The sequence below is a fragment of the Papaver somniferum genome, chromosome 1, assembly GCF_003573695.1.
Source record: "Papaver somniferum cultivar HN1 chromosome 1, ASM357369v1, whole genome shotgun sequence".
NCBI lineage: Eukaryota > Viridiplantae > Streptophyta > Magnoliopsida > Ranunculales > Papaveraceae > Papaver > Papaver somniferum.
The window spans coordinates 138098812-138170900 of record NC_039358.1 but is presented as its reverse complement, the minus strand read 5'-3'; the positions used below and the strand labels follow the sequence as shown (position 1 = coordinate 138170900).

Below are 72089 nucleotides of genomic sequence, written 5' to 3'. Positions count from 1 at the left end.
TTCTTCCCTGATTTCTCTCTGAAACCCTAGGTAAGAAATCAATAGAATAGGTCGAGTTAGAAACGCAATTGGAAGGCATGGAGAGGAGCAGGAGAGTCAGAGAAGAAATGGATCGACCTTCTTGAGTGATTTTTCACGTCAAATTAGGTAAAGTCGAACCCTAATTTCAACTGTGTAATTTGGGGATTTGGGGATTTTCTCTGTAAACCCTAATTGATTAATTTGGGTATAAATATGGGTTGTGGGTGTTGTGTTGAAGATATGCCTGGGCTAGCCAGTGCTTCACCCAAGAGGACTGGAATAGCCAGTGCCTCAAGGGTTAGTTCTTAGTTTAAATTATTTTGTAAATTTCAATTGTATTTGTCCCATCCATGCTCTGATCTTGTTGTGCTTGAAATGTCTAGGATTGAATATCCTTTTAGGTTGTTAAAACACTAAGCAAGCTTCTCTGCGGGTAGTTGCAGTGTGAGAGCCCCAAATACTACTAGGATTAGATTCATCTTAGTGTTCTTAGTAATCTTTCTAGACCAACCCTTAGATGAACAACCGGCTTTGAACCGCAACTGTCATCTAGTTAATCAGTGAGCCTAGAAGCTCACTGATAACTAACAAGGGATAAGAACATAGTTGGAGGACTTAGCTTAGGTGAAGAGGGGAATTCAAGCCCTAGTTTCCAAAACTCACTTTCATCCAAAAATCCATCACTGTTTAGTTTGTTCAATATTTGCTGTTTCATGTCCTGTTAGTGTCTTGTTTAATTCTGTTAGTTTTCATATCCTTGTTTAGTTAGTTCACTGCTTAGAGAATTATCTTAGGAAACTTCAACTCACACCCTAGTCCCGTATTTGCACAAGCTACAATCGACACCGTGCACTTGCGGTTAACAAGTAGGCTTCCTCTTTGCTCTTATTTTCTTACATCCTTTAAAGCCTACCAAGTTTTTGGCGCCGCTGCCGGGGACTGGTGCTGTGTAGTTGAAAAAAAAAAAAAAATTGTGCTCTTGGTTTTCTGTTTTCAAACTTAGTTGTAACTTAGCTTGTTTAGTGTAACTTAGTATAACTGTTTTAGCTGCTTTAGCTGTAACTTAGCATGTAACTGTAGTTCTGCATCTCCTGCATCATCATCTGCATTTAGCTGTAATCATTACATCTTCATCTTCATATTTGCATCATCTTGCATTTTTGCATCTTGCACTGCATATTCATTATTGCATTCTTCCCTTGCTTCTGCCTCACTTTTCTTCAAAGAGACTGATCATCTCTGTTGAGTGCAGGTACCATTGGGCTTGCCACCTTGCTGCTGGCCTGTTGCTGCCTGACTTGCTGTTGTTGCTGGCTGCCTGGTGCTGCTACTGCTGAGCCTGCTGCTGTGCTGCTGCTGGCTGCCTGCTGAGCTGCTGCAGCTGCTGTTGTTTCTGCTGTTGCTCTGTGCCTTATGGTGATGCTGCTGCTACTGCTGAGCCTGCTGCTGTGCTGCTGCTGAAGCCTGAACCTGCTGTAGCTGTTGTTGCTGAGCCTGGTGCAAAGAACCAAGCCCAACTGGGCTGTGCAACTAAAAAGAAAAACAGAACAACTGGGCTGAGGCAAAAACCAGCTAAGCATACAACCCAGTTTACTGGGTTTGGGGTATTGTATTCTCCCATTAAAACTCTGGGCTCTTAGCAAAAATTTGAAACTGAAATTGTATGATTGCAAGCAACTGAATGTTTCTGAACTGTGGGTTTCAACCCTGAAATTTGAATTTCTGAACTGTGGGCTTGACCCAAAACAAAAATTTGTAAAACGTTTTCAAAGCCCAGTTGGGCTTAGTCTTTTGGTTAAACAGCTAGCCCAAAACCCAACTGAAACTTAACTTCTGGGCTTGGTTTACTGAACAGTTGGGCCTCGTACTCAAACTATAAGTTGTCAGCTGGGCCTTTTTCCCTAAAAACCAAAAATTTTCTTTTTCCCATCAAAACCAAATGTCTTCCGACAAAACCAAATTTTTCCCAAAAAGTCCAATCCCATTAAAAACCAAATTTTCTTGTATAGAATCTAGTAGATAGTTTCTTAGTTAAATCTTTTGTTTCTTTTGTACATATTTTGCTAATCCAATGTGACTCTTAACTGAAATATGTTGGATTTTTGCCTTGAATAACGGAGTTCTAATTTTGCTTTCGCCGTCAAATCAGGTATTCTCTTAATCCTCTTCGTATGTTATAATTCTTTTCATATTTTGGAACATTGAGGACAATGTTTAGTTTAGGTTTGGGGGTATGGTATAGATACCACGATCACATGCTATAATTGAAAACTGAACTCTTTCTTTTTGTTAAAAAAAAAAAATCAAAAAATCAAAAAATCAAAATTAAAAATTAAAAAATAGAAAATGATAAAAACATAAAAATGGAGCTCATTTACCTTGAAATGTTGACTCTTGTGCATGTATGTAAACATAAGGATTCTTAGTCTAGATATTTAGGCACCCTGATTCTAGCACAATTCACATGTGATAAGAAACTTGCACACGCACAATCTACCAATACATGTATAGCCTCGATCTTCAAGGTGTTTGATAGGAAGTTAGATTTCCAATCACTTTAGAATACTGAACGAAACTTCACTAGCTTGTTCTTTGGTTGGTTGGGATAGAAGGTGGAGGTTACATTAAGAAAGACAACCATCGAATTTAACTGGGTGCATCAAAAAGGGCTACCTCTTGCTAAGAATCATGTAATTTTTTGTTTCCTTTTGTATATGTACCAAAAGTGTTACCATGTTAAAAAAAATAAATAAAAAAAAATCAAGTATTTATCAATTCCATCCTCTCTTGTTCCAAAAATAAAAGAGAGTAGTCAATGTAAATAAGAGTCATCTTTTGTGTTTTTGGGTTATAAGCAAGGAAGGGTGTATGCCATTGATGTACAACGCGAGTAATTGTGAAATACCTCCAACTCATTCACAATTCTCGTAAAGTCCGGACAGCTAGCTAGATTTCGACCTCGGTTCTTAGCCTGAGAAACTATCTCTTGGTGATTAGTAGTCATAACATCCGATCTTTCTTTACACATGTGTAGATACACTTTACACTCTTATCACATGTCTTTATTTGTTATCAATGATAGGATTGTGCCTTTGATAGCTAGATTGACATCTCCATTTTGCTGTGAGCTTCTACTGTCTTGCACATGTCACATTTCATGGAATCTGAGCTTATATTTTGTCCTAGAACTTTGTAGGTACGTTCTAAGCAAACCTTCATGAGACTTCAACTCGTCCACTAGGGACACTTAGTGGTTTAAAAGGCTTAGTGCATACGCTAAATGCATTTGAGAGACCAGCGACAGTGGTATAGGTAGGATTTCCTTAGTTTTGTTTTACTTGAGGACAAGTAAAATTCAGGTTTGGGGGTATTTGATGAGTGCTAAAAAATGCATATTTCTATATATTTTTCTTGGCATTTAACTCATCTTTTGTGCATTAATTCTACATTTTATCCCATATTCTGTATTTTCATTGTTTTCAAGAATAAATATTTTTATTAATTAATTTTGCATTTTTAGGTTGTAAATAAAGTTTGGATGAATTACGGAGCAAAAAGAGCAGAAAAGTGGTGGAAGCCGATAGGAATCACGCAAGGAAGCCGCGAGGAATGTTGTGCACAAGACCAAAAGGCTAGAAATGGGCTTAACAAGGAAGAATTGTTCTTAAATAAGATATGGGCTTGGCATACCCAAGGCCCAAAACCCTTACCCAAACCCATTTCCAATATCCATACCCGTCTCCTTCGTCAGCCGTCAGATTGGATCACATCTGAATCCAATGGTCGCAGCATCGCCAGTACATCAAAGTCTGAAGCTCTTGTCTAACACTACAACACCTAACTCCATCTTGAGCCGTCATTTTCGTTGTATCAGGCATCCGACGGTCGATACCAGCCTCTTCACTTGTAGCCGTTAGATCAATCTATCATTTCCGCATCCCACGGCTCAGCTTCGCGAATCATCGAGACTTGATGCAACCGCTCAACACCCAAACACCTAACTCCTATACCCGCAGAACCAAACACACCCCTATCCCTAATTCCATCGACTCCACCTCCATCTTCTCCACTACGTCTGCAACAGCCTCACCTTCACCACCAACTCCGCCAACTCCACTGCCTCAACCACCACAATCAACCACCAAAATCCATCATGGCTATCCCTCACCGAAACCCATCATTCCCCTAAACTTCTAGCCATCTATTCTCTCGATTTCTTCCCTGATTTCTCTCTGAAACCCTAGGTAAGAAATCAATAGAATAGGTCGAGTTAGAAACGCAATTGGAAGGCATGAAGAGGAGCAGGAGAGTCAGAGAAGAAATGGGTCGACCTTCTTGAGTGATTTGTCACGTCAAATTAGGTAAAGTCGAACCCTAATTTCAACTGTGTAATTTGGGGATTTGGGGATTTTCTCTGTAAACCCTAATTGATTAATTTGGGTATAAATATGGGTTGTGGGTGTTGTGTTGAAGATATGCCTGGGCTAGCCAGTGCTTCACCCAAGAGGACTGGAATATCCAGTGCCTCAAGGGTTAGTTCTTAGTTTAAATTATTTTGTAAATTTCAATTGTATTTGTCCCATCCATGCTCTGATCTTGTTGTGCTTGAACTGTCTAGGATTGAATATCCTTTTAGGTTGTTAAAACACTAAGCAAGCTTCTCTGCTGGTAGTTGCAGTGTGAGAGCCCCAACTACTACTAGGATTAGATTCATCTTAGTGTTCTTAGTAATCTTTCTAGACCAACCCTTAGATGAACAGTCGGCTTTGAACCGTAACTGTCATCTAGTTAATCAGTGAGCCTAGAATCTCACTGATAACTAACAAGGGATAAGAACATAGTTGGAGGACTTAGCTTAGGTGAAGAGGGGAATTCAAGCCCTAGTTTCCAAAACTCACTTTCATCCAAAAATCCATCACTGTTTAGTTTGTTCAATATTTGTTGTTTCATGTCCTGTTAGTGTCTTGTTTAATTCTGTTAGTTTTCATATCCTTGTTTAGTTAGTTCACTGCTTAGAGAATTAGCTTAGGAAACTTCAACTCACACCCTAGTCCCCGTGGATTCGACCCGTATTTGCACAAGCTACAATCGACACCGTGCACTTGCGGTTAACAAGTAGGCTTCCTCTTTGCTCTTATTTTCTTACATCCTTTAAAGCCTACGAATAATGATACTTGGACATGTGAACTTTAACAGTTTACAAACTTTAACAAAGAAGGAGATGGTGTCAGGATAACCTTTCATTCAAATTCCAGAATCAAGTTGTGAGAATTGTATCTTTGGCAATCAGCATAGAGATCCATTTCCAGTTAACAAATCTAGAAGAGCTGAACAACAGTTGGAGATCATTCATAGTGACTTGTGTGGTCCTATAGAAGTTACATCACATGGAGGTAATAACTATTTCATAACTTTCATTGATGATTTTAGTAGGAAAGCATGGGTATATTTACTTAAGCAAAAGAGTGATGCTTTTCATGCTTTTAGAAGTTTCAAAGCATATGTTGAGAAACAGATTGGTAAAAACATCAAGATTTTAAGAACTGATAGAGGAACAGAATATATTGTTGTTGATAGTTTCATGGAAGAACACGGTTTTCTACATCAGCTAACAACAAGATATACACCTCAACAGAATGGTGTAGCTGAAAGAAAGAACAGAACCATAATGGAATGGCAAGAACTATAAGAAGAACAAAAAATTTACCAAAGAATTTCCGGGGATATGCAGTGGATACATCAGTGTATCTACTTAACAGATATCCTACAAATAGTTTGAATAACAAGACACCAGAAGAAGCATGGAGAGGAATAAGACCAAGTGTAAGACATCTGAGAATTTTTGGGTGCATTGCATATGCACATGTTCCAAAAGAACTAAGAAAGAAACTGGATGATAAGAGTGAAAAATGTATTCTTGTTGGTTACAGTTCAGTGACTAAAGGATACAAGCTATATAACCCAGAAACTAGAAAGATAGTTATAAGTAGAGATGTGATATTTGATGAAAATTCACAATGGAATTGGAATAATGGATCAACAACCAATGTTGATCCTCATAACAATGGATCAACAAGGGATGTTGGTCCACATAATATTGGTTCAACAAGGAATGTTGATCCATCTACTGCTGTCAGAACAATTCTAATTGTGGTTGAAGAAGAAGTACAAGCTCAAGACAATATTGAAGAACAACATGAAGAAGCAAGAACTGAAGCAATAACACAACAAGAAAATACAAGACCAAGAAGAAAATATATCATACCTTCTAGGTTGAATGATTATGTAGTATCAAGAGATGATGAAGATACTGATGATGAAGTGGTGAATTTTGCACTATTTGGAGATTGTGATCCTGTAGCTTATGAAGAAGCTTCTAAAGAACAAGGTTGGATTCAAGCCATGAATGAAGAATTGGAGTCAATTGAGAAGAATAACACTTGGGAACTAACAACACTTCCACCAGGAAAGAAGCCTATTGGTGTTAAGTGGGTTTACAAAACAAAATACAAGTCAAATGGTAAAATAGAAAGACTGAAAGCAAGGTTAGTTGCAAAGAGTTATAGACAGAGACAAGGAGTTGATTTTTCAGAAGTATTTGCACCAGTTGCAAGACTTGATACAGTGAGGATGATCATTGCTTTAGCTGCATAAAAGCATTGAAAGATATTTCAGATGGATGTGAAGTCAGCATTCTTAAATGGAGTATTGGAAGAAGAAGTTTATGTAGAGAAACCAGCTGGTTACATTATGGAGGGGAAGGATAATGAAGTATATAAGCTAAACAAAGCCTTGTATGGTTTGAAACAAGCACCAAGAGCTTGGTATACAAGAATAAATTCTTATTTCATTAAGAAAGGATTTACAAGATGTCCACATGAGCATACTCTATATTTGAAAGCTGGTACTCTTGGAAATCATATTATAATATATTTGTATGTGGATGATCTCATATTACTGGAAATAGTTCTGAGATGATCAATGAATTCAGGGGGGATATAGCGAAGGAGTTTGAGATGACAGATCTTGGTTTGATGTCATATTTTCTTGGTATTGAAGTACAAAAAACTGAAAGAGGAATTTTTATTAATCAACAAAGGTATGTTGAAGGAATTTTGAAGTGTTTCAAGATGGATAATTGTAATCCAATTTTAACACCAGTAGAAGAGAGACTGAAGTTGACAAAAGATGGATCAGGAGAGCTTGTGAATTCAACAGACTTCAAAGGTCTTGTTGGATGTTTAAGATATTTGACTGCTACAAGACCTGGTATCATGTATGCAGTTGGGTTGGTTAGTAGGTTTATGGAATCTCCTAGACAATCACATTTACAAGCTGAAAAACATATTCTGAAGTATGTAAAAGGAACAACAAGCATGGGAATCTTTTATATTGTCTCAGAAGATCCAAAGTTGGTTGGTTTCACTGATAGTGATTGGGCTGAAGATACAGAAGGTAGAAAAAGTACATCAGATTATGGTTTTCAGTTGGGAACTGGTTTTTTCTCTTGGTCATCTAAGAAGCAACAAGTTGTTGCATTATCTACAACAGAAGATGAGTATATAGCTGCTAGCAACTGTGCTACACATGTTTTATGGTTAAGAATGATGCTGAAGTCATTGTTTCAAGAACAAACAACACCAACAACAATAGTTTATGATAATAAGTCAACAATTTCACTAACTAATAATCATGTACTTCATGGGAGAAGTAAACGCATTGATATTAAGTATCATTACATTAGAGAGCTTGTAAGTAACAAGGAGATAGTTGTGGAGTTTGTTGAAAGTGAAGAGCAAGTGGCTAATATTTTCACTAAGTCTTTGAAATCTAACACCTTCATTTACTTGCGTGGAAAATAGGGAATGATTATCAAAGAGTATCTTGGTTTAAGGAGGAATTTGAAGAATAAACCAAGATACTATAAAGAAGACAGAAGGGATCAACAAGAGTTGTTGATACAGTAGTGTGGATCAACTATGAGAGTTGACAAAGTATGGTTGGATCAACTGGTATAGTTGATATGAAGTGAATGGATCAACAAGTGTTCTTGACGCGTGGTACGGTATTTAGAAGTTTACTTGGGTTGCAAGTATTACTGGTTTTGAGAGTTTGTTTACGTTAGAATTGTCTAGAAGTTTCTTTTTTAGAGTTTGATTATGTTAAGAAAGTCTTTTTGCTTGAGAGTCAAGTTTGTTAGTCATATAAATAGGTTGCTAAGCCATGAGTCGAAACACATTAATTAAGAGAAGTTTGTTTGAGTTTAGTTCTGTGCTCTTTTCATTAAGTCTTTGATATCATATTTTCTACAAAACTCAACCAAAAATATAAAAAACAATCGAAAGAACAAAGCGAAAACAAAATATGAAAATTGTAATCAACGATTGAATACCTCTTGCGCCCGAGAATGGTTCTTATAATTCATTTTCTTTTTTAATGATTCTTATAATCTATATTCGTCAACAAAAGAAACCATCAGTTTGACATACATACCAGTTTTTTAAACCATTGAATCGATATCTAAAATTAATGGTGATTTTTTTATATAGAAATGAATATGTGGGTCCCTCTCAATGCCAGCTAATGGTGGGTGCATTGGGTGCACGAAATCTGGTTGTCATATATCAGTTCGATCTTTCTGTACCGTTAACCATAACCTAACTAGAAGATAAACATCAAACCCTAATTGTTATTGAACCAGATAATCACAAACTTATAACTGTAATTGATCATAATCTGTGATCTACCAAGTTAATCAGGGAAAAACATCAGTTTGTAGGTATGTATATGATTCCCCTCCTTCCTGGACACAAAATATGCATCTTCAATGGACTAACTTTCGAGTCAACAAAATAACATCTATAGCTATTTATTTTTAACTATTAAAGGTCCTCGCCATGAGCGTTTAGATAATTTTTCTCACTATAAATTAAAGTGTATTAAATCTAACTCTTGAAAAACTTTAAAAAAGAAGATAGGGAAGGTAGTGGAGCATTGTTCAGTTAAAAAAATATACCCACATCTGGTTAGAAAATGTACAATCTCAAAATAGATACCTTCTGGATTCGACCATCTGATACAAAGAGGACATAGATTAGATATGGGATTGCCAACAATGGAAACTAAAAAATATATTTTTTTCGTGAAGATTATCAATAGATGAAGCCTTTCCAACACCAGTTGCCATTAAAAGAAGCCTGGTTTTTGGAGCCAAGATCGAGAGCAGTTCTCCGTTTGCTGAAAGGCCAAACTAATAGTCGAGACAACTTCATTGAGGTAGGAAGCCTTGACTAAAAAAAATGTATGATACGTCACCCACGAAACAATTAAATCCTTTTCCGTGGGGAAGAAAACAATGGAGTTAAGAAGCGATATCACTTGGGGGAACAACCATAAGCACGGGGAGCAAAGAAATTGAAGTAATGAGAATGCTTAAGATTGAAGATTTCATATAACGTTTGGAATGGGTGGTTAAAGGTTCTTGAATGCAAAACTAATCCCCTACATGCAAATTTAATCACCTTTACCCACCTTGGATTGATTTATCTAGAAGACGTCATCGATAACCTTAAATATATTTATCCATAAGCTAACACCATGAAAATGTAGGTATTATCCTACCCAAATGACAAAACTCATACTTATACAAAATGATCCGAACCTACGAAAAGTCTATCTCCCTTCCTAGAAGTTACCATAATTATTTGCAAAAGAGATTTATTAGTAACAATAAGCTTATCTATATGCACCCACCCCCACCCTCATGATCAATAGGTTTACAAACCTTAGACCAACCATCCAGTGGGAACTATTATAAACCACAAAGTTAGGGAATCATAAATTATCTTTTCAATTTAATTTGTCACAGATTTAGACTCCAAGAATAATGAGCAATAAAGGATAGGTAGTAAGAAGGACATCATTCATTAGAGTTAGTTTACTGCCTTAAAAAGCCAACTTTTCATCCAAGAAGCTAGTCCATATATGTAGATTTCAGCAACACTATCCCCACTTCGACTTAGATAGAACTTGTTTCCAATGGGAAATACTAAGATAAATATAAGTGGAAAAATCACAAGAACAACCCAAGATAGAAATCATAAATAGGGGAAAAACTCATAAATAGTCATCCAAACAACAAGACATAGACAAATCAGATGACCGTCATTCAACTCCAGAAAATAGAAATGGATGAAAATATTCGCTTATTAACCTACACCTAAACATCCTCAAAACTACTCTTAAGGTGAGTATTAAAGAGTCACAAGAACAAATATTAGAGAAAGAATCACTAGAACAACCCAAGATAGACATGATAAATACAAGGGAAATAATCATAAATGGTCGTCCAAGCAACAAGGGTATAAAGGAATCAAATGATCCTTCGTTCACCTCTTGGACACAGAAATAAATTAAAAATATTATTTGAAATCCCCAATACCACACTTAAGGTAAGCATTAAAAAGACTATCCAATTAAAGAATTACACTAGTTTCTTTCAGTACACCACCAATATGTTTAACCTATATAAACTCACCTTGTATAATCTTTTCGACCCGATAAATATTAAATACTATCAGTAAGGTGATCAATATACAAGTGAAATACATTAATTATAATAAAGATAACTACAATGCGGAAATAAAGTAAAGCATACACCAGAATTTTGTTAACGAGAAAAATTACAAACTTGTAGGATAATCTGGGCCTAGTCCAGATTTAGATATTCAATGAATTAAGCTGCTACATTATTTTCTACAAAAAACCTCGTGTAGTTGAGAAATAATAGATTGATCCCTAGTTACTCAGCTTCAGCGGTATTCCTGAATTTGCGAAACATCTAGCAAAATTTCCATTCTTTATAAATGTATGAATACTAGATGTCCTAGCAGAACATTTGTTCTTTTATAAGAGTAGGTCTAGTATACATCCTTAATGATTATCAAGACTTATGCTACAATCTTCTAACTATTAAGACAAGATTCTTTTGGAACGTATTTCAAACAGTAATGGACCAAACTGTTTGGTCACCAATCTCAACTTTCAAGCAAATTCGAAAGTATATGATAAGTTAAGTTCAAGATCTTCCACTTGAGATTTGATTATCTCCAATCATCATGATAAATATCGGAACCAAAAATTCCTTAGTTAAAAGACTCACATGACAATAATTATCAAAATAATCAATCTTAATTACAAGGTTTACGTTTGTAACCAAACTAATTGTAGATCTCACAAGATTTATGTTTACCAAAATAAGCAGCTTGTTAATCTCATAGAATCAAGTCACAAAATCAAAACAAAAATCAAAGTCTTCAAAGTCTTCAATATTCAATCAAAGTAACAACCTGCAAATAACTTGATTCCTCTATTTATCTATCACAAAGAATAAAGTCGGTTAACAATGACGAATCAATAAATCAATCACATATATTCAGAATCACTTAAATCTGTGATAGTCAAATCTTTCAAATCCTCGACTAGCCTTATTTCAGAAGAGAGTGACCATGGAATAAACGAGAATTAGTATTGAAGATAATTAAATTTTGAGCTCTATAAACAAGTATAAACAAAGAAAACTAAATACGCAATTTTTAGTTTCCCTCCGGCGATACTATTAGAGCTTTTTGATCTCGAAAAATTCTTTAAATTAGTTAATAGTGATTCGCTCCAGAACCGAATCAGACTTACTTGTCACTATTGAATAACTACCACACAACTACAAACATGAGTTTGTAATTATACAAGCTCTATCGTTTTGCAGTGCTATGGCCAAGGATTTCTTGGAAACAATAATAACTAATCTCGAAAATCAAAAAGACATCCAATAAATATATTGTTGGTAGCGTAACAACAAGCTGGGCTCTAACTCCTTTTAGAATAACAATGCCGAATCTATAAAAAATAAAACTACCAAAACCACTACCAGCGTCGTTGCCAACTAAATAATTCTTCAAACGCTTGAAAAAACACAAAGTATATTCACCAAGTTCCCCTAAAGTAGAGAAATCTAGGACATCCAGACCGTAACCATGTGAAACACACTTGTCCAAGTATTTAGTACGTTTACGTGAAACCGCACTAGAAATAGCTTTTTCTGGGATGAAAGAGCGAATACCTTCACCAGTGAAGGGCGAGACACCTGTGACATCCATACATACATCTTTTCCATTTTCCCAGTTGAGAACAAGAATATCAGCATGCCTCAAGTCTTTGTCATCATCAGACAGAAAACCAAGAGAAACTTCCTTACGCGCAGGCACACCAGCTTTGTGACAAATATCAGTGATAACATCACGAACAAGATCATGTCGGAACTTAAGTCCAACATCTTTAGCACAATGAATCGCGTGGTCCCCAAAGATGTTCATATATCTGTTACAACTTGTGCAAAGACCACCTTCAACAAACAGTGGGATGCCCAGGCGATAGCAAAGCACAACTCTGAACTGTCTAGGCCCAAGACACTGATTAAGACCACTAATTGGTATAGCTAATAAATAATCTTGTGCATGCTTGACACGGTTACACTGCCACAAAATGGAATCTCTCGCAGACATAGAAAATTGGTCTGGGATTTGCTTCTTAACTGCATCAAAATAAGTGACTGCCAGGGAGTGCATGGAAGGGGGGGAAGTATCATCGACACAATAAGTAGAAGGTAACCCACATACCTGGATAAAGTTCTGAAGAGCCAATTGATAAGCAGAAACTGTGCTCGTTGAGAATAAATTACCAAGGATCGCCTTTTGCACCGAAGTTGTCTGACTTTGAGAAGCGAGATAACAGTAGGTGCTGGTGTCATCCATGGTATAAATGCCAAGTCCACAATCTTTGATAGGCAAGGTAGCTAATCTCTGCTGTAAAAGACCAAAACCCGCACCATCGCCAGTGAACAATAATATACTGGAGTTAAACCCATGTTCAATATTTCCTGATACAAAACTTTCCTATTCCAATATTCTCTCAAAATCTTAAATATATATTGTGGAATTTAAGATAGATATTTCAAAATTGCTGAGTCTAGAATCGATCTTGGTTGGGATCAATCCTGAATCATATTATACTTAGAAACTGAATTCGAATTTAAATAAACTTTAAACCATGTTAAAGAAAAAGCTTTTATGACATGAATTCAAAGTCAAGTTTCACCATTATATAGATATATCTAGTTTTCATAAAGTTCCATGATTAGAATCATATTAGTGTTATGTCGAAATCACGAAAGTATAGTAAACTATATTACGTAACTGAATACAATAAGTTGTAGAAATGCACACATTTTTGGTTGGAGTGTAGAGCTTTATAAGAGAAACATGACACCAAAAAATCAACTTTGGTTTCATCGTCGTTTCGATTTTGTGAAAAGAATGCCATCATGATGATGTCATTCCAATCATGTCATTCCAATCATGTAATTATATTTCAACCTTTACTCATAAGAAAAAACAAAAACAAAAAGACAAACAAAAGGCCGCCTCTCAATTGTATGTCAAAGATTCAAAATTCATTCCAGATATCAACATTCTTGTTATTTGGCAAACATCTTTCATCTCCTCATATATAACGTAAAAACTATAGAACCCATTTGCATTCAACATTTTATTTGGTCTCAGAAAAAGAAACAGTAAAACATTTTACACCGTGAAAGGCAACATGACATCGGAAACGTTGAATGCCTGCGCTCCGATAGTCAAAAGTAAGTTTTGATCGGTGGTTAAACCCACCTTCGGATTTCTAGCTCTGGGTGAGTGGCAGAAAACTACATCTAGGAAATAAGATTCAGTCGTTCAATGGAGATTTAATCGTCAATTATGGAAACTACAACGTACGTAAGGCTATTCTTTGTCGGTGATGAAGGTCTAACAATCATTCCAAGTAATCAATGTATTCAAGGTACCGGTCACTTGTACGGGCCTATATAAGGAATAATCATCATCTTAATTATCTCAAAGTTTCTAGAAACCAATACTAGAAGATGTTACTCAATACGTGCTAAATGACCCTTGAATAAACGAAGAGGCAGTATGGGTGCCTGTTGTACAAGTTTATTCATGGAGAGGAAACATCATATATATAATGTTAATGAGGAGAAACATTACATGATCATTTGGTCCAGCAGCTCTAAATTACTAGTATCATTTGCGAGTTTAGACATCTTAGCTAAAAAAGGTACATCGACAGTTTAGCTAAAAAAGAGAATTTAGAGTTTAGGCTTTAGAGTCTTGGCTTCAGAATACCTCTCAATGCAAATATATACTACTACTAGTGGCTAGTTTTCAATTTCATGCACCTTAACTCTACGTGATATCGATAGATTGATCACTGATTGGATAAAGCCACACAATATCCGAGAGAAACGTTCACGCTGTGACATAGAACTACGATTTTGCGCTCTTGTACTGCTCTGGTTTAGAATTTGTTTATAGTGATACGGTACTCTGGTTTTTTTTTTTTTTGGATTGAAATGGACAAACGGTATGACTAAGTACTCCAATTAGCCAAACATTCCTATTAGGTGATCTACTAATCAATATGACAATGTGTAACTAACATCCCACCACATTGTTCGGTAGCTAGGCTATCATCCTTTAATTATTCAAGGAAATAATGATTCATGTATAGATCTCTTAACAAATGATATATCGGGTATCTCATGAATCGTGACCAATCACCAACACCATAAACCTCTATTATTGTTTTCATTTTTATCTGTTTGACTCTTTAACACTCTTACTGCAAATGTTTGTGAAATCTATTGTTCCCGAAAATTTTAATTATTGTTCTCGAAAATCGTGATAATAAATGTTAATTTTATTCTTTTCAAAGTTTGCTTTTCTGTCCGGAAATCTTGATTCAAACACTTGTTTTTCCACCAGGAATTTGGGCTTTGAGAAAAACAGAAAATCTACTTGGTTATCCATACTTAAATCACAATCAGGCATTTTGCATCCAAAGATCCATTGGCACACCCAAAATATATTTTCAAAAAAAGGTATTCTTGGAGCTGCATGATTCTTGAAGAGACTGCATGATAAAACGAAATATGAATATTTCATTAGGACTGTAACTGAAAGGGTATACCCATACAATGTATACCCCTCAAAAAGTATTATCCATAGGACTGTAACTGAACTTCCAAAATGCAAGAAAATAAAAGCTTTAAAGCTTCTGATGTGTAATGATTATCTTTTAACTATTTGAAGTATTTATCCAAAAATATTATGTCTGCAAACTTAATCTATATCTACAACTCGGCCTGACAATGTCAGGAAATCAGGTGGAGTGGTTGAACATTCACTACATATGTAAACATTATAAAACTTGAACTAGCAAAGTCAGGAAATCTGGTGAAGTATTAACACTCACCTTAAACGCTCTAAGATCTTTATTCTCAAGATATTGGTTGTAAATGTGTATCTGGTCATAGTCGTATGGTTAAAGGCATCTAAAGACCTACTATGTTAAAAACAGAGTAAAAGACCTATCATGGTGAGAGAGCATGCCGACATTAATATCAACTACTCAAGCTCCATACAAGTATCGACCAGCTCAAAATGGCACCCTGGCCAGGTAGCCTCGGAAATAAGACCCAGTTATCACTGCTATAGTGGTGAATCCCATATCACTAGCGGTTAGGTAATGAAAACATAAGACCCAATAGATCAGCGGAGAGATAGAAATAAAAGATAAGCGATCTTAAAATAAACGACTTCGAATCACGAGCTGAAAAGAATATCTGAACTAATAATAAGCCGCGAAGCAGCCATAGCTGGCAACGCTAGCCAAGCTATTTAGGTAATTAAAAATAGTTGAACTCTAGAACGACCTGAAAATATCCAAGATATAAAAAGTCGGAGAATAAAAGTAAAGCCCGACCTAGAAAATAATACAGGTGTAGTAAGGCAGAAACTGATTGTGGATAAAAGAGTAAAAGTGGGGTAGGTTGATGAGAAACGAGTCTAAACCCTAAACAAATATATTGTACATGAGTACTTTAGATTCGGGAGATCAATCTGTAAAATTATGGACTAACCAAGAAATGGTCACTCCAGTCTTGCTTCATTCACAAAGGAAGGAAAAGGGTTGATCTAAGCGAGGAAAACAGAGAATATGTTGAGATCAGAGTGATAGACTCTGTAAGGTGTGGTTGTTTATGATTGTGTATCAGAAGATAAAACTTGCTTGTAAAATGGTAAGATGTATGTTCTCTGTGTTTTCTGGATACTTATGTTGATTGTCTATTCAATAGATTGAAAATCTATTTTATAATAAGTCATAGTTGAACACCCTGATCTCGTGGGAAACGGAGGTTGTGGAGTAGTGAAAAAATGGAGATCGCGTGAAAATGACAGAAATCGCGTCTCTATTGTTAAGGTAGGGCAGAACGGTTATGCACCCACTACTCCACTACTCATCAACTGTCCGCTCTTCCTGTCACTTTCTCATAATGGGTGTGTTGCACACCACATGTTGTAGGCAGGCTGACCAATACCCTGATGAACATCACCCATTTGTGACATTATTGATGTCTCGAGTAAAAATTGTAAAAGAATTCGACTTGCTTAACTATCCTGACCTGCATGACCAGGTTGACCTGGCTAGGTCGGAAAATTGTGTAGTGGAACGTGATTATTCCAACACCTCTCTTTACTGAAAAGTAGTTATGAGAGGTGGAGAAGAATATGTGGTCATTTAAACAAGTAAGTATGTGATGTTGATCGTGCATGTAAGACATGCAGGTTTTGATCAATCACATGCGAGTTACGCTGCAGGTAGGTAGCGATAGGTCAAGTCTCATATGGCTTGCAAGGAGAAGCACTTAAAGACTAGTACGTGATGTTCTTAAATAACTTATGTTATTACGTCAATTTTACAACCGATACATATAATGTATTGTTCATAATGTACGGTATGGATTTATCGCAAATCCTTTTATAATTAATGTCTTAAAATATTTGGCACATGCGACTCACAATGACAGTCACATGTGTCATTTATATATCTTTTAAAGGAGCCCGATCGACCCACTTTGATCGACCATCTATAGTTGTATATATATATGAGCTATGGACAATGTGATTGGCCCGTCGAAGAGATGGATGACAGCTAGAAGTCACGACACCTCATTAGTCAACCAGAATTGAATCTAAACCGGTCAAATCTGTCATCTAAGTCGAGCGGTTGAGATCAATCCGCGACTAACACATACGGTTTATTTAACCTATTAAGGTGTTTAAGGCAGCTCGACTAGCCTACTTTGGCTAGTTATTGGGAGTGTAGCAGGTAGGTTGTGAGCGAACTTATTAGCTGAAAAAATAGAAAGACGACAGGTAGTCATCATGGGGCTTGATCGGTCGATCATAGCAAGAGCCAAGCTAGTTAAATCGACCAGCTAAGTTGGATGGTCGTGATTGTTTTGCGACTGACTTGGGCGGTCAAGATTTAATTTTAAATACTAAATAAAACTAAGCAACTAGACTAGCCTACTTCGGCCGGCTATTGAGAGCGGAGCATGTAGGATACAAGTGATCTGATTGGCCAGGACATCAGATGAGCGATAAGAGTCACTATGGCACCTGATTGGCCGGATGTAGGAGGCTCAGATCCTGTCAGACTGACCGGAAAAAGGGGACAGTCATCCTCCTTCCGGTTGACCTAGTCTGTCACGGTTTTCTTTAATTCAATTTTTCGACCTTGGTTAGGGTTTTGTACCCACCGACCACAAGATCCATTAATTCTTAGCTTGCCTAGGCCTAGTCTCAACCAACAAGAATCGAGATATCGTACTTGCTCCAATTTTAGGGTAAAATAATCAAATTTTGTGACTTAACACAAAATTAAGTTAAATAGTCGAATTTTGTGTATTGACACAAAATTGAGTAAATTAAGTGAACTTTGCGCATTAACACAAAATTTCTAAATTTGTTAATCTTGCAAGTAGCATGGTGACTTCCTGATCTTATTAGCACAGATTCGATGCTCTTGATCAGGTACCTTTATGCATATCTTAATTAGGGGAAATCCATGTTACTCAGTTGGGGATGAACATGGATGTCAGCTCAGTATTAAGAGTTCATTTGGGAACACAGTTTGTAAGTATTAAGGGAAATACTAGGGAAATGATGATATAACGTTCTAGGCACTGAAAAACTTGAGCCAGTGACATGTATTTCCACCCCTTCCAGCTTTTTTAGTACCCATGAGCTTACAATATCCATCTAGTATGACTTCTGCAACTAGGTAAGGCGCCTCTTTACCTTCTGGGAGATTTGGTGGATCAAGCTGAGTACCAGTAGTGATCCTTACGACCATATCTCCAACTTGAAAAAATATTTGGGATCTGTACCACTACTTGGTTTCTGGATTTCTTATTTTCAACCGAGACGACTTCTAAACATTTTTTGAAAGGGACCAGCCTTACATTCACATCGCCTAGTCACGGTTGGATTGATAGTTGGATCAAGTCCCCAGGTATGGATATGATAAGGAATATCTGGTTGTAAAGGGAGTTGTTCTACAAGACTTACTTGTGTACCGAACCTTAGGATGTATGATCTTGTATCTTCTCCAGGTAGTTTCTTCGCATTTGCTAGCTAATGAGATTCTGGAAATAGGTAGTCTTCAGGGTTTGACGAATCATTGGAAATCCTCGGAGGTGTAGACATTGGTTATGGAAGATATACCTAGTCTTTCCTTGTTGTTATGCATCCAAAAACGCCCTAGAACCATGTTATAATTTGGATCTTCTTTGAAAATATGGAGCTTGTCATGCGTTCGGGTGTCTCCTATCTTTATTTCAAGAGGGATGTAAACTTAAGCGCTTCTGTACTTCCTTTTGGAATACCTAACTGTAATTGGACAATGGATAGCTTCTCGTTTGAAAATCCCTGCAGCCTTCAGAGTTTGGATAGTGATAATGTTTATGACCATACCTACATCAATTAACGCCTTTCCAAACTCAACATCTCTGAGGTTAACAATGGTTAAGAGTCCCCAATCATATATGCCAGTAATGTCTTCCAGACGAGGCTTAGGCTTAGGAGAAGCTTTATCAACCGAAAGCAGCCGCTTTCCTGATACAACACAATTGAGGAAAGCAAGTAAATCTTGACGTTGTGCCTTGGATAGATAAAGAAGCTCGCACATATGCTTCATCATTGATTGTACAGTTTTATAGACGGAGTCTCCAGAAAGCATGCAACTCCTGACATGAAGGGGGTCTCTGTATACTCCTTCATTGCCCAAGTGAAGTTCCCGTGAGTCGACATTTTGTAGTAACTTGTTGGATGATTGACGAACCTATAAAAATGACAGTACTTGGGATCTTCTATTTTTTTTTTAGTTGGTGGACGTATGATATGAGGTAGCTTGATAGCACCATCTTGTATCCATACTTCTAAGAGTTCAATTACCTCTTCGATTGGGAATAGAAACTCCGGGGCAGCTACGACTTCTCATGTTTCCTGTTGTTGAGCTGGGGGCTTGGTCATAGTCACTTGACTAGACTTTTAAGGTTGTCAAGATGTTTTTGATGCTGGCGCTATACGTTTGGGATGTTGCTCCGTAGTTGGAGCTTTCCTCTTGCCTCCTTCACTCACAATACTCACTGAGGGTTGAAAATTGTATTGCTTGTTGATGATGTGCTTCCTTACTCGAGTCTCACGTGCTTCCTTGTTCTTGGTAGGTCTAGTCCTCTCCACAAGGTAGGTGTTTTTGTAGCCGAGCGATTAGTGGCCTCATGAAGTTTAGATAATGTCTGGAAACATAGGTTTTCAGCAAAGCACGATAGACAAGCACCATGCCATCGATGCACAATTCCACCAACTGTTGTTTAGTTATGTTTGGGTCATGACAATCTAGTGCTTGAATTCTGAATCTCTTGACGTAATCATTGGAATGTTCATTGCTTCGCTGGAACACCCTTTCCAGGTCTGATAAGGTAATTTTCTCGGATACAAAGAAATATTTCTTGTGGAAGGCGTTAACCATCTCACACCAATTGGCTATGATGTTTGGTACAATGTTGTTGTACCGGGTGTAAGCTCTTCCAGTAATTGATTTCGAGAATTCTTTCTGGCGGAGGATATGGTTGTATTCATGTTTACCTAATGATTCTAGAAAACGCGAGATGTGTTCACGAGCATTGCCGGTTCCATCATAAAGTAAGAACTGAGGAGATGAATATCCTTTGGGAAGAGAAATTCTCTTTGCACTTCATGAGGGTAAGGAGGATGATGTTGATGATTGGTAGATGATCCCTCATTTCTTCGATTCTGGAGAAGTCGTTCTCGGTCTTCTCTTATGATGAAGTTGGATTGCTAGTTTCTTTTCAACGGCGTTCAGAGACAACACGAGCCTCTTCATCTACAAAGATGTGACTTCTTGAAGTACTTGCACCAGCAATCATGAAAGAAATACTTGCCTGCTCCATTTGATGTTGATGTTGCTCTGGTGATAGTCGCTCTGTTAATATTTTGAGAAAGGTGAGTACCTCTTTATGGATTGTATCCATGTCTGCCTGAAACCTAGCAAGGATTTCCCGGATCTCCATTAAATAACCCATGGTAGGAGGAGGTTGGTTGCCTCGGGCTCCTCCAGCATCCCGACCAGAAGGATGGGTGGTAGTGGATCTGGTGACAAGAGGTGTCGTACCTGAAGAAGTTTTAGAGGCCCAGACTGTGTTTGCGGCAGGAATCGTGGCATTATGAAGAGTTCTAGTGGCGCAAATATTCATGGCAGGTGATGTATTGGTAGCATTAGTGTTAATGGAAGAAGGAGTGACACCAGGGCACTATTGGCACTAGCAGCATTAGGGTTAGGATTAGTTACTGACCCAGACCTAAGATCAACCATTTTGAACTTAAAAAAATTAAAAATGAAAGATTGAGAAACTAAGGAATATATTTTGCAACCGAGAGATTAATCTCCCACTACGGTCGCCAATTTGTAGTAGGGAAAGAAATGATTCTAGAGAAAAAAGTAAAAGTGGGGTAGGTTGATGAGAAACGAGTCTAAACCCCAAAAAAATGTACTGCACACGAGTAGTTTACATTCGAGAGGTCAATTTGTACAATTCTGGCCTAAACCAAGAAATGCTCGTTCTAGTCTTGCTTCGGTCATAAAGGAAGGAGAAGGGTTGACCTTAGGGAGGAAAGTAAAAAAGGTGCTGATATCATTGTGATATGATATGTAAGGTGTGTTTGTTATGATTGTGTATCAGAAGATAAAACTGCTTGTAAAATGATAAGCTGTATATTCTCTGTGTTTTCTGGATACTTGTGTTGATTGTCTATTCAATAGATTGAAAATCTATTTTATAATAAGCCATAGTCGAACACCCTGATCTCATAGGAAATGAAGGTTGTAGGGTAGTGAAGAAGTGGAGATCGTGTGAAAGTGATAAAAACTATGTCCTTGTTGTTAAGGCAGGACATGACGGTTATGCACCCACTACTCCCCTACTCATCAATTGTCCGCTCGTCCTTTCACTTTATCATAATAGGTGTGTTTCACACCACATTTTGTAAGCGTCCAGACCAATACCCTGATGAACATCTCCCATTTGTGACATTGTTGATTTATCGAGTAAAAATTATAAAATAAGTCGAATTGCTCAACTATCCTGGACTGGATAGGTCGGCAAGTTATGTAGTGGAACGTGATTATTCCAACACCTCTCTTTGACTAAAGAGTAGTTATGAGAAGCAGATAAGAAGATGTGGTCATTTAATCAAGTAAGTATGTGATCTTGATCATGCATGTAAGACATGCAGATTTTGACCAATCAAATGCGAGTCATGCTGCAGGTAGGTAGTGGTAGGTCAAGCCTCATATGATTTCCATGAGAAGCACTTGAAGACTAGTACGTGGTGCTCTTAAATAACTTATGTTATTAAATTAATAATACAACCGATACATATAATATATAGTTCATAATGGACGGTCCGGATTTGTCGCAGATCCTTTTATAACAAATGTTTTAAAACATTTGTCACATGTGACTCATATGGACAGTCGCATGTGTCGTTTATATAATTTTTAAAGGAACCTTATCGTCCCTCTTTCATCGACCATTAGTAGTTGTATATGTGATCTATGGACGATGTGATTGGTCCGTCGAGGAGAGGGATGACATGCAACAGTCATGGCACCTTATTGGTCGACCAAAATTGAATCTAGACCGGTAAAATCAGCCAGCTAAGTCGAGCGATCGAGATCAATCTACGTCTAACACAGACGGTTTTATTTAACCTAATAAGGTTTTTAAGCCAGCTCGACTAGCCTACTTTGTCTAGTCATTGGTAGCGGAGCAAGTAGGCTATGAGCGACCTGATTGGATTAGAAAAATAGAAGGGCAACGGGTAGTCACCGTGGAGCTTGATCGGTCAAGCATAGCAAGAGCCAGGCTAGTTAAATCGACCGACCAAGTTGGATGGTCGTGATTGTTTTGCGCTGACTTGGGTGGTCAATATTTAATTTTAAATAAAACTAATAAGCTCGACTAGCCTACTTTGGCCGTCTATTGGGGGCAGAGCATGTAGTCTACAAGCGATATAATTGTCCAGGACAATAGATGAGCGACAGGGAGTCACTATGGCACCTGATTGGCTTGATGGAGCCTGTCAGACTGGTCGGAAAAAAGGCACGGTCATCCTCCTTCCGTGATAAACCTAGTCATTCACGGTTTCCTTTAATTTAATTCTTCGACCTTTGTTAGGGTTTTGTACGCACCAGCCACAAGATCCATCAATTCCTAGCTTGCCTAGGCCTAGTATCGACCAATAGGAATAGAGATATCGTACTTGCTCCAATTTTTTAGGGAAAAATAATCAAATTTTGTCAGTTGATAAAAAATTAGGTTAAAAAGTCGAATTTTGTGTAATGACACAAAATTGAGTAAATTAAATGAACTTTGTGTATTAGCACGAAATCACTAAATTTGCTACTCTTGCAAGTAGCATGGTGACTACCTGATATTATTAGCACTGTTGCGATGCTCTTGATCATCTACCTTTATGCATATCTTAATTAGACACTTCTGGAAAATCATGTTACTCAGTTGAGAATGAACAAGGATGTCAGGTCAGTATTAAGAGTTCATTTGGGAACATGGCATTAAATAAATACTCACCAGACTTTACACTAGTGAATAATTCATCTAGGAGCTTGAGTTTCAATGCAATAAAATTATAGAATACCTGGGAATATTGCAACATGCATTATTATTATGAAAATTTAATATATGCAGATACTGAGTTGCTCAGTAAATACAAATTGTATCATATTTTATGAGTTCAGCTGGGCGAAGCTCATAAATGTAGTTACATAAATACAATGAGAGAAGCACAGGCGCTCATTAGGTTTTTAATACATCAATTCTTTGTAGAATGAAGATGCATTAGAGTTCAGTATTTTGTTCAGAAATATATAATCTTTATGGTTACCGCCCTAAAATAAAAATCACCATCAACAACAGGTCGAGGATGAAACTAAAAAGCACATAGTAAAATAACAAAAGTAAAACAGTAAAGACTGAAATCCATCTTATATCAGGTCGATAGACCAAATTTCGAGGTCGAATGACTGAGAAGTCAAACAACATTGAACAAAATAGGACCAAATCACAGCTCGATATCTAGAATAAAATTCAGATAGATAAAATGGTCAAACTAAAAAATAAGACTAAGAACCAAACAGATTAAATTCAAAGAGATGTCTAAAGTCAAGAATAGGGTCCAACATAGGTCATGAGAGTGAGAACTCTCCAGGTAGAAAATTTACACAAAGGTCAGGGATTTCATGTTCAAGACCCGAGGATTGAGAGATATTGAAGATCACAGGTCGAGAGATTAACTTACTAAAAAAGTTGAGTCTGAGTGGATCATGACGTCATCGCCAGCTAGACAGAAGTGTCCCCTCTATAGAAACGTATTTAGCGTGAGTCACACGGTAAACCAACTGTATATAACCCAACGAAGGCTCACCTTGTAAAATAAGGTGTATGATTCCCTCTAACTTGATCAATGAGAATTAATTTTTCTTTGTTCTCTCTCTTACTCAATTGTGATCGCCGACCTAGAGATAACTCGATAATCATCGACTGGCCTAGAATTAAGTAATCTACAGACGAAGATTGATAATTAGATGAAGTCCGGAGATAAAATTAAACCAGTAAACCAATCGATATCTAGTGTAGGTACGTATTTTGTAAACATTCGTAGAATCCGAAAATACGCATCTTTTTGTATAGTCTGTGAAATTATCTTTCAATTGGCTTATGCAGATACCTAATTCAATAAGATGGAAAGAATTTATGAGTCTCTAGGGGTATACCAACAAACTGATCAGCTGGATAGCTGCAGTGGCTAGAGGTATTTGACTTCTGGTAAACTTTACAGTTGCCAAATCGTTAAATCTATAACTAAATACTGACATAATGAATTTGATAATCGGATAGTTGTCTATTAATGGATGATATTGGTAGCTAAACCTATTGCTATAAGTATTCAACCTCTAGGTCACTATTTGGTGCCAAATACTAGTGGTAGGACACTGCTAGAAACGCCAACAATATACTGGTCGGTGCATGTTTCTAACAAGATAATATTTTAGTGGCTCACACTAGTGACTACAAGTGTAAATCTTCTGGTGTACTTTTTCGTTGGCGAGACATGGTGGCTGAACGCTAATAGTTGCACATATGACTTTTGCTTTGCTGAAGTATTGTATCCTAAGGATTGAATCCACTGTTGTTGCTGAATTTTCTAGCTATCGTGGTTATTTCCAGTTACAAGAAACAATTAGTAAAGTATTTCGCCAACTGTAGTTGGTTAGAAAATAGTCGCTAAAGCGAGTTTTCTTGTAGTGGCACATTTGTTCTCTGTGATTAAAGACAAAGTTTTCACATGCTTACATAATCAATCTATATAGAGAAGTTAAGCTTGCTTTGTGACAAAGTAAATTGTAAACATGGAAACAAGTTCATGAACCTAGCTTTGATCGTAAGCTACCAAGTCATGTTTATCAATATATGTATAGAACTTTTTGCATAATCGAAATTCAATCCTATCACTTTCTTGTCCTAGTTACGGCTAAAGTCGTCCTTTAAAAACCTATATAATCTCTGGTGATACTGTATTAGGTTACAACTTTGGGTCTTCAAATAAGAAATCTGTGAAGCCTTCTCAGATTATATTTACCTGATAGATCTTTTTTATCCGGATCTTGTTCTTATTGATTGTTGTAGTTCTCGAATAATAGAACAAGAACAAAATATGTAGAAATCACAAAGTAGTATTCGTCTTAGACTTCGTGATTTCATAAGATAGATATCTAAACACTTCTAGTTTGATTTGTTTATATTATTCTTGTGATGTAGAATCCATCAGGCATCTCTATAACTTTTGAAGAGAGTAAGCTATCTTAATTGTTGAGTTTTGCCTGATATCTTCTTTACCTTGAAGATCCCTTATAAGCGTATAGATTTCCATCACCTTGATTGAATATCTTTCTGAAAAAAATCTAATAGGTTGTTTGTTACATGTAAAATAATTAAAAGTCTTCACTTAGGTTGAATTAACTCATATCACGGTAAAGAATTAATGTCATCTAGGGGAATCGTATTTCATAGGGTCTTGCGAGATACAAGAGACGTAAAAAAAACACAATTGAAATTGAATTGTCCGAAGGGTCGATTCGGTTCTTACTATGTTCTAGTCCAAAGTCTGGTAGTAGGCTAGTGTTTCTAGTGGCTTAATACAGTGTGGTGTTCAAGTCATGGACAAGGTCCCAAAGTTTTTCTTCACATTGTAGTTTTCCTCGTTAATAATTTCTGATGTCTTGTGTTATTTGTTTTCCGCATCATATTGTTTATCTTTATTCTATAAATGTCACAAATAATATGTTAAACAACCTGGACAATATTTAAGCCTAAGATATTGTGCATAACTTACAAAATTTATTCTTGAGAATTAATATCTTGAAATATAGATTACAAGACTTGTTCTTGAGGGAATTCGTTTTGGATACATTTCGGTGACATACTAGGTTGATTCTAAGATATTGATTTTTGAGATCGTTCAAGAAAACTTGTTTACATATTAGGTACATGATCTCATGTTTTGATCTATATTAATGATTGTGACAAGTTTGTCCATGCAGGTTTCTAAATGAAAAAGTTGGTGGTGTACTTGGTACCTTTTCCTTTTCAGGAAGGTTATTCACCAAGTACACCACTAACTTTTTCGTTCGACAACCTGTATGGACAAAACCTAATACAATCAAAAGTAGGTCAAAAGTAAAGACCCTTGAGTCAGACTGTATATAGAGTTTTCTTTCTTTATCTTGCACAATCAGTATATATATACCAAAGTTTCATGTACCTGATTGTGTAGAATAGTTCTTGGATGATCTAAAAGATCAATATCCAAGATCAATCTAGTTTGTATCCGAATTGTACAAGATCCAAATTCTAACAAGTATGAAACATGTAATCTATCTTTTCAAAGTATGAATTTAACAAAAACAAGTCTTGGTTTGATCTCAATCAATAAGGACTTAAACTATATGGACGGATCACATACCACTCGTGTTATCCATATTATAAAAACACAATATAATGCGGAAAAGGAAAAAAACAAGACACCAGAATTTTGTTAATGAGGAAAAACTGCATTGTCTTAAAAACCTCTGGACCTCATCCAGCTTTGAAAATACACTGTATGAAACCGCTATACACACTCGTTGACTATCAAATTTCGGACTGGAATGTAGTTGAGACTGAATTAACCCTCCAAGAAATTCAACTTCAGTCGTACTCCTTACATCTCTTGGATCTCGCAAGATCCTACACACTTGATTCCCTTAGTTGACGTCCTTTATATCCTAAGAGTTGCTTCAACCTCGGTGAAGACTTTTGATACATATTTTCCTATAACAGACAATCCTATTTGATTTCCTTTTTGATATCTTTGAATCTAGGTTTATTTGTTTACAGTAGATAAATCTATCAAACCTTATATATCCGGAACAGTTACACTTTTATCAAAGAGAAGCCTAGATCACTAACTACCTCTCAAGAACAATCCAAATAAATTAGAAAAGAGTTTAGGTATCTATCTTGAGGAATCACAAAGTCTGATACAAAGAAAACTTTGTGATTTTTATTTATCTTGTTCCTGATCTAAAGTTCGTGAATTTCAATAACCAGTAGAACAAGATCTGAATACAAGAAGTATCAGGTAAAATACTAGTCTGACCAGGCTTCACGAATCCCTAAGTGAGCTCTTCAAATTCGTAACCTAATTAGTTTTGTGAAGAACCCTAGGTTATAAATGATGACTTTTGCTATGTATACAAGAATGCCAGGGATTAAAAAATCCATCTACAAGAGTCTCTCTATTTATTGATTTTCAAGGCTACAGATAACTCTGATTTCAAGTTAAGGTTTCTTGAGATTCAAGCAAACACTTTCTCAGTTTAGATGAAATTCTTACTTAAGTATTCACGTAAGCATGTGAAAAGTCCGTATAAATTACGCAGAAGAATATGCACGATGTTCTATAGTTATTGAACCGTGCACAATGATATTTCGTAGCGGCTAAGTATCCTTTTGAACTTACATGCACTAACGGTGTTTAATAACATTCAACACTAAACAATGGTTCACAAGCTCAAGGTGATTTTTGAATAAAGTTGCCTTAAAGTGTCTATGAGAGTTGTAGCAAAAGCGAACATAGTCATATTAACAGTTCATGAACTTTTTTCATCCGGTTTGCAAATCTCCTGGCAGTTCACGAAGTTAGGATGTAGGGGTATGCAAACTGGGTTTGAACCTCCTCTCATTCCCGGACTTAGATGCAAAGGGTATTCCAACCGAGTTTGAAAATCTCTACCGATTGCAATATTCAGATTTACATAGATATGTACAGAGTCTGTATTGCTCCAAGCAGTTCATTCAGTTCTCTCATTCATAAATTTGTAACGTTGTCAATACCCATAGACACTATGCACTATTTGATTGGGCGATTTCCAAATGATAAACTTGAAACAAAAATATTTGGTGAACAATAAATTGTTCTAACTAAGATTATTAAGGATCTAAGAACGTACATTGATAAGATCATATTTTAAGAGTTTAACCAAGACAAGCTTGAAATCGAATTTCTTCTTTGAAATCTTAAATTTATGCTAAAATTATAGGACATAGTCTCGAAAGATAGAGTGATATATGCCATATGCAAATAGTATAGGTCAGTCTTCACATACCTCTTTTTTGATGAAGTTCTCGCAAATGTTTTTGTTTGTTCTTTAATTTTCAATCTTATAGGGTTATTCAATGATATCTGATACTCAACTACCATACTCTAATCCTAGTTCGAGACTTGACATTCGAAGACTAGAAATCAAGATATAGTTTTGTACATCTAACATTGACATCAATCTTGAGATAGCAAAACTTGCGAGTTCGACCGAGCGATGCTCTAACTTAGTCTCAGTTTCATGTTGCATATTATGTCCCAATCCTTGTTTCCCGAAGACCACATTCCATTTATTATTCTGCAACCCTTTATTTTTTGAAGCATGCAGCCTTACACCACATCCCATTTGTTTTGTCGCTATGAAAATTGATCAACAAAACTGTTAATGTCCAAATGGTTACAAATTCAATCACATAAATCTTCAATAGCGTTAGAAACTCCAACTTATCTTACCCATGTAAGGAATATTTTTTGGAGTGCTGTCGTGAATTGTTTTTAGGTCATATGGTGGTCACATAATATAGTGAAGTTTGATCACAATTCAGTAAATGTTGGACAAACATTTTCTCCTTGAAAAAGTTAACTACAGAGTTAGGGAAGCTAACCAAGGGAAGTCTGCATGATAATTTAAAAGAGTTAGTCATTTGATTTCTTGACATCGGGGGGATTGCTCGGAAAACGCCCAAGTTTATAGGGAGTGAATGGGTTTTCTCTGTTGAATGGATGGCTGAAGCTGAATGCAGATGGATGCTCCTACAAGAATCTAGGAAAAGAAAATAATATGATACTTCGGTAGTTAGTAGTTTTGCAGCTTCGATCGTTATAGATACTTCTCTAACTGCTAATTAAATTCTGGGGAATTATTCATGCCTTTAGAATTGTCAAGGCTAGGAATATGAGAAAATTTTGGTTTGAATGCGACTCAATAAAAAATCATTCTAATCCCAAAAATTGATTCTCCATCGACTCCTAAAGATTTTAGACCTATCTCTCTGCTCAATACAATATACAAAATCATCTCGAAACTTCTGGCAGGAAGAATCAAACCTTTTTTAGACAAACTCATCTCTCCCTTCCAGACAACTTTTGTCCCAGGAAGAGAAATAGCCGACAACATTGTTGTTGGACCATGAAATTGTTCACACAATGAGATCTGTGGGGAAAAAGAAGAAGAAGAAAGGATACATGGGGTTAAAAATTGACATTTCAAAAGCCTTATTTCTTTAGTAAAATAACGGAAAGAATGGGTGTTTGCAAAAATTGGACCGATCTGATTCACCAATGCATATGAACCTCTTCTAGTGATATCCTTATAAATGGTTCTCTATCTGGGTTCTTTAAACCGAATATAGGTCTTAGACAAGGTGACCCCATCTCCCCTTACATGTTTATAATCTGTATGGAGTATTGCTGGATGCAGGAAATAAAAATCTAATCAGTGGAGTCAAATTCAACTCATCCTCTCTCTCTATATCCCACCTTCTGTTTGCGGATTATTATCTTATATTCACCAAAGCCGCGAAAAAGGAGTGTCGAAACCTTGTCAAGCTCCTAGATTTATTTATTCTTGGGTCTAGTCAACAAATAAATTATGATAAATCGAGAGCTTTCTTTAGTAATTCGGTCTCCAATAGATAAATTAGAGAAATCCTAGACATCCTAAAAGTTAGCCGCATTAGACTAGAAGACAAGTACCTGGGAATACCATTTTTCACGCATAGATCAAAAGTAAAAATGCTTTAAACCAATAATCGATAAATTAAAAGCCTGGCTAAAAGGTTGGAATAGTTAATTGTTATCACCGGTAGGAAGAAGGGTGATGATTAGACATGTGACAGACACTCTGGCTACTTATCAAATGTCGTGCTTTGTTATACCAAAAGAAATAACCAAGAAAATGGATTCTTTAAATCGTGTTGGTGGGGTCACTCTCAGAATAATACTAGAGGTTGGTGCCCTAAGGCATGTGACGTAATCTGTAAACCTCTCACCTATGGAGGATTAGGATTCAAACATTTTGCAAAATTTAACATTGCAATGTTGACCAAAACGGCCTGGAGTATGATACAAAATCTTAATTCCCTTGCGTCTAGAGTCCTGAAAACCAAATACTTCAAAGATACCTCCTCGTTATGTTTAAACAAACCAAAAGGAAATTTTTCTTGGTTCTGGAAAGGTTTGTGGAATGGCCTAAAAATCATACTAGATGAGGATGTACGGAGGATAGGAAATGGAGAAGATATACAAATCTGGACCCACAATTGGATCCCCTTGAATACCCCTAACACCATTCATCGTAATGAAATAAATCCTTTCAACACCTTGAACAAAGTCAGTGATGTTATGCAAAATGATAAAACAAAATAATGTAGATTTCCTACACCAGGTTCTCCCAACACAAATTGTCCAAAACATCTTAGTATTGATCTCCCTCAAAACACCAGAAACCGGGATACCATAGTATGGCCACTAACCAAAAAAGGTAATCTAACAGTTAAATCGGTGTATGAATACCTAATCAAAGAATATCCACTATGAAATGCTCAACCACCTCTGCCGAGTCCAATATGGAAGAAAATATGGTCTCTAGATGTTCTGCCCCGTGTACGGGTCTTTGTATAGAAATGTTATAACAGTATACTTCCTATGAATAATGTTTTGGGGAGGTCGGTACCAACTATAAGCACCCCCTGCAACATGTGTGATAATCCCGTAGAAACTGATATTCATACACTTCTAAGATGCTCTTTTAGCAGAGCGGTATGGTTCGATATGAATTGCACAATAGACAACTCCATAATTAGTGGTACAACTTAGATAGAAACTTGGATCAACAACACCCAAACTAGTTCGATAGATGATATGAACTAGAACCAAGTGTACTCCATCACGGCGTGGTTTATTTGGAAAGCTAGATGTAATAGGTGTTTCCAAAACAGCTAACGGACCCTGCAACTACTGTCTCTCTTATCAAAAGCCATCTTAGAACTTGCAACAACTACCCATCAAACATACATCCTAACAGAAACCCAAACACTGACCAACTAAGTTTTAAAACTAATCTATATTACTCATATTCGACATTTACTTGTTTTCGTTTATATCTTTTTAGAATCCGCAAATCCATCTGCACCCAATCCGCTCATCCCCTCACCTGCAGGTGTCAATTCTAATGGCTAATAGTTTGGACGTGGATGAAAATCTCAAATCTGCCATTTAGACGGATTGGACGCGGATGATACCAAATCTGCATCCACCCATTCGTTGGTCACCCCCAGTAGCTAGTCTCTTTTGTATAAACTTTGTTTCAAGAAAAAAAAAGAGAAAATTAGGCGCAGATCCAAAAAAAATAATATTCTCATTGTCAGGCCCACAATTAATTTTAGGTACGGTGACACCCAAAATTATCTGAAATTATTAAGAATCGCTGCATAACTCGTTATGCATACTATTTTTTTAGGAGTATAATTGTAAAGCAAACTTGGATATAACATATCTAAAAAACCGCGCCTTGGAATTTTACAAATTTTATATCGTTGGAAATCTTTTAAAGAGAGCTACGCAAAGAGTACATACAAGAATATCAAATTTTTGTTTTTCACGAAAAAATCGGAGGCGATCATCATTTTAGGCAAAATTTTCAAAAACTTGATACATAACCATTATACAACCACCAAAAAAGATGCATAACACATTCTGCAAACGCATAACGTATTATGCAACCATTTTCTCCACTACATAACAAAGTTATGCATCTATAACAAGTTATGTAGCCATTGTATTAGTGTGTATATAAAAAATAGATGCATAATGCATCTATTTTCTCGATGCATAAAAGATTGTGCAGCCGTATTTTCGGATGCATAACAGGTTATGCATCTATTTTCGCGACTGCATAACATGTTATGTGGATATTATTGTAGGTACATGACAAGTTATGCAGTTTTTATTTTTGTTGGTTTTAATAGCGACAAAAAAGTTGTTGCATAACGTGTTATGCAACCGTTTTCTGCACTGCATAACAAGTTATGCAACAAATTTTGTAGACGCATAATAGGTTATGCATCCATTTTTATAAATGCATAACATATTATATAGCTATTTTTATAAATGCATAACATATTATGTGCTTTTCTTTCCCTGTATTGCACAACAGTAATCCGTGCTTCTCTTTCCCTATTTTTATAAGAACGACCACCATCCAAACTCAACTTCTGGTACTCAATTCGACAACCCATTTTCTCAACAGCATCACACTCATCTTCCCTGGTTCACATCAGCACAAACCCATCTATAATTTCTTACCCAGTTTAACATTCATCCTCAATTCGAACGACAACAGCTTCATCTGCCTATTCTGTCAAATCCACCAATTCGAAATCCATCTCTCAAATCTACCAGCAACAGATACCATTTCAACCACCAACACATTAACAACATCATATTCAATATCTCGTTCATCTCTTCTGAATTGCAGCACCACCAACATCTGCTTCACAATCTCACAATCAGCCGAAACCCCTTCAATTTATTGTCGTCTTTGCCATTGCAGATTCAACCAGAAACCCATTTAATCCATGGGAACAATAGTTCCTCCTTTCTCTTCTTCTTCTTCCATTCATCTTTGAAACCAGTCCGCTGCAAAACTTACTCGTTCACAGCCATGAATCAATCAAACCCATTTCAATTTAATCGACTTTCTTCACTACAAAAATTTCGTCTCCAATCCTCGATCTAACCTTCAATCCAACCCTAATTCTAACGTACATCAACACCAACTTCTTTATCTCAGATTTATCTTCTATAGTACCAGTAACCATCAGAAACCCATCTCATATCTCAGATTTATCTTCGAGTCAAAATATCTCTCAGTTCAGATCCCCTTCTCAGATTCCTTCTTGAACTCCAATTCCTCAATTTGATTACGATAGCAAAACCCTAGCCAAAACCCATTTCTTCTCTGATTGATTTCGAATCCAAAAAAAAATAATATTAGGAAAGAAGAATAAAAGAAGTAATGAATGAAAAACGAGGAAGAATAAGCGACGAAACAATTTTAGAAATTCTGGGTGTGGGAGAAAGTTTCACCGAGGAAATGGATGCACGCCTGAAATTTTTATCGGTGGGTTTGACAGTGGGAGAAATCTGAAAAATGGGTGTGACTGTAGTTTTCACGAAAAAAATCGTTCTATTTTATTCTGTAATGGGCTTAAGTGACCATATATAGGCCCATCTCCAACTCTTGTAAAACGACTCCGCGATTACTGATTTACACCACTTCGTCTTCCCTTCTTTTGAAATTCCGGGGTTCTGCAGCTTCTGCTGTTTAGGGTTTTACTGCTAATACAGCGTTTCCGCACTTGAGGTTTGTCCTGTCTTTTGGTTCCCTTTTCAATCGTATTGAATTAGTTGACGTAATTTCTTCGATCTGTTAAGAATGTTTACATCAAGTTTTTCAGTGTTATGTTTATAATTTTTTCTCATACTTGATTACTGGTTAGTTGTCCAATGTTGCTCAAGGATAAAGCATCGCATCTTAACTATTAATCTTATTTGTGTCTTACTGAATAACTTTCAGATCAAAAGAGAAAATCTCAAATAGGACGTTTTGATGTGATTTCAGCGTAGTAATTGTATTAGGGTGAAAATATTGATAATATGAGGACGAATAGTGTAAGAAATCTTCAAATTAGCTAAACTAGTTATCAGGTATATGGGAAATGGACCTAAACTAATTTTGCCCATATGAGAATGGGGTTGGATTTTGGCTACTTGTTTTATGAGCTTATGGCACCCAATTTACAATTTGTGACTTCTTTGTTTTGATTAATTATGATAGTAGCTTGTATCAATAATGAACCGGTCATCTAGGAAATGTATTTTTCTATTCATAGTGCTTTTTGTACCTTGTTTGCATCTGAGCTGATATGAAATATTTGGTGTGTGTCTGTAGAGGTGTTTAGGATATCATCCCCTCATTTGCATGGTTCTGGACTTCTGGTTGACAGTATGGTGCAAGTTGCATATGAATAGCATGGCTAATGTTCTAACAGTGCTTCAATTACTTTTCGGTTGTTTAGTTCTCTCTGCAACAACCTAATTAGATATGGACTTTACTGATTTGCAGTTTGGTGTCAAACATGTTAAACATCAACAACACTATTCTGAGGCATGTGAGAGTGGAGAACTCAACACAGTTCTTGTCTATGGTAGAAAATGGAGGTATTCTTAACAAATTGGGAAGGAATATGTGTGTATCATCTGCACATAACAGCTCGGATAAACTCATGGATCGAGTGATTGGAATGGTTAAGAAATTTGGGGGAATTGATTCAGCCATGGTAACTGTTATTCTTTTTGAACTTGTTTCTTTAATTGTTAGTTGAACCTTTTTTTTTCCGATGATGCTCTCTACTTTCTGTTGAAATGCTGAGATTGGAAAATTTTGTATCAGTAAACTACCTCACGAAAGTTATTTACAGGTTACAGAGACAGCTAGTTTCCAAAAAGACTTGAGCCTTGACAGTTTAGATAGGACAGAACTTGTTATGGCTTTTGAGCAAGAATTTTCAATTGAAATTCCCGATGAGGTGTAGCGGATAAACTCAATTGTTGTGCAGATGTAGCCAAGTACATAGAATCTACAGCTGAGAAGAAGATCAAAGAGAATTGAGCTGATCAGAATTGTACTTCTTGTGTTTCGTTCCTAAACAACTTGAGATTGTTAAGTTCTTTGCTATTTTGTGCATGGTAGGTGTTGTGAATGTTGGGGAAATAGAAAACATCTTGATAAGTTAAAGTGATACTGATACTGATATTTGTACTACCCATTTTTCATATTATATGTGGAGGGAACAAGGATAAGAAGATTTACAAATAGGGTTGTTGATCAATCTGCAACAAACTCACCATCACTGTATAACAATGCATATTGGTGTATTTAATAGTAGTATATCTACACATCTGGCACAGTTCACCTTTTTTTTCTTCTTACAATATGTGAACTGGGATGCTTTCGGATTGAAACAGATGTCATCCATCGGATTTTAATTTCTTTCCTCTATCTGAAACCTCTCCATGAAGATTTTGCATTTGTTTTTCCACGTCTCTTTAAGCACACTCGCCATGGTTTTGATGGTTGCTTGAACGTCATGGTTCCAGCAGTATACATGCGGATGCTGTTGCCGACTGATGCTAATCTTATTGCTTTTGGCTTTCTTAGAAGAAAATGGTGATGACTGCAGGGTGTGTTCTTGGGCAGACTCGTAACCCGAACAGTGCAAACTTTGTCTAAGTTTGGATGAGCGTGCAGTTCTGAAGGAAGATCGATGATGAACTCTCCATACTCATCTGAGACCCCTTTTGCCTCGCAGTGTTTCTTCCTCTTGCCACCAGTTTTGCATGTAACAGCTACCGCTGCATCTGGAAAATCACAAACACACACAGATTTGTCAAACCATGACAACTGAAACATCTTTTTTTCTGGGTGTACTGGGGTGTTGACTTCGTAGGCATTAATATCCGGCTGACATACCAACCTTCTCTGCGATTAAAATTAACACATTTTTGGAAGTAATTGCTACGGATGAACTTAGTTTTGTAGATGGTTTGGCAACTGCTTAAGCTAAAGTCTAAAACAAACGATTTAGAACTTGAAGGGTAAATTATTATTTTTTTCAGTTAGAAGGGTAGTTAGTCAATATACTGAAGTAGCTTTCAGTCTCAACGTATGATTAACGTATAAACTAGCTCTCTCTACAATGGTAAAACTGTGAAATCATAGTTTTCTTTGAGGAAACACAAAACTTCTGATAGAAACAGTTCACCTCTCTGTACACCAAACTCGCTCGATATCTTTGTTTCTAAGCTTACTCCTATATGAATGGGATTTCTTTGTTGTTATATCAATTAATTCTACCTTCAATAATTACTAAATAAAACACTAATTACTTCATTAATTAGTCCAACATGCTGTTCAATCTCTTTCAGTTCTCTCACCATGATGCATACTAATAATTTTGAAGAACTACTTTATAAATGATCAAAAGATTCAAAACTAATGAACGAGAATGTTATATCCATGCAATAGTATTTACAAACCTGCGATAGGCCATGAACGATCTTCATCCGCTTCACCTGGCAAACAAGCTCTACAAAGAACCGTACCACTTACTAAAACAGACGAGAGTTTGTCGTGCCCGTATCCTGCTAATTGCACCATTTCTAAGTGGTTAGACGTTACAAACAATGGGTTCTCTTGTCCGGAAACAGCTGAGTATTGAACAGACAATAAGAACAAGGAAAGCATGACTAGGAAGGAGTTCATTTTCTTGGTGTTTTTGTTAAAAATATGTTGGAGTATTTTGAATACAATGGCAAGCTCGGAGTTGTGGTTTTATAAGGCAATTTAAGTAGGTAAATTGTCATCCACATCCCACTAATAAGATCCTTGATTTTGGATTAGGAAGTCAATTTTGCCCCACTCTAACATCCTTGTGTTTGGATTAGGAAGTCAATTTCGTGCAAAGTCAATGTAGAGTGAACTACTATTATGTTCTCCAATTTGGATGTATTATGTCTTGCTTATGTATTTGTTTAACCCACTTCTACAGTAGGTAAACGACTTCACAACATCTTTTCATTTTGAGATTGCTTACACTCTTCATATGACTTCTTGGAAAGAAAACTATCCATTACAATTTACAGTAAATTTTGGAAAATTACTATTATTACTCAAATTCATAAAAAGAAAATGTTTAGTAACTAAAACACTTAAAAGAAAGTGATCCTGATTAGTGTTGATTAATCAGTTCCTAAACATTGAAGAGCGTATGATTTGAAGATAAAAGTACGTAGGGGACCATTAGTATTCAAATTCAAATTGCTGGATAAGAGCCAAAATATTTTTGCGACCTTTGATGATGATACAAAGTTAATATAATGCGCGCATGTACTATAGTAATATTCAATACGATTTTCTAAAGAATACGAGCACATTTCGTCAAGTGAACATGTGTCACCTATGCGGGATTCGAAACTTAATCTTGAACATGTGTCACCACGAGAGACTCGAAACTTAATCTTGATCTTACCTCGACCATGTCCCATATGCACACCAACTTAGTCCAACAATTGATCGACTTGCATTGAAAATATAATCAGAGTTGGACAAACAAAGAAAAATGAAGAGGTTTTCTTCTTCTTTCTTTTTTTTGCATTGTTTGATGAATGTAAGCGAAGCACACTCTATTCTAAAACTAAAAGTAATGCTTACCATTTGCTTCATGATTAATTATAATGCAACTGATATATTAATCTTCTAATCAAATGTGAAATGGAAAAACAGTCCCAAGACAAAGATATGGTCCCCTCCCCTAGCTATTTCCAATGACTTCAACCAAAATACTAATCCAGGTTACATTTTCCTGCATTATCCGTCAGGCTTCAAATTTCAAAATCAATTCATCTCCAATGTAGTATATCAAGACAAGTAATTAAAAGGCTACACCTTAGTTTTATTTCTACCTTAGTTTACTTGTTGTGTTAGAAGAGAAAATAGTATCTCTAAGCTAATTCTTTCTCTTTCTAGTCCAACGAATAACACCCTTACATCACTTTCTTTCTCTGCTCCATTTTCAAACCTTCCCCCAACAAACTACTCCATATCATCTTTTGCTGACAGTTAAACTTTAACTTATTTCTCAAGTCTAATCTCCATGCAATTTGATTGAAAGTGGACAACTCGATAGGAAATTACAATTAAGTGTAACCTAGTACATCTCCCAAATTTCCACAAAATATCCACTTACATAGAAGCGAAGTCAAGAACTCTCCACCTCTGGCTCTAAGCTCAGTCCACAACGCTCTCCAAAATCCACGTACCTCTGGTCATAAATTTGTGGAGAAAGTTGCAGATGATATCCGGGAAATATTTTGCAGGTCAGAAGAGCAAAAAACATTTATCGCATACAAGAATATACTAGTACTAACCATAGGTTTCTTATTACAATACGACACCAAATGATTTTATCACCGGTAACAGTAAGCAAATAACTTGTGTACGTATAACCAGTGGTAGGATTTATTCCTTTTCTCTTTTTTTTTAACCCGGCGATTAGTATGCTGGTTTGTAAAAGGTCGACGGAGCTGCAATAGGTGCATAATACTTGTGTGACCAGGTGCACCGCAGTTGGCAAAATCCATGAACACCAAGCCAAAACTATCCTTAGGATCAGTACGGTACTATGGTCAGGGATGGAGCCAAGATTTCTAGGTTGGGCTGTAAAACCTTGTTTTGGGGTACAAAATATTTTTTAGGGGTGCAAAGAAGTAAAATGTGGGTTTGTAACTAGTCTTAAATCTGTAACTAACTCCGAATTAGGCTTTGGAGCTAGCCGGACAGGGGATGCAAGTGGAAACCCTTATACTGGGCTGGCTATGCTCCTGGGTGAATCTATTTAGCCAGGTTTCTTGTTGACCTAGTTTCATTTTGTTTCTTAGTTTGGTGGGATCTTTTCTTTTCTTGTGCAAGTTTTCTATAATCTTTTCTTTTTTATGCAAGTTGTAGGCTTTATATATAATCTCAACGGTTGAATTCATTCAGAAGTTCGAATACACTAAATAATAAAAAGTTACCAACTAATGTTATATTAATTCACGAAGTCCATAGATAAACTATATTTGCGTAACTCCATATACCAAAACTTTATGAAACAATTAGTATGTCTTTCTTTGATTATTTGGTTGTAGTGTAATGCCCAAGTCATTGATACTAAAGACAAGTAAAAAAACTATATTTGGTATGTTATGTTTTCAATTAATACCGACTTGAAAGAACAAAGATATAAATAGAACAAGTCAAGTCTGATGCTACTAACCTCGAACAGGAGAATGTTGTGTTCGTTGATGCTGATACGTCTTGAGGTTCTTCGTGATCCACAAGAGTGAGCCTCAACATTTATATGTTGTTATTCTAACCTAATGAAGTTGACTCTAGTTATCAAATCAAGTAGCTTCGAGTTTTGGAACTAAAATATGATAACCAAACTTGACATACCAATGCTTGCGGAGTTCGATCGAGCAATTCTGTAACACAATTGACTCTTAATGAAATAAGATTAATTAGCACTTGGCTTATAAGGGAATTAAAAACATCACATGAAATATGACAATTGAATGGGTGTGGAAGAGAAAACGTCAAAATTTAACTAAAAAAGGCTTAAGTCACGTTTTTGAGGTTTAGTTCGCGAAACGTGATTTTTTTAGTTTGGAAATGTGGAGAAAGGAAAATCTCAAGAACCTTTCTTTCTCCTAAATCCTGGAATCAACTTTTAGTCACACTTTTTCAGCTTCATTATTTTATTGATAACCTCTTCGTTATACAACGGAATTGAATGATTCTTGGCTTGTCTGATTCGTATTTTCATTCATTCACTATAATATATAGGGAACTTTACAATTTCGATGGTTACTGAAGTCTTAGGTTCAAGTCTCCTCGGGTATATACATAAAAATATATTTACCCTTGTAGGAATTGTTCCAAAGAGTGAGCACTTTGTTTCGAAAGATAGAAAGGTAGAATTAATAAGAGTTCCAAAAAAATAAATCTTCGTATACCTTTATTGATGAAGTTCTCGTTGATATATTCGTATGCTCTTGAGTCTTCAATCTTCAAGGATTATTCGGTGAATACTAATACTTAACTACCTAATTTTAATCCTAATCTGAGACCAACTTTAATAGACCACTATAAATCAAGATATAGTTTTGGTCAACTAACATTAATGACAAGCTTGACATACTAACACTTGTGAGTTCAAACAAGCAATGCTCTAACATGAAGTTTTACTTAATTTGAAACAAATAAGTACTGATCTGTTTTTTTTTTAATTTGCAAGTTGGTTGTGAATGAACTTGGTCGTGCTAAAATCACTTGAAGATCCTCCTAGTGCATCTTTCTCAATATTTTTGCATATTGTTGGCCCGTACCTTTGCATTTTGCGGATTAGAAGCATTGATATTTGAGTTTGAATTTGGAGAGGGATCGCCAATAGGTATACCAATATGCAATTGGTCAGTTAAATCTGGAATCGGGATGAGATTTATGAGAATTTGATATACCACGACGATATGGGGATTTAGCTGGCAGTTTTTTGCCTATCATATCCAATAAAACTGGATTATACTTGTTTATCGACTTTAGGGTGTTGTAATAACTTTTGCATGCGAAATTTTATCGTTTTTTCCGTATGAATCCTCTTTACACTTTCGTTCCAACATTTGCAAAAATAATTACCAACTTAAAATATTAAAACTTGACAATTTTTTTAATTTTCTTACCACATCAAAATCACTTTGACCACTCTTTATAAATCGATTGTCTTGCATGATCGCAACAACATATAAGGCTATTTCTTTATAGTTCGTATAGAAATGACCTGACAACCTTGTAGGAATTTTTTAAGGATTAGTGTTTCTACACTGAATTTCTCTAATAAATTATCCGGAAAGCCAAGTCCTTGATGTTATGCTCCATTAACAAAATCTAGTGTGAAATATCTTGGTTCATCTTATTCTATAAGAAACTTTGAAACCGAAAATTTATTTTTAGTTTGAGAAGCTTGAGAAGCATGAGACATGTTAGTATGAAGTGAGATAGGAAAGAAATTTGTGTGAGAATTTAGTGGTAGAGATGTGTGATTTGAAATGAGTTTACATGAGATATTAAAAGCTTGAATAAGAGTCGTTGTGTCAAGTAGTCGTTAGTGGCTTTATGATCGCCGAGGGGCAAAGACTACCCCACAGAGCAGGAGAGACCATGCCGCACGACATACTCTTTGCCTCTTGGTAGTGACTTTTCATGATTCGCAAACTTGCAAATCTTCTAGTTTTCCAAGTGATTTTGATGGTTTATCTCGTCTTAAAGGTATTTTATCTCTCTAAATAGTCAACAAACCTTCTGATTTTTTAAATGTTCATATTAGCTTCTAAAAAGAGATCGTAACCCATCGTAAACACCCACTGGAACCATGTTTAGTTGTTAATCAATTTGTAGATAACTTGGTCGTGGAAACTGGAATAAATTTTTTGAGCTCATATTAGACGAATAAGTTTACATTCTCGGTTAAAATTAGTGGTCTGTTTGGTAGTTTTTCAATATAATTCAATGACAGTCCCAAGTACATGGCATTTGTCTTTAACAAATGTTCAAGAAACACGACATCCTATGGTGATATTGTAAGGACAAAAGGGTTGCCTCTAGTGATCTTTATTCTTTACTAGTGTCTCGCCCGTGCGTTGCACGGGCTTAAGTTTGTAGTTGCTGAGGAATAAAGAGTTAAATTGAGGCTTAAAGAAGACTACGTTACAGTGGAATTTTTGTATGAAATCCGGAATTAACAAAACAAATTGATATATTCAATTGAAACTACTCAAAATCCAACAATCAAACTCCCTGGTGTATTAAAAAACTCTTTCGAGAAAAACCTTCCAAGGACCTCTACCTAAGAAGAAATATAAGGAAAGAAACACTAAGATCAAACGACTAAGAAAGAAACTGTTTATTTTTCTTCAACCTTATCATCTTCCTGAATCTCTTCAGCCTCTTCATCATCTTCTGAAATTACCAGACGCCTTTGTTTATTGTTCTTCAACCAACTGTTTATTGGTTGCTCATCATCTTCATCAGCTTCTTCATCATCTTTTCGAGTATCCTCATCATCTTGAGCTTTTTCATCATCTTTTTGAGTATCATCATCATCTTTTGCTTCGTAATCTTTTGAAAGTGCTATACGCCTGAGCCTTTTTATTTTTTTGGGTGTTTCATCAACCAATCGAAGGACCCTATTTTGTTGATCTTTTTGTGGTGTTCGCGGACCCAACTGTTCACTTGTGCTATTCTTTTTTGTTCCCTTTGTATGAACTTTTAAGACTTTGTAACTGTCTGTCTGCTTTTGGATATTCTCCTCAGTAACCTTCAACTTGAACCCAAATTTATGTCCAATTATTTTATCGAACACCTTCAAAATTTTCCCTGGTTCACTCAGCTACAAATCGAGTTATATATTTAATGAGTATTATATTGTTACAGAGATAAATAAAAACTATAGAGTGAGTCTGTGGATACCTTTTCACACTTGGAAGCATAGTCAACATGTTCTGCGGCAGTATATTACAACATCTTTTGGACATTAAAGCCCATAATGGTTAAATCCGCAGTATCTGTGTTATCTTTGATTCTTACATTGATTTTGTACCTGTTTGAATTAATAATGATAATCAGCATATGTTATGTTTCTTATCATATATATTGATATGTTTTTGTTCTTACCATGGTATCACTACTCCTTGAAAGTCGTCCTCGCATTTGGGGCAAGAAGGCTTTCCATCGTTGTATTTCACCTGTTTTTTGCAAGTTCCGCAGGCCATGTAGTGCCAATCTTTTCCTTCATTGATTCGAATAACCGATGCTTCCCAAAAGAACTCCTTGTCCTGGGTCAAACAGGTATTAGTGAACTATTCAATTCACTTAGGTTACTACGTAGATGTAATAATATTTAATATAATGTTCAACCTTATTCTCACTTTCCAGGAGAAACTGGCTTGCTTCATATAGGGAAATCTTATCTTCATAGGGATCCTTTTCATGTTCTAGGTGCACCTCTTCTATCTCTGTTGTTTCTTCACCAAGCTTGTTGAAATAGTAGCTTTGGTTAATCGTTTAATTCTATTAAATAACTATAGAGTGTGCTTAGACGGTACGTTTTTCTTACCGCTGTCTAAATACATGTACTTGTTCAACATCCAAGTCCACAAATACTCTTGATGTGTTGGTAGTAGCAAGGATGATTACACTTGTGATGATATGACAAATATTTAGTGTTGTATAGAATAGATACACATACCAAATATGTTGTAAATTAGTCTTACCTAAGTGTTCTCTAACAAAGGTTCCAGTGACTATGACCACCACTGGTACATTTTTGTTCCTTTCCAGCATTTGATCCTCTATCATATCTGCTAATTCACCCCAGAGAGTGATTTTCATTGTTGTCTCCCCCTGTTACAGTAGATATTAAGTGTTAGTTTTTTTTTCATTCACTATCAAAATTTATTTTAAAATAAATATCGTGTTTTACGCTTCGTTTGCTATGCAAATCTCTCTCATCTGGACATCTCTTGTTTCGTAGATTTCTTGAACCTGCTTCACAACAACGTTGGATACAGAATGCAATCTTCCAATCACATCTGCAAAATATATCAATGATATGTTATGATCTGAATGATAACTTTTGAAGTGGTTAAGAATTTGATTATGTTTTTACCTGTATAGAATTGGTTGTCGCCTTTTCTGCTAGGCACAATCTCTAGCGACAAGAAAGTGAATATTTCTGTGGGGAAATTGGATGGATTTTCTTCTAGTCGTTGAACTTTGGCAAATTTTTTAACCCACATGATATACCTGAAGGATACTATTCTTTATCCACAGGTGGGAACTTGGAGTGTAAATCGTTGGATGGAGTATACACCTCCATCCAATAATTTTCCCTGGAACAAATGCATGTTATCTTTGTTCACTTTCAGCTGCATTTGAGTCCCCTGGAATTTTCGACATTTAAAACATATTAGATGTGTAAACTTGAGAAGGATATAGATGTACATAATTCAAGTACTCACTTGCTCATCCATTATGTGGGCTTCCAGGCTCCAAACTTCACCGGTTTTCCTGTTTTCTGATACCCATACTTTCATAACTTTAGCTTTCACTGTCTTGTTTTGGAGTTGATTCATCCTCAGGTCGTTGAAGGGTGTATAGACTATCTTCGCAATAGCTTGTTCTATATGGTTACACAAAATTTGTAAATCATATCAAACACGGATTTCTTATATATTAGTGGAAACATATGACTTGATTTGAATGAGTAGTACATACCTTTGCCAGCAGTAGCAGTTTTGCTATTCTTTGAAATAACCTTCTTTTGATTATTCATGTTGTTCAGCGTGCAGGAAGAAAATAAGATATTGAGGAGGTATACCGAGGCGATTATTTTATGTGTGAGTTTATGTTTGCAATCTCATATCTTTTTATACACGAACATTTATTCGGATAACTACGAAAATCGAATAAATCGAATCTTGTTTAGGGTTGTTTTCTTGTTAATCACGTATTGGTAGATTAGTACGAATATAATAGATAGATTGGTACGAATAAAATTTAGTTAGTTAGATATAGATTTAGCAGAGGATTTTAGAAATGGTCATTTGATAGAGCAGATTGGTACGAATAAAATATTACAAATGGTAATATCTGAAATATATTTTCTTGTTGATCAAGTATATTTTTCATTTTGATAGATTTGTACGAATAAAATTTAGTTATATATATAGATTTAGTAGAAGATTTTAAAGGAATTTGAATATATTTGAAATATATTTGAAGATTTGGAAGGAATGTGCAATATTTTCTCAGAAACATCCAGTGTAGGAATGTGCAATACTATGAAAAGTAGGGAAATGGCTGGAATTAGTCTTTTAAGTGACAAAAACTAAGTGACTCAACTAAGTTGATGGGCTCGTAGATTGGTTTAATGGTTCTTCATGGACTGTTAATGACACGTTTCCAACGTTATTGATCATTGTATATGTAAATGGCTGAAATTATTGTACTCAGTCTGTCTGAGTTAAATAGTCATATTTGCGAAACAAATAATGAACTTCCACTAATAAATAAATGAAACATAAGGTTTATAATTTATGAAATAATCTCAAACCAATAATTGAACCAACAATTTATAAATAATTTGTCTTCTAATTTGTCTCCATCTCAGTGCTTTGTTTTTCTTCCTGTAGTTTCTTCATCTCAGCATTCTATGTTTCTTCTTGAAGGTTAGTATTTTCCATAATCGTGATTTTCAAAGGGGTCAACGGATCTTGAAAATGCGTAGTTGTCCTATCAAATTTTGATGGTGTCTGCGGCTTATGGTACTGTTGCATTTTTTGTTTTTCAACCTCTTGTAGCCTTTGATACTTATCTTCTAATTCATGATTGATAGGATATATGCGTTGCACAAAAACAGTCTGGTAGCCAGTTCGGTTTTACCCTACAATACGGATTTCAGATACATCTTCTGCCAAGATTTTCTGTATTTTTTTTTTTTTTAGTTTGATGTTATCATATGGTAGAAAAATCAGTAAGCATGTTATGTATTGCCATGGTTGTAGTGTACCTTTTTCATCATGGCATTATATCGCATAAACTTTGAGATCCATGCATTGTCATTGAAAAGAGATTCAGCAACCGATCCCACAATAACAAATGTTCCAGTCCCAGTTCCAGATTCATCCTGTATTCGTAATTCTAACTTGTACCTGTGTAAGCATTCCACCAGTCATTTTTTTAGTATCTTAATGCAATTTGGTTTCACAGTAAGATGTTTGCATTAATATTGTTACCTTGGTACATGTGTTTTGATCGTGCAATCGCATGGGGCACCCCATTCTCTTCCAGTTAAGTTCGTGTTTTCCATTGAATTGCACTTCGGACATGCTAAATAATACCACGTTAAATTCGGTACAATGCGAACTATTTTTCCCTTGCAAGTAAAGATCATTCCCTATTTTGTATATTACATTAGCAACCAATGATCTTATTATATTGTTACCAATCAACTATAAGTATGTGTGGATCTTACCAAATTCTCTTCATTGTGGATTAATCTGCATCCTTCTCGTAGCGTCATTCTGTTTTGAAAAAACATTTCTTCTATTGGTTTTTCTTGCTTCCTTTCATAATCAATAAGCTTTACTGGCAAGTAAGGTCCACATGTATTCGTTGAACAATATTAGTGTCTTTATATGTAGTCTAATCATATCAAAACAATCCATTTTAGCAAACAGATCTAATAGTTACCTGTTTCGCATGTCATCTACTTCTGGTATGGCCAAATCCACAAATATTTTTGTAGCAATTATAGTGGAAAGACAATACATATCTGAAAATTTTAATTAATTAGTGATTATTTCATCTTATAAATATAGGCGTTATCATTTGGAATAAGTTATCATGGCTTACTATTAAATTTCTCCACCAGGGTTGAAGTGATTATCAGAACGATGTATCTGTCGGTATCATCTAAATATTTTTCTTTGATTTGTCTAGCAGTATCTCTCCAGATAGTAACTCTAATCAAGTTTCTGTATCCATCATGTATTAAAATTTCCCTTGTAATTGCAGACTGGTTAGATGTTTGGGATCCAAATGTTGATTCCGATATACCCACCAGTATTCCCATGACATCTACATGAACAATATTGTGGTATAAGAAACTAATTAATCAAGAAAGTGATATAAGAAATTACAAAAAGGTGATGTATAATAAGTCACCTGTATAATGAGTAAAGTCGTTGTTTCTCTCATTGAGTTCCTTTAGATCCGTTAGAACAAATCCATACATCGGGATTTTTTTGTTGTCCATGGTCTCCACGGTAACATGTGTATGGTCTGTGAAGTGTAATATCATATTTCCTGGAATAGGTTTCCATTTATGTTTGATCTCCGAAACTGTGAAGCCGGTGATAGTTATCAAATTCTGTTCCTGAAGTTTTTGGGCGTGATTTTTGTAATGATCTTTGGATACGACAGCATGTATTTGTTCTTCCTGTTGACTGTTTCATTAGTTTCTGCAAAAGAATTAATCATAAATTACATTAAAAAAATATATAATAACTTACAGATTCATTGAGCAAAATCATATGAAAGTTGTAAAATTCGTCGGTGTCTGATTTTTTGGTATCCCATGTTCGAAGAATTCTGAATTTTGTCATCTTTTGGTTCTTATTCTTGTTGATTAGTAAAACTAACTTGAAATATGGTTTAATGATTTATTTCTTTTTGATGGAGAAGTAACAAATCAGATAGCTAGCCTTCGATAAGAATAAATATTGTATATATAATTTCTGTTAATCAAATTATGAAATGTGTAGATTTTGATAAGAATATTGCGTCATCGTCAAGATATATTGATATCTATCATATCCTTATTTTTGGGAACGTATAAATGAGTCTGCATGTTTCTATGAATGATAATGTTTTTGTACTTGATTCAGTTCAATTTAACAATCTCATTCTGTAGTTTTTCTTTTTTTTTGATCGGTGTCTCTTATAAGGAATTTATTGATTTTCATTTGTGCTAGATGCAGGATTGTACCTGCAGTTGTTACACAAAATTTCTATTGAACAAAATTTCATTTGTTCTCAGCAATCTGGCATATATAAAGATTTAAAAAAAATAATCCTTGACAGCATTAAATATGAAAAAAGTTTTGGAGCCTTTGGAATTCCATTGCAAACGAAACAAAAAAAATAAAAATGAAATTAAATTAAATTAAACAGGTAATGATTCTCAGATGTTCCTTATAATTATCACTTTCCAGTGTTGTTGATCCCTAATATTTGTCATCACTATCTTCGACAAACAATGCCATTTCTTCATCACTCTCTTGATCTCCTTTTTCACTACCACTATCTTCGATCACTGTATTGTTGAATGTCGAGAATTCGTCACCACTATCTTCGATCACTGTATTTTTGAATGCCGAGAATTCGTCACCACTATCTTCGATCAATGGTGTCATTTCTTCATCGGTTTCTTGATCCCCTTCCAAGTGACTCCTATCAGATGAAATTTCCTGGATCTGGTGTGTTTTATGCTTCTGTGTTGGTAAAATTATAAGTAAAGTTGTTATATAAATAAGGTAAAATAACTAAACATATCATTTATCTATAAGGCTCAACAAAGAAAGTAGTAATATATTACTGACCTGGTGTAAATTTGTGAATATTTCCCTGTACACCACATTCTGAGTATACCCTTCTGGTACGATATCCTTTGTCTTATCAATTTGAATTTTCAATCCACTTCGGATAGTTGTTCTGGAGACTGCAACATAGAGTTGTCCATGACAGAAAATTGGGTTCGGAAGATAGATCCCTACATTGTCGATGCTCTGGCCTTGGCTCTTGTTAATTGTCATTGAGAAACATACTTTAATAGGAAACTGCACCCTTCTCAGGATAAAAGGCAAGTGCGTCTCTGTTGGTTGTATGACTATTCTTGAAATTACATCACTCTTACCAGCAGCACTTCCAGTTATAATCTTAACTTGAATAGTTCTTTCCATGATCCTGGTAACAATATGTCTTGTACCGTTTCAAAGCCCCGCACTTGGATTTATATTTCTTGTAAGCATTACTGGTACATTAAGCTTCAATCGAAGCACATGATTAGGTACTACTGATAGTTTCTGACTATTCAGATATTCCTGGTTGTATAACAACTCTGCATTTTCAAAATCGTACGACTGTGGACAAATTGAATCAGAACTTAGAAAGACGTGCTCTTTACCTGGAAACATGGAAACCACGTAGTCATTTATTTGGTCAACAGTGTCATTCTTCGGGGTTAAGATGCACCTCTTCCTTAGATAATCTTGATTCTCAATTTTATCAAGCAGTCCAGGATAAATGGCCTGAACTATAGTTTCGATGGGATTTTCACCACTCTCAATCAACAGGTCATCGGGTATCTTAATCCAAGTTGGCTCATCGTCTTCACCCTCTATTTCTTTTGATGGTAGTTTTCCATCCCCAAGATCCAAAATCCACTTGCTGAATTCGGATATTGATTGTTTTTCAGCAGAATTACAATTTCCATTCAACAACCGCATGTTCTCAGACAACTCAAATACATGGAAATGTTTCCATAACCTTGACCTACTAATAGAAGCATCGACAATATTTTCTCGGCTTCCACCACGAATTACCGGTAATATCTGTCTAAAGTCTCCTCCAAACAGAAGAGTTTTTCCGCCAAACACTTTTTCCTTTGTCTTGTCCTTGCTCTCATTCATGAGATCTTTCACCGTTCGTTCTTGAGCTTCAAAAGCATGTCTGTGAATCATCAGTGCTTCATCCCAGATTACCATTTCAGCTTTTTTTATCAACCCTGTCAACTGAATTCCATGACTAATATCGCATGTGGAGTTGTCTTCCAAAGTTATTGGTATCTTGAACCGAGAATGGGCAGTCCTCCCCCGGGAAGCAACAGTGATGCTATACCCGATGATGCAACAGCCAGGACAACTTTGGATTCTGCACGCAAGCCGATTATTATGGTGTTCCAAAGATAAGTTTTTCCAGTACCACCTCTTCCATAAACAAAGAATAATCCACCGTCCCTTTTTTTAATTGACTGGCTAACAACATCAAATATTTCTCGCTGAACCGTATTCAAACAATTCTTCAGTCTAATATGCTCATTCCGTAGTTTTTATGTATCATAAGCTAGATCCTCATCTATTAATTTATTTTTGTAAGCATATTGTTTTTCTTTGTTTGGGAAAGGAATCGATGGAAACTCCTTAAGAGTTCTGCTATTTCTCCCCATTATCTCTTCGATGTCAATTAGGGTTAGATTTTTCAACTCGGCTTCATCAAGATCCAAATGTAAATTGCGTCTTTTCTTTCTCTCTTGTTTCTCTATGCCTTCAGATAACAAACTCCAGTTTTCTTCCCATAATATTTTTGGATCAGTTACCTCACAAAAAAGTAACATTGCAACAAACATTTGGCGCAGCAAGTTTCCCGTGCTATATGTCAATACTTCTATTAGTCCGAGATGCCATTCACTGTCATCTGAGAGCAATCCAAGAGCCACGCATGTGTCTCAGAAAGTAGCATGAGTAGTCCCACCAACAGTTTTTAGTTCCTCGTAGCTGCGTGCACCTTTGCAAACATTCAACAGGATATGGAGGAAATATCTTTCTCCTGAGCTCGGGTGAGCGTTGTACAACCTTCCCACATCATTCCCTCTTATCCTTGGTCGCCATTATTTAATAGTTTTGTCCCAAACAAATTCAGATGGAAAATCTGCATAAGTTATATCCCTTGCCTCCGGATACCTCTTATTTGCTTCAAACCATTCCAAAAATTTTGTGCATTTCGCACTTGGGATGTCTAAGACATCTTCTAATTCATCTGTATCACAAAATATTACTTGGTGTTCACCTTCCAAATGGTAACGAAGACGCTCAACGGATGGATCACGGTACTGAATGTCGAAATCAAAAATCCTCCAACACCCTTCTGCTCCAGATATATAACGACAATCCAAGTAGTTATTGATTTCGTCAATCAATACCTCTTCTTCCCCGGAATCTTCGCTGCGTTCTGGATCTTTCTCGATTACAACTGTCACCCGATCTTTACCCTTGTTAATGTACTTGAATAAGTACTTAAGTAATGCCCCTCTTGAATTACACACCTCCACATTTATGTGTGCATCAAACTGCACGATCAAGTCTCTGTTGTGAGGCACCACCCATGTATTATCCAACTCGATATCATCCTTAACTACAGTCCTACCGTTATCGCGTCTTCTGTAAACTGGATACCCATATTTGTCAACGTTAGTATCGCGACTGAACTCTTTTGGGTATTGTTTTGAACACATTTTGTCTTTCATGCATGGTGAACCCTCTTTTAATACTCCACATGGTCCATGCAACATGTAGTTCACAACAGCTTGGTAACCATCAGGATCCTTCTCCTTGTCAGGTATTTCAGCGGTGACAATTCTGTTTACATCGGACGGAGTTTCTGGTTTATCCTTCTTTTCCAGAAATAATAGTATATGGGCATGCGGCAACCCCCTTTTCCGAAATTCAATAGTGTAAATGGCTGCATAAAAAAAAATTTAAATTAGAACCAAAGTAAAGAACAATTAAAACTCTATACCTATTCTCTGCAACCATGGGTCTCGGCAACTTTATATATTGATTATGATGTTGTGCAGTTTTAGGAATGCATATTAGGAATGTTTTGGATATGGAGATCCACCTTACGTGAACAATAAGGTTGGATGTGTTCAACTCGTTAAAAACGCTTCAGCTTAAATGGTGTTCATTGTTATGGTCTTCAGTAAAGATGCAAAGTAGATTTTAATTAAAATTGCAAAATTAAATACAGAAACACAAATACCTCCTTTCACTTTCCCAAAATGTTTTTTTGTACGTAGAACCTCCATCAGATGCTTTAGTTTTAGCTTAAATACCCTCGCAACAATATTTGGTCGATCCTCTGGTCGCTGACCTGGTGTTAGAGCCATTGTAATTTCCTTCCATTTGGGATTGCAAGTGAATATTATAAACAGATCTGGAACACCAATACGTCGAAAAATTGCAATGGCATCTTGATAGTACTGCATCATATACCTTGGTCCGCCGGTAAATGATGATGGCATCACAATTATCTTCCCTTTTATGATAGATGAATCTCCCTTTAGCAGTGAATCTTTCAATCCACAGTGTAAATAAGCTCTTATTTTTTCTTGGTTCTTCCTGACCCATTTAAGTCGACATTCTTCAATACATGCATACGCGTCAACACAATATTGCTGGAACAGACGACCACCGTTGAACAAAGTTTGTCCCTCTACGAGTCTCCGATGTAGCCTAAATGCATAATACTCTCTCATAGTAAGTTGTTGCCGCTTTCTGAGTACACCATCTTTTCCCATATTTACGTTACGGTATGCAGTATCAACGTTATAATCATCCTCACCCCGAGGGAATAAAATAGGAAACTGCATAGGCATATAGCATGGGTGTATCTCCTTGATTATAGAATAACCATTTTCCTTAGGTTCAAATATGATATCCCTGTACACATCATCATCTGTAGGAGTCTGGACTATTAAAATTTGCCACTTCGGAACATGTTGGTAAGTTATATTTCCTCGCATCCCTTTGCCGCCGACTAATGATTCTTAACCGCAATTTGACTGCGGGTTGGGATTGCATTCGATGCTTAGCCATCCTGAATGTCTTTGCATAGGGTTATGTTGATCCATCATAGTGATTAAATTTGTGATGACGTCTAAGTCCAATTCACTGTCATTCTTCTTAGAAGATTTTGATTCATGGCCTGTCTTTTTCTGCGCACAATCTACTCCCAAGTCATCCTGTTTTGCATGTTTAAAAAATACGTTCTTCCGACGCAAAGCTTCATGTGCCAATTCCGTATCACATATATAGAGCTGGTTGTATCCTGGATCCTTGTTTTTGGGAGGCACCAGGGAACCAATTTTTTGATAGCTTTGACCCTGAATTCTATACGTCCAGGGTCCCTTACCTCTCCTATTATGTATGTTATCAAATCTTGCTCCAGTTAAGGTAAATGCAAGCATAGAGTTGTATGCCCGGATCAAGTTCCTAAACTTCCTTGACATCTGTCCACCATTAAAGTCTAACAATCTCTTTAGATATTCTGGGGCATCTCTAAGAAGAGGGAGTTTGACATTCCCTTTAGAACAACATATGCTAAATTCGGGGTTAACAACGCTTCCTTTAGACCTCTCTTGGTGCCACAGTATAGCACCACAATACTTGCCAGTATGTTCTGGTCCTCCAAAATCAGATTTTTTAATACCCAATGCTGTGAAAATGGCACAGGTCACAGAAATATAGTTAGCAGTCTATTATAAGTGGCCACAAAATACAATTGAACTTAGATTTGTTGGTTAAAAGAACAAACTGGATCTTACATATAGAATGATCGATCTCCACGTCTGTAAACCGAGGCATCTCATCCTCATCTGAGCTGTCATCGGAACTTGATTCCAATGATATCGCTTCATCAAATAGCAACCGATGTTGTAATTCCCTCTTAGCATCGAGCTTTTCCTTCCGAACCTTCCTTTTCTCCCTAGCAAGTTCCTTTTCATGAACTGTTGACAATAGTAATACTTATTATATATATATATATAATTGCATATATCCTTTGCATATACAATGGCCTGATGTTTAAAAATGGAACTTGTGTAACCAAATAAACTGTGTTAGCAAATCCCTAATAGCACTTTCGAGAGTTACTATACTATACCATGAAGAAGCTGATCTAATCTAAACCTTTAATCTATTTGTATGCAGAAAAATCCCTGATATAGGAGATAAATGCTTCTGTAATGGTTTTTTTGCGTCTAATTACCGCTTTCCGTAAATAGCGATTATGGCGTGCTTCCACTTTCGTCAATAGTGGCGTAGACTTCACCGTAGCTGTAGTTCCATGCCTTCCTCTTCCACTGGTGCACACCATTGCACCACCTGATTATGATCATTGCACAACCTGATTATGATACAGACGGGGAGTAGTTAAACAACAAACTCTTTAAATCAAAATATTAAACAACAAACTTAAAGAGGCGTAACTTCAGCGGTGAGGGAATAGAAAGAGATGAACGAAGAGATAATGAGTGAAATTGAGAGAAAGAGATAATATTTAGATACATTTTGCGGTTACAGAAGAGATATTGGAAGATACGATTTCGGTTTTGCAAAGGGATAAAGATGAGAGCATAGGAAGATACGATTTGTGACTTGTGTATATAAGCGTGGTTTTGACCACTCACTCCATAGGGTGCGCTGCAAAAAACATCGAAAAGATCTCAAAAACCGAGATTATTATTGGTCTATATTCTCTCAAGTGGGGCCAGAAGCTCTAGAATTCGAGCTTTGTTCATCTTTCAATCACAGCTCTCTAAATTGGTCTCAAATTATATATACAATATTTTGAGGGTACCTCCATAATCTCCTTAAAACTAATTGTGGCTGCCTCTAGTAATTTTTTTGCTATTTTTGAAGATTTTGGCAACTCTGATCCTTCTAATTTGCTGATGTAGTTTTTACAGGTGGTAAGAAAGGTATGGCTCACTCGGACTCTTTAAAGATTTGATCTTAAGACTTAATCAAGTAAAATACTAAAAACAAATAAAATATGGTAACAGGATGAAGAGAGATAGGTCTAAGGGTTTGGATTCTGCTACTTCTAATGTTTGTAAACTCAATAATAACAACTTTGACACAATACTCCAAATTACTCACGACAGTTTTGAACCAATCTCATGCCTTGGATGATAAAACATTACATACAATATTTATGACCCTCGTCGTTAATCTCAAGCCTAATTTTCCTTCGCTTATAAAATATCGGTAGCTTAAAAACTACCCAAAACAATTATTATGAACCATATAAAGAAGAGAAATTTTTTAAACAATTATTAGCATAAAAAGGGAGTAAATATAGCAAAGAGATTAATTACTAAATATTACTCCTCAAAAATAGCTTCTTCCAAAAACCTGGAAAATAAGTTTAGCAACTCATGAATCGAAAACCGAAGAAAATTTGATTAACCATTCAAAAAGATATAAATTGCTTAGAATGATTTTAAGTTGCTAAAGATCTCTAGTGACCAAAGCAGTCCAGTTACTAAAAGGATATCACAATCAAACAGACAATGATACAATACCTCTGTGGTTTATTAAACGACTACTTCTGCGACTATTCCAGATGGCCCAATGTTCTTCATGTTCTTGATTAAGAGAAGCAACTGCAGAATTCCTGCGACTCTTGATTTCTTCGATTCTCGCTCTCCAATCTCTCCCAAACTATGCGTCTCTCTTCTATGGCCTCCGTACACCCATTTTATACATCACGGGATCAATAAATCTCTCATATTAACTCCAAATAATTATTTTTCATTCTCCTTCCATTTTACGGATAATTTCCTTTTAAATTTTCTACACGCGATTGTCTGCAGGATACACACTCCATCTCATTAAAAGCTCATTTATGACACAGTCAGACACTCTGCAGACACTTGCTAATCTCCGTCAATAACACAGGAAATCATGTGAATGTATTAACTCTATGTTTTCTTCGAATATGATTATCCATCCCAAATGGATTGAATCTAAAGCCCATACCATCCATGCTTAGCTAAATAGAGCATACATAATCAATTCTAGCCCTTTAGTCTCACTAATTCTTGTCTAAATACAAAACCCTAATGTTGCTGGAGTATAACCAATTTACCACCAAAACTGTTTTGCTTCAAATCCATGATTCTAGCCAATTCCAGTTGAAACAGAGAACCTTACCAGCCTTGTCTATCCCATTGGAACAAACCCATTTAATTTCAACGCTTTAGTCTCATCATAACTCACCCAAATCACAAACCCTAATTTCGGCCATTCAAAACTAGATTTTCCAACCAAAAACAGAATTCAAAAGGTTGAGGATGACCTCCCCTTATCCATTTCCGGTGTCCCTTTTGCAGCTCCAGGTACAGGTAGTAATTCCTGGGGTGCGAATAGCAATTTATGGGATACAAGTAGTAATTTTGGGGTGTAAATAGTAAAACTCATGGGTGCCTTTATCAACTTCTCCGGGTGCCTTTAACACTTTTCTGAGATGCCTTTAGTAATTTTCTCCGAGGGTTCAATTGCCACTTTTCGAGCCAATTTTTCCACAAAAGTTTATTTCTCCAAAAACACCTAGAAAGACATAAAATATCATAATAAGTACAAAACTGAGTACTAATAATATATATAGAATTGAGACAAGTCAAACACATAAATGTGTCCATCAAGCCCTTTGATTTCTTTTTATTTATAGGTGACTTCTTTCCTTACACAATTAAGTATCATTTCACTCCTTTAGTATGATTCCACCTAATCAAAGACAAATAAAAGGAAATCAAGTAATATATAAAAATTTACAACATAATTAGGAAATACTAGTACTATGAAATTGACACTAAAACTATACGCCCTGCATCCCTCCATACAGTCAGAGAATGTGAAATCTCTTATATTAATAAAAATGCTTGGTTTTTTTAAATATCCATTTATTTTTTCCAGCTTTTATCTTTCGTCTTTATTCTCAATAAGTAAGGGTGTATATGTAAAAAGATAAACTTGGAATTGAAATTTCTCCTATTTAGTGGGACAAGAAAAATAAAGAATTTCGCATTTATAATAAGGATGTAGGGAAATTAAAATATGCATTTATCACCTTGTTCTTTAAGTGCGCTTCAAAGTATTATGGTTATGCAGCAATTTCCTGAAGAGGAGATTATAAATGTTGTAAATCGGCATGAATAAATCCCCTAGTCCTGATGAGTACACTATATATGGAATTCTTCAAGACAACTCAGGATATTATTAACCTGAACTTGAATGTACTGGAGATTAAATTGTACAAATATCATTTTACTATTTAAATGTGATGTTGTTGTCTCCAAGTACAACTTTAGACCAATTAGTCTTATTAGTGGCGTCTACAAAATTATTTTCAAATGTCTAGATAATAGACTCAAATGCCCTCCATAATATACAAAATTATCACTTTCTAATTACCTCTTAATTGATTGATTCAAGAGAAATATTGAATTCTCCTCGGTTGGTGGTCAAACTAAATTTGTGTAAAGCTTTTGATAACATCAACTAGTGTTATCCAGATTATACAATGGTAAAATTTAGCTTTTATTATTTTATAAAAAAATTTCATTCATTGGTATATTACAAATGTCAGATTTGTTATTTCTCTCAATGATTTATATTCTAAGATTTTTATAAGTGGTAAAGGATCAAAGGGACCCAATTTCTTCCTTTTTATTCATTATAGTTTTAAAAGTGCTTTCTCTAATTATAAGAAACTATGGTGATTTGAATCTCATTAAAAGGGTTTAAAACTTCAGAGAATTGAGTTGTAATAAACCATTTGCAGTTTACAGATGATTTGGTTGTTCTCATTGATGACATTGAATATCAAATTTAGATTTTGAATAAAATATTATTTTTGCTTTTGAGATGGTTTTTGGCCTAAAGGTGAATTTCAAGAAAAGTCACTAATACATTAGGTGATGCTTACTCTTGTGCATGTTTTGGTTTGGAAGTTCCAGAGGGAGTTTTCTTGGGAGTTTAGAAAAAAATCTTGGAAACTGTTATTCTTCAGAAATTTTAGAAGAGATTTAGTAGTTGGAAAGAATATACCTAACTAAAGATGGACTAGATTATGAGATAGTTTTTATATGGATCTTCTAAATTCTAATAAGAAGAGAGGTTGAGTTGATGAAAAAAAAAATGATTACCTAAAGAAAAAGAGGCGGAGCAAAGCACTTCAATCTAAGTGGTGTTTTCTAAGTGGTGTTGGAGATATGGGGTTAACAAAACTGCCTTCTTGGAGATTTGTCATTTAATAGAATTTTGGTAATAATATGCAGGACTTACTTCCAAATGATTTTAAGTAGTATGTGGGAAAGAATTTGCGGTCTGGAATCCTCAAATCCAAGCATGTAATTCAACAAGACACTTCAGTCCATGTACAAAGTGTTAATAGAGTTCTCTTTTGGCAAGATAAGTGGGTATGTATGATATTCTGGCTTGTTTATTTCTTTATAGGATCTCAAGAAACAAATTTTATTCCTTAAGAGAGATGATTGTGTACATTAATGGAATTATTGCGTGAGACTTAATTTTGCAAGAACACTTAAATCTTGTAAAGTGGAAATAACGGCTGAAATTCTTCATTTATTAACAACCAATGGTGGGGGATTTTGGAGAAGATTTTTTGACTAGGATTCCTGGCAATTCTTTTTCCATCAAGTTCTTATATAATGCTTTAGAGGATGAAGGTATCCTTGTATTCCTTCATAAGTGTATTTTGGCACCTAAGAATTCATCAGAAAGTCTTTTTCTTCACTTGGTACTTATGGTTCTTTGGATTCTCTTATAAATACATTTACTGTTAATAGTTTCATATTGTGTCTGTAGGAAAGTTGCTAAGACAAACACACATCTTTTGTGAACTTCTCTGAGACAAGAATTGTGGAATTTTTTCTTTTTTACTTTCCAGTTGGTACGAGAGTTTTGATAAGATGTCAAGTCCACTATTTGGGAATGGAAAAGAAACAAAGGTAAACTCTTTGAAAAGTAAGTTGTGGAGTTTGATTACATTCTCAAGTTGATGGTAACTCTGGAATGAGCAGAACAGTTCAAAAAAATTGTTTCAAGGAAAATACAAGAAGAATGGCCAGCTTCTTGATGAAATGAAGTTTTTGCTATACAGTTGGTCTATTGGTACCAACATTTTTCTGGGTATGGTTCTTCACAATTAGGATGCAATGTTGGGTCCTTTTTAGGATGTATTTTTCATTTGTTCGTGCTAGTATTTGTTATATGTATTGTTGTTTTTATATTTTGATTGTCTGACTAGTTAGTCTGTTTGCTACATGGTGGTGTTTTGTTTTGTATATTTCAGTATTCCCACTTCTTGTAATAGCTCCAATTTTTCCAATGCATTTTAGTTTTTCCTAAGTAAAAAGAAAAGTTGACTAAAGTATGACTGTTGTCTTCTTGTTTACTCCGTTAGATGAAAAAAATACTAAATTTTAGTTTTCTTCTCCAGGGGGTGCACGCCAACAAACGAAACTATCTATTTCTCTGCCAATTAGGCAATTAAACCGATGTCAATTCAGTCAAAGAAAATTTAGTCACTTCTAAATCATTTCTCCATGAGTCTCAAATCTTTTCACTGTTCTATGATTTAGTTTTTTAAATAATCATGCATGATTAAACATGTTCTGTTGTTGTAATTGGATCTGGCATTTTTTTAGTTTAAACTTCAAATTATCTTACTGAGTTTTCTTTTTTCATGACCAACTAATCATTTTTGTTTCTTCCCTTAGTATTTTGGAGTTTTCAATCCATAATGGCGGTTGCTTCTAATTCAATGTTGGCGTTCACTTTTGCAGTAATTGTTGCGATGCTTGTTTAAGCTACTAAAATAATAGTTATCATCATTCTTGGTTGGAAGAAGACAGAATCGGCCTGGTTAAGCAAAAATCACTCATCCTAATCGTTCAGAAGGTATTCAACAGCCTCAATATCGATTCAACTGCATGTGTTACAATCCAAAATTCAGTCACAAATCCAGATTCAAAATTACTTTCATTCTTCTATATTTTTTGAATTTTTCAAATGATATCCTTTCCATATGTTAGTCAATTTCCTTGTTCCAGCCAACAAATCTTACATAAATCAATGAAATATTACAAATACCAAAAATATCAAAAACCAAATTTGGATTACGGAACACATATCTTTTATGGCCGATATACTTATAACCTTATCACATTCTAAAACTATATCGATGAACAAATATCTTACTATTATAACTAAAACTATATCCATGAAAACAGTATCACATTCTAAAGCTAGTGAACTCGACAAAAAGAAAGAAAATAAAAGGTTATTAAAGGCACTGTGAAGCTTCAAGATACGAGCTTGGAAGTACTGCCTAAGTGGGGAGAAATCATCCAACGTACTAATTCAACTGTGAAAAAAAAAAGAAAACAGTTGGGAGAGTTACATAATCGGAAGAAGTGTCGTTGAAGGAAAAATATAGTATGAGGATTCTTCTTTTTAGTTACATCTCCTTCACATTCAGATTCACTAGATGAACTAAGAAAATAATCTTCATTTTCAATTATAACAGTATCATCATCAGTATTAGGTAAAGCTTCACATTCAGATTCTTTGAAAATATACTTATTTCGAAAAATCTTATCTTCTCTTTCTAACCTCTTAAAGACCTTTTCATATGGAATGGCAGCTTCAAGCATTAGATATGTAGCATTCCACCTGGTCTTCATATCTAGGAAAACCATCTTCTTACAATCAATATTCACGAGATTAGCACATTCTTTGAATTTGGCTAACCTAGATGGATAACCGGTAACAAACCTGATAACTGATATGATCCTGCTAATTGACTTGTGATACAAGAACACCGCATCTTTAACAACAAGCGCAAGAACATGCGTAACACACCTTACCTGATAAGAATGAAACAAGGAAATATCAGTAAAACTGCAAATATACATAATCTAGCAAATATCATAAGTATGCTAGTTGTTGCCTAGCTAGTTTACATAGTGCAGTCATTTAAGTTGAGGAATGAAACTATCAGCAGCAAAATACTTGAACACTTTATACAGTTAACCAAAAGTGTTGAATAAATGTTTACATACTACAGTCATTTAAGTTGAGGAATGAAATATATGTATACTTGAACCTCTGTATATTAAGCATAACCAAAAAAACACAAACTTAAGAAGAGATTTAAGCATAACCAAAAAAACAATCTAACTATAGAATAAACATAGCAATAGAGCTAAGAAAAGCAATCTAACCTGCATGTATTGAGATCTAACTGTTGCTCATGTCCAATTGATGACACTGGTTTGAATATACTCAATTGTCACACTATTTGCACCGACATTGTCCAAAATCACACCAAAAAGATCTTCTAGCCCCCAATCCAGCAAACATTTCTCAAGCATTTTCTCAATCTCCACTCCAGTATGACCCTTGATCAGGCAAAACAGGATGATCCTCTTTTGAAGCTTCCAATGGATATCAACAAAGTGCACTGTCACACACATATAGTTGAAGTTGTTTGGAGAGGTCCATGTATCAGTTGTGAGGGAGACTCTTTGTTTACTTTCCTTGAAGTATTTCTCCAACTTTTCTTTCTCATCTTTGTAGATGGTTAAAAGATCTCTGTAAATGGTCATCCTGCTTGGCACCTTGAATCTATGTTCCAACTGTTCACTATATCTTCTAAACCTTTCTCCTTCTACAATTCTAAATGACAGTTCATCTATTATGACAAACTCAGTCAATCTTCCTCTACACATATCCTTGTCATAACTAACAACAACCAGTTCGATGACTGTACTAGTCTTGGTGGTGGAAACATCAAATTCTTTTGTCCCTTCGGCTTCTTGTTGGGATTCTCAGGACATGGAAGTGCCATTTCCTCGACTACCAGCTTGCAACTTCTTCTTGCAATGCTTACACTGTGCTTGTTTTGGATTGAGCCTTACAAAATCATTCCATACTTTTGATCTAACTTTTCCCTTCTTCTTTGGTGAACTTTCAGGTGCAGGGTCCTATGTAGCCTGCTGTGTAGCTTGTGTTTCTTGTGCAGCATCCATTTGAGGTGTTAAAGAAAGTGTCACATCAGTAGACGCAACTGCAGGGGATGGAGACATTGGAGAGGGAGATGCACTTACCATCTTGCAGCTTGATAATGAAACTGAACTTGATCCAAACATTACCCTACCAAAGGTAAAAAGTTAGTTCTTAATACAAGCACACATATTTCTTTAAACAATCAAGTCAGGTTGTTACCGCCTAGCAATTTAGATTAAAACTAATCATATCATGTGACACTACCATCTAACTCAATTTAGATTAAAAGCAAACAAGCAAAGTTGTTGCAGTTTCAAGCTCATACCATTCATAATGTCTCAATTTCACAACACTTACTCATGGATGATGAATCTGAACTAAACATGACTAAATTCAAGCGCCAAATATTCAGAGTACTTAACTATTCCAAAGCATTCAATTCAATAATATGAAACCATAAAACAATCATACCTCATATCAATCAACACCCATTAAAATTTTAAAACCCTTTTGCTCACAGATCATTAATCGACAAATCTTTGTCAAGACATTTTACATCAACAAACCCTTTTACTCAATTTCATAATCAACAAACCAGCTTGGGTCTAAGTTCAAAACCTCAAACAAACAGAACAAGTCAAACTGAAGATTGAACTCAAATGAAATGAAGCACTAGTAGTAGTTACCTGTTTGAGCTCTCTAGAAGAACTCCCTATCTTTTAATGAAGAACTCCAACTGCTGCTCCTGCTCCTCAAGGTCTGAGAATATAAAAACAAAAAAAACAAAAGAGATAATTATAACCCTAAATCGAAATAGTGAATCAAAAGAAACCCTAAAAAAACAATCAAGGAGAAGGAGAAATAGATGAGGAGAAAACACTTACTGGATCATAGAGGTGATGGTTCTCTTCAGCTTTTGGGTCTTGAATCTTGATGGTGGTGAATCGGTGATGGAGGCGATTGGAAACTGGATTGAGCTCTCTAGAAGAACTCCCTATCTTTTAATGAAGAACTCCAACTGCTGCTCCTGCTCCTCGAGGTCTGGGAACATGAAAACAAAAAACACAAAAGAGATAATTATAACCCTAAATCGAAATAGTGAATCAAACGAAACCCTGAAAAAAAACCCAATCAAGGAGAAGGAGAAATAGATGAGGAGAAAACACTTACTAGATCATAGAGGTGGTGGTGCTCTTCAACTCTTGAGTCTTGAATCTTGATGGTGGTGAATCTTGAGGCGACTGGAAACTGGAAAGAGACCAAGTCTCGGAGAGGAAGTGAAATGAAGAAACTGCTTAAGAGTTTAGGGTTTCTAATATATATACTCTAGGGTTACTCGAATTTAGACGACTAAGATTGATTAGAATAGAAATAAATCAAGGACCTACATTAATCGGTTAATCGGTTCGATTAGGGTGTGGTTATAGGTGGAATCGTAGGCCGAACCGAAGATCTAACGGTTATCAAAACTAAAACCGTTACCGACCGTTGGATTATCGGTTCGCTGCAGTTACGGTTCGTTGTTGCGATTACAGTTCAGTTTCTGTTCGACCCTAATTAGAAACAAACATTTTCGTTTTAGAACCAGTTATACACATAGATATGCCTGTCTCGTGTTCAAATCTGTTTTCCAAACCATGCATTTAACCCAGCACCATGGTCTTGGATGGATGCTCATTAATTGAGTACGAAGAAGCCATTTCTGCTCAAAAAGATAAAGTGCTAAAGCAAGCCATCATTAGAGGAGCAAATAACTGAAACCAAAAAGATAATTAGACTCAATGGACCACTAATAACACTAATTATATCTCCTCTAGAGGGTTATAACCCTACTTATCCTAATGACATTTTGACTAATTATCGTTCCAATTATCCAATTTATATATCACGAAATTCAAGCCTGGCTTGTGCACTATTTTTACCTAAATTTTGACCGTTTTCTTCTGCTAAGTTAATGTTTTGACTTGAATATGGCACGCGACAGTAATCGGCCCTACCAATCAGGATGATCCAACGGTTCAGATTAATAAATGTAGGCCTCACTATATTACGTGGCTCGTTCTAAATGGTTAGTCATCATCGTGCCTTGCAAGAAGATGAATCTGCGAGATTTTCATTTTCATATTGAGAGATTTTAGTGATACCTCACTGTTTTGTTGCTTAGCGAGCTGGATTCTAGATACAGGCGTTCTGACGATCTAAACATCTTTGTTAATGGGAGTGATGGGTTTCCATTAGTATTCAAGGAGGCACTGCCAGTCAAATAAACAACTTTGACTAGAAAAATGAACAGATTGTGATGGTTTTTAGCGTTGGGTTCAGATGAACATTTGAAAAAAGATCAGCATCGATACTCATTTGGATTCAGATTCATCTTATGTTTTGATTCAAAGTAGTTAAATGTGGTTTTGGAGGGCAAAAAAAAGAAAGAAAGAAAAGGAAGTCTTTCGAGGAGTTTCAGTTACAAAATCAAAGACAACATTAACTGCATATAGTTTGTCGAAGTGGAGAGTAAATTAGGTGGATAAATGGTTTGCTCGGAAACCAGTGGAGTGATATATAGATCCATGGTTTAAGATGATGGTTTTCTCGAAGTTGCAGAGGAAAAATTAAATCTTTTAATATAACGGGGTTCTTTTATCAGGATTTAATAAGGTTTGTTCATTAATGGAAATTGGAAGGAAATGAAGTTGTAGCATGTGATAATCTCAGAAACCTGCACATGGGTATTCCGTTTTCCAAGCTTTGTGACTGAAAATCGATACAAGAAAACCAGAGTTTTTATTTTATCAAGAGAATCAGTAACAGAGGAAAACCCCATTGATTGGTGTTTGACAAAATTTAAAAAACCAAAAACCCCTGTTTTTTAGGTGCCAAGGGAAATGTGAAGTCTGAACTTAACATTTCATATTGCTTGTTAGGAAACAGCTCATTATTGCTTATTTGCATCACTCCTCCACTGGATTTGCAATCAGGTATGAATATAAGGGTCTGTTTCATCTTCATTCTAAATTTAATTTTTAGTAAATTCTCATTATATTCTACTTCTTACTTGGACTTTGTTTTTTCTGATCTTCAGGTAATCTTCAAAAATCTCATTGATTTTACCTGCAGTTACAGTTCTTGATCAAAACCCATCAAGTTTCTTGTGTTACATTTCTCCCTCTCTCTTGATTATTATCGTTAGATCGAAACGCTTCTTTTAGGAAACTTCATCAAATACCCATTGAAACTCCGTCATCTTCTCTTTTTTCCCTTGCTTTTTTCCTTTTTATTTTATTTCAAGTTCAACAGTAAAGTGAAAGTAGAGCACTTTTATTTCTCTATTGTTGTTTCTTGTGATAACAAAAAGGTGGTATTAGATAAACAAACCCTTTGATCTTCCCTACTCATTAATTTCATTTGCTTCATATCCCATTCTCTCCCATCTCTCTCTGTAGGTGAATCAAATGTTTATGATTACTAATATGAGAGGAACAGCTGAAAATCAAATGTGCTCATCTTCATCTTCTAGTTGTACTTGTTCTTTCTTATCCATGAGTTTCTTTAAACATAGCCAACTCTATTATGTTGCAATAGTTGTTTTATTTCTAGCCTTTACATGCTTTTCAAGAGCTTCAATATTATCTATTCTCTTTTCTTTTTCTGCATTCATTTTATCTTCTCATCTTCTGTTCAATTTCACAAAGAAAAAACCTAGTAATACAATCAGCACTACACAAGAAAACGTATTAGAATTCGAGGAGGTTTACTTGGAACCAAATAAGAGAGCAGCTCAAGTTGGAGGAGGTCAGATTCATGATTATTTATTAAATAAATCTTGTGATACATCGTCGGAAACGGAAAGCGGCGATCTTTCATCGAGCAGTAACGATTCCGATGTTGATTGGGCGTTCCGGCATTATGTGGGTCAGACTGCGATGTATTCCGACGATTCTATTTCAGACGACGAAAGCCTCATCGAAATCGAACTACCTGGTGGTCACTACATGGGTGCAAAAGAGGAACCAAATTTTAATGAAGAGCCGCAATTCAGTTTTGGAGTTATAGACGAACCGGTTTTCAAATTTGGCGCTAAAGGAGAAACCAAATTTAGCAAGTACCAGAGCAATGTACCTGAATTATTTCAAGAATCAATCTTTAATCAAGAAGATCTTATGGAGCTATTTGCAGATATTAATGAGATGAATGAAGAGGAAAATTTGATTGAGATTGATATATCTATGGGTTCCATCAAGTGTTCGAGGTTAGAGATTGCAGCTAGAAATGAATGTCCAATTTCTTTTATTTAACCCCTTGAAATGTTTTTACTCCAAATTAGTGTTAGGGTTTTTGGTTTCTTACATTTTGGAGGTATGGAACGGTTGCCTTTGTTTGGTGAGCTGGTGTTGTGAAGTATTTTTACTTTTTCATTGACCTCATTTTCTTGTAAGTGATATAGTAGAGTAAATTTTTGATGGGGGCAAATATCGACGAGGGCATGGGGGACGAATAGGATTTCGACATTTGTCTTTCTTTTTCTTACCATTTTTAGCTAATTAGAGTCTTCATATTTTACACCGGATTTACCCTTCTGCAAATCTTTTAATCTTATGTGTTATATCTATAAACCGAACTAAATATGAAACTTCCACCGCCTCCATGACCACCACCATCGCTGGAACCTCTGCCCCCTCCTGCTTTGAAATGGTTTTGTTGTATGATTATCAGGGTTTTCAAAGTGATGATTATGATCAAAATAATGAACCATAGCTTTATATGTCGCGGACGTTAATATGACAATCAAATTGAAGAAGAAGAGGAGGAGGGAAGAAAGAAGAAGTTTGCAACAGATGGCTTCATGGTTGATTAGTTATTATTGAGATTATCAACGTGCAGTTAAGGATCAAAACATAAATTTATCGAGAGATTTAATAGCTAGCTCTACTATTCTAGCACTTGATCAATGGACAATTGATGTATCTATAATTTTAGAGTTCACAGTTTTTTTTTTCTGCCAGAGAGTTTAAAATGGAAATCAGACTTTTTGAACTTTAAAAGTTGAAACAATGTAGCAGTGGTTGTGCAATCTAACGATTATTGATGAATTAAGCTTAATGGACACAATGATATATTCATCATAAATAAATAAAAAGTTTGGGCTTTATTTCTTCATAATCTTTGATTTATAATTTTCATCAAAAAAAATTTCGCTGATAATAGCGACATCTGGAATTTTGAATCGGGTAAATAGGTTGATGAATCAGAGTAACAAGAATATTTTTAGCATTTATTAGGATTAGACTCTAGTTAAGGTTGGTTAACATTTATAAGTAACTAATCAGATTCGATCAGATTTTGTGAAGGGCAGTTCCGGTTTACAAAATAAAAATATTAATTAGCTGAAAATGGTAAGGAAAAGAGGGACAAATGTCGAATTCCTATTCATCCCCCATGCCCTCATCAATATTTGCCCCCATCAAAATTTTTCTCGATATAGGATGCTTCTTAAAGGTATTTTTTTCACTCCATGTTCTTCTTCTTCTCTTCTTTTTTTTTTCTTTTTTTTTTTAACTAATGTATGTACATAATTCTCAAGGTAATAAAGCTTCTAATTTTGTCAAATTCTTTTCTTCCTTTTTTAGTTTTATAACTGAAGTAAAATAAAGAAATTCTTGGAAAATAAATTCAGACATGTGATACAAAAAATCGCGTTAGTCTCTGACGAACCATGAAACCTAAAAAAAATATGCATCTTTTGTTAGTAAAAAATTTCTTCAATTTTGTACTTATAAAACAATTCTACGGTAAGCAACTTATCTTAGGTGTATTATGTTCAACAGATTGATTTATACCAAGAATTTAGATATTTTCCCTCTTTCATCTTTAACTATCCTTGATAGTCGAAAAATAATTTTGCTTAAAATATATCTATCGTAAATACTTTAGATATACTAATACTTCTAAGGCTACTTGCTTCATGTATTCTTTAATTTCATACAATGATGACCGCCAGGGTAAGTGATGGAACTTTTACACTTGAAATTTACTTAGTTACAAAACATCCTTTCTGTTTTTTTTGGTATATTTTTTTCCAAACATTACTAGTCTTATTTTGAATCGTTTCAAACCATCAGGGGTTAGTCCAGTTGGCCAGGAGCCTTACTCTTAAATAGGAGGCCAGCGGATCGAGTCTCTGCTCAAGAATTTTTAGATCTCATGAACAAATTAAAGTTTAAATTTGTCATGTATCTTCTTCCCTATAAAAAAAAATTCCGACTCATTTCACATAAGCAAACATGGATCTAAAATGGAAAAAGAAAGGTTATGCAACGTGAGTTTGGTACTCATGATCAAATTCATACTTGGGCCCTTGTTTCTTTTTTCCCTAATCAAAGAACGATTTTTTAGGGACCATGGTTTTATTAGGCCACCTTCCTTATAATTATAAGGGGTGTCCTAAAGCATTGAAATGACTAACCTATTCTCAACCTAATTTAATTTAAAACCAACCCAATAACCACCTATATATATATATATATATATAACCACCACCTCCTCCCACCACCACCTCCCACCATCGTCAATTACCACCACCACCACCTCCGATTATCACCACCACCAACCACCGATTACCACCACCACCACCGCCCACCACCGCCGATTACCACCACCACCACCTTCGATTATCACTACCACCAACCACCGATTACCACCACCACCTTCGATTACCACCACCATCAACCACCACCACCACTATATATATATATAGATTAATTTAAAACATTAACAAAGATATTCTCACAAACCCATTACTTGTCATTCGTTTTTGGTCGAATAAATGAGAAATAATCATTAAAACGAGTTGAAAATGGAAGTTGCAGAGAGGTTTAATGGAGGTTTTTTTTTCAAAGAAAAGTTCGGTTATCACGAATTAATTTTTTCTTAACCGAACTCAGAGTTTGGTTGATTCGCAAAAAAATACTTTTAACCGAACTCCTTATATTAGAACAACACAAGTCCATAAATTCGGTTCCTTCGCAAAATAAGGATATCACCGAACTTTAGTTTACGAAAATAATGAGAAGTCCACAAGTTCGATTCGTTCGCAAAAATGTTAAGTTTTCTTTGTAACCGAACTCTACCTTTGAAACTTGGTAACCGAACTCTACCTAATTCACCAATTAATAAATTTCGTAGTAACCGAACGTTTGCCTAATTGCATATATGCATATATAAGCCCAGTTTGGTTGATTCGCAAAACATGTTGAAGTTTGCGAACCAACCAAACTTCTAACACTAGGTTACTTTTAACCTGCAGTTCGGTTGGGAACTTGGTTGCGTTGAAGTTTGCAAACTAACCGAACACACAAGATGTACCCAAATAAATTGTTAAGTTCAAAGTTCGGTTACCTACCATTTTATCCTAGGTAACCGAACATTACACTGTACGACCAAAACCTTCATTAACGAGCGAGTTCGGTAACCTGCGTGTTTTGAAAACGTAACCGAACTACACTTTCAGGTGTGTTCGATTACATGTTCTTGACATATGGTAACCGAACTGGCCCAAATCTACATAAAAAATTTCATTTTTTTTGAAAGTTTGGAGCAATTCAACCAACATTATCTAAGTTTGAAGCATACCTGGGTACCCAAATACCCTTCCTCCGGTTGTGGTTGGTAAAATCCATCGTTTTTCATGTTTTCCTTCTTCATCTTCTCTAACTTTACTCTCTCAATAATTCTACTTCTTTAAAAAAAATCATCTGATTTTTTAATCTCATTAATTATCTTTAACTTAATCATCTCACTAATCATTACATTAACTATTATTAACACTAACTAATCATCACCCAAAATTAATCAGGAGGGTAATTTAGGTATTAATATAAATATCTAGATAAGGGGTGACCTAGATTTACTTCTAATGTCTTTACCCAAAATAAAACCATGGTCCCCCAAAAAAACCATGGTCCCCAAAAAATCGTTCTAATCAAAACTTAGTTGATTATAAATGGGTTTTTAAACACAAACACAATTCTGATGACCCAGTCACTCAAATGAAAGATATTAAGGCCAATCTAGGTGTCAAATGATATCATCAACAAGAAGGGATTTATTAATTTGAAACATCCAAGTATCCAACCTCGTAGTTAAGGTCAATAATACCTATTAAATTACAGTAGAACCTCCATATGTTGATACTCCATATATTAATAACCTCTACATATTAATAAGAATTTATGGTCCCAACTTGGGCCAGTTAGAAATAGTAATAACCTCTCCACTTTAATATTAATCATTTTTCGAGTTCCGCCTTAAAGAATTTACCTCCAAATAGTAATAATCAATACTATATTAAAAAATATATATCTAGATACATTAAATTTATGGTTAAACAAAATACTTATCTATAGTTGTTTGAGAAAAAAGAAGTAATTTTTTGAATTACAACATCATCTTTTAACTTATGGATGCGTCATATCTCATCAGCATAGACACCTTCTTGTAGAAACGAAAATATTTTCAACTTGTCAAGCATGTTTGAAGCTTCTTGGAACTGCAAATTCCAAAATATATACATGCACTTATATATTAGAACTATAAAAATGTATATACATCGTCTAAATACAACTACAAATACATTGCACATACATTGAACTTAAATTTTTATATTTTGTATGGGTACCTCTCTATATTAATAATTTTGTGGATTCCAAAGAGTATTAATATAGATAAGTTCTACTGTAGTTATCTCCTTGGTTGTTCAACTTGACTGGAATGTGAAGCAATTGGATGTCAATAATGTTTCTTTGCATGGTGTTTTTATAAAGGGGACTTATATGGATTAGCCCACTGGTTTCAAGATTTTACTTATTATATTATGTGTTTATGTTCAACAAACCCATTTATAGGCTTAAGTAGGCTCCTAGAGATTGGTATGGGAAGTTTGTTGATATTTCTCTATTCGGTTTATCATGTCCCATGTTGATACATCTTTATTTCTTTACAAGCAAGGAACTAATATTGCCAGACTTTTCATCTATGTAAATGACATTTTTCTCACGGGTAATTCCTCTAATTTTGTACCATGGACAGAGCTATGAATTGTGTACATGTGGAATGAATCAAAAAAAATAATAATCAAGGGGGCTAATAATATCTTTTATCATATAAATAAAGCTAAATTTAAAGGGTATTAAACTGATTACATAATATTCAGGGGATGCATGAGCTACGACTGTCAAAATCAATCTGATATCCGAAATCCGTTTCCAAGTATTCGAGATCTTATAGGATTTTATCCGTTTTATTGAATATCAGATCGGATTTTTATCGGATATTTCTTCCTTAACATATCGGAATCGGATTAGGCTCCATCCGCTTGTTAACATCCGATATCCGATAGAAATTTAAGTTGCCATCCACCGTCCATTTCATAATAAAAAAATATTCAATCACTGAAAGATACAGTGTTTAACTTCATTATGTCTCCTTAACAAAAAAATACAACGAAAAGTAAGCAAAGAAAGGGAGAGAAATTGACTCACTAGTCAGATAAGCGAGCAAATTTATGAACAAGGTATTCAAGAAACTTATAACATGTAGAAACATCGTGATTGGTATGTCCACAACAAGTGCATCTATTGCCAAATTTTTCATGTCCACTGATAGACACATTTTTGTGTTTAATTTGATCTCAATACTATATATTGTTGGCACTCGAGTTTGTACTAATTTTGATGTTTTATGTGTTTGTAGGCACCTTTGAAAAATAAACATTTTTTGGAAAATTCGGCTCGAAAATTTGGTAAAAGCCCCGGAGGACACTTGTTATTCGGACTCTCACCGTTGGATAAGGGGCACCTCAATTACTACGGGGCACCCCAGGTCACCCCAAAAGGCATCTGCTATTCGCACCCCAGTACAGGATTAGGGAGAGGTCATCTTCTCCATTTGAATTTTGTTTTTGGCGGGAAAATAGAGAACACTTCTGCAGATTTTTGATCGAATTGTTGAACGTGTTCTAGGGAGATTCAATGGCTGATTTTTGGTAGATAGTTGTGATATGGCCTATTAAACACACTGTGGGCGTTTGGTTCGACCAGAATTGGCTAGAATCAGCTAAACAATTCACGGGTTGAAAACAGGGCAGTTCGTGTATATCACGGGTTTCACGTGATTTGGAGAAGATTCAACGTGTTTTGTGCGTGTATGGAAGACCCTCACAACCTGTTGGAGCGTGAAGGAGTTAAATATGGTAATTTGGAGGCTTGAAAACGCGTGAGAAGATGAAACAGGAAAGAAAATATTCCCAGAAATATTTTCTTTACTGCCGAGTTAAAGAGAACTATATGGAGTGAATGAGCGACATTCGATGGGTCTGTTGGATATAAATAGGTTGCTGGGGTTGAGTAGAAAGGGTGTCGAGAATTTGGGGTCGATAGGAGAGCTCAGGAGCGAGAAATCAAGAGTTGATGAAACTCTGTTTCTGCTGCTGCTGATGATGAAGAACACCAAGAACACGAAGAACAGACTCGCAGGGACAATCGTTTATAAACAGTGAAACAGACTCACAGGCGTGGGTCGTAGGTGGGGGTCTTAGAGCTACAGTAACAATAGCACTTCTTCTGTGTCGTTTATTATGGACGCTTTCTGTGGGTCGCACATTCACTGTTTTATTATTTCATCTCCATTTTCATCCTTGTAAACACCCTTTGAGCAATAAAAATGAATTTTGAGCGTGTTTTCAATATGCGGAGCTAGAACCCATCACTGGGACGACGGAGGAAGCTGTTTTTCACCCATGTAGTAATTCTATTTAATTTCTCTATGACTATTTTCACTATTATAATTGATTTATGATTTTTCTTGATTATTTGTGATTTCGTTTGATGTCGCATGCTTAGTCTTAGGTACTTTGATGCGTCATGCTTGTGATTTACATATAAT

The 72089-nt window shown here is 35.6% G+C and overlaps 4 protein-coding genes and 1 pseudogene across 4 annotated transcripts; 2 read left to right on the top strand and 3 right to left on the bottom strand.

Annotated features, from left to right (window-relative positions):
- The first annotated feature begins 33519 nt into the window (after window positions 1-33519).
- LOC113302145 lies at window positions 33520-35262 on the top strand (annotated as a pseudogene).
- On the bottom strand, window positions 35099-36674 carry LOC113302138. Its single transcript, XM_026550988.1, has 2 exons — window positions 36384-36674; window positions 35099-35705 (listed from the first exon to the last, which is right to left on the bottom strand). The coding sequence occupies exons 1-2, from the start codon at window positions 36607-36609 to the stop codon at window positions 35344-35346; spliced, it is 588 nt and encodes a 195-aa protein (XP_026406773.1). The 5' UTR covers window positions 36610-36674; the 3' UTR covers window positions 35099-35343.
- An 11817-nt stretch (window positions 36675-48491) lies between these two features.
- Window positions 48492-49265, bottom strand: LOC113351282. The gene has a single exon (XM_026595300.1). It carries the CDS (start codon window positions 49263-49265, stop codon window positions 48492-48494), a length of 774 nt encoding a protein of 257 aa, XP_026451085.1.
- A 902-nt stretch (window positions 49266-50167) lies between these two features.
- Window positions 50168-52081, bottom strand: LOC113351273. Its single transcript, XM_026595289.1, has 2 exons — window positions 51319-52081; window positions 50168-51018 (listed from the first exon to the last, which is right to left on the bottom strand). Exons 1-2 carry the CDS (start codon window positions 52079-52081, stop codon window positions 50168-50170), a joined length of 1614 nt encoding a protein of 537 aa, XP_026451074.1.
- An 11242-nt stretch (window positions 52082-63323) lies between these two features.
- Window positions 63324-65839, top strand: LOC113302130. The gene is made up of 2 exons (XM_026550980.1): window positions 63324-64129; window positions 64234-65839. Exon 2 carries the CDS (start codon window positions 64604-64606, stop codon window positions 65444-65446), a length of 843 nt encoding a protein of 280 aa, XP_026406765.1. The 5' UTR covers window positions 63324-64129; window positions 64234-64603; the 3' UTR covers window positions 65447-65839.
- Window positions 65840-72089: the final 6250 nt, after the last annotated feature.

Excerpts from the sequence above, each read along its gene's own strand:
- LOC113302138 (XM_026550988.1), bottom strand. The coding sequence starts at position 36,609 with ATGAACTCCTTCCTAGTCATGCTTTCCTTGTTCTTATTGTCTGTTCAA. Across the intron at positions 35,706-36,383 it reads TCGTTCATGGCCTATCGCAG|ATGCAGCGGTAGCTGTTACA; the intron begins GTTTGTAAATAC and ends GTGATTTTCCAG.
- LOC113351282 (XM_026595300.1), bottom strand. The coding sequence starts at position 49,265 with ATGGTAATCTGGGATGAAGCACTGATGATTCACAGACATGCTTTTGAA.
- LOC113351273 (XM_026595289.1), bottom strand. The coding sequence starts at position 52,081 with ATGCGAGGAAATATAACTTACCAACATGTTCCGAAGTGGCAAATTTTA. Across the intron at positions 51,019-51,318 it reads TTTTGGGAAAGTGAAAGGAG|CCATTTACACTATTGAATTT; the intron begins GTATTTGTGTTT and ends TTTTTTATGCAG.
- LOC113302130 (XM_026550980.1), top strand. The coding sequence starts at position 64,604 with ATGTTTATGATTACTAATATGAGAGGAACAGCTGAAAATCAAATGTGC.